Source organism: Hoplias malabaricus, chromosome 14 (genome assembly GCF_029633855.1).
Source record: "Hoplias malabaricus isolate fHopMal1 chromosome 14, fHopMal1.hap1, whole genome shotgun sequence".
In the NCBI taxonomy this organism is placed as follows: domain Eukaryota; kingdom Metazoa; phylum Chordata; class Actinopteri; order Characiformes; family Erythrinidae; genus Hoplias; species Hoplias malabaricus.
The window spans coordinates 14,686,066-14,758,154 of NC_089813.1; the positions used below are offsets into that span (position 1 = coordinate 14,686,066).

The following is a 72,089-nucleotide window of genomic DNA, read 5'->3' on the forward strand; positions in this document are numbered from 1 at the left end:
TGAAAGAATTTGGCTTGTCACATCCCAGCTAGCAAAATTCAGCCACACTCGGGCCGAATCCACATGCCCGGAACAAAAACACCCAGCCCAATGCCAGCATTGTCTCGGCTGTGATGTACGGCTGTAGAGTGGGCAGATAGTTCTGGCCCAAGTCTGGGAAACTCTCTGCCCAGACTCGGCCGAGTGTTGTGGCTGAGGCATGTCTCAAATGACTCGGCCCTAGTCCAGCAAGCCATAACTAAATCACGATAACAGGAACATGGCCAAGTTTGTGCCAGAAACACGCCATTAGTGCCAGACTCGGCCCAGATCTGGCTCATTATCAGTTGTAATAGTTTATTTCTATACCCCCACAACCCCCACCCTCCTTTCCCTCAGAAAAGGGTATAATCAGATTCATGGTGAAACTACTGCTTTATTAAATAACTTACACTCTCAAAAGAAAAAAAGAAAAAAGGTACATTATTGGTCACTAAAGGTACAAGTGTTTAAAAGTCCAGTTTTGTTCCAGAGGGAGAGATACATGTTTGTAATATTTCATTATAGAAATGTCATAACAAAAAAACATAATACAAGTCCTGGAGATGAAACAGGGTGTATGAAATCAACACAATTTAATATGATTATGTTCTCTAATTAAATGTACAAATATGTACAATTGAGGGTACCACCACAGGGACAACATATCTGACAATGTAATATTAGTAAGTGTGCTTTTCATACAACCTTGAAACAATATTAACATACATCAATTGCAATGTATAGAAACAGTACATATAATCATTCATTCATTATCTGTAACTGCTTATCCAATTCAGGGTTCCAGAGCCTACCTGGAATCATTGGGCGCAAGGCGGGAATACACCCTGGAGGGGGCGCCAGTCCTTCACAGGGCAACACAGACGCACACACAGTCACTCACACCTACGGACACTTTTCTTTGAGTCGTCAATCCACCTGTAACGTGTGTTTTTGGACTGTGGGAGGAAACCGGAGCACCCGGAGGAAACCCATGCAGACACGGGGAGAACACACCAACTCCTCACAGACAGTCACCCGGAGCAGGAATCGAACCCACAACCTCCAGGCCCCTGGAGCTGTGTGACTGCGACAGTACCTGCTGCGCCACCGTACCACGCCCTACATATAATTAATAAATAGAAAATACATTTGTAACTGGCATTGAAATTTGAAATTGGAAGTGTCATGATTTCCTAAATCCAATTAACATTCAAATAATCTTTTTCAAAGAAACAATTGGTTTTACACCCTAAGAACTGCCATTTACATTCAGACTTTTCTTTAAAAATGTAATTTATGTACTACACTAAGGCCATATAACATAACACTTAAAATACACAAATATTTCACCAGTAGGTTTAGAATTTTTTTTTTTAAATGGCAGAAGGGTACTTTAAAATAGTTTGAGTTTCCTCAAATGTGTGGAAGTACACATTTGACACTTATTCATGGTATACATCAGTTCCATCAACAGTTTGCATGCCTCTGCTGTGTTGTCACACTCTGTCAATACCTCACTGCCTTCAACGATGGAAATAACAGCCATATCTCCGGCAGCCTGGACAACAGGGATCTTCAGGACGTGCAGTGTAGTGAAAGAACGCTCAAGTGTAGTCACCTCAGTTGTACTCCTTGTTGAATTCCAGATCTATAATTAAACATATAAAGATTATGTACATGTTCTGTTCTCTTCAATATATTTTCTTTCAAAATCTTTAACAAAAAACTGTAAACTGTTTATGCATGCAAATTCATTAACTACAGAACTTCAAATGTAAAAGATTATCAGGTTATAGTACAAACGGTTATACAAACGATTATGCTACAACTGATGCTAAAGATCTCATCTAAATAACTTAAATTATCCTCCTATCTGCTTTTCTCCCTGCCCATCTGTATTTTTCACTGCCCCACTAGTTTTCTTACTGCAGTCCATCTTTACATAATTACATAAAGAAAATGAATTAGTTCATGTTCATAATTAATTTTGAAAAATTTAACAAACTTCACAGCTCCAAAAATAAACTACTTCACATGCTTTTGTGCCCCCTCCAGGGTGTATTCCCGCCTTGCGCCCAATGATTCCAGGTAGGCTCTGGACCCACCGCGACCCTGAATTGGATAAGCGGTTACAGATAATGATGACATGCTTTTGTTTAATTTTTTTTCTCTCAATATATAGGCTTCTTTCATATTTAATATAACCTAAAAATTTGTGTATGCTTAAAAAGTGGTTGTGTGTTACATAAAAACCCACAAAATGCTCACAGCATCTTGTACAATACGCCATCAAACCACATATTTACAAAAATTAAGTATGAGCGATTGTCATGTCATTTAAATGTTTTTTATGTCAGAGGAAGAAAGGAGCTAGCTAGAGTTAGTGATACAGGTTAGCCTAGCTAAAGATTGTCATTTGAAAAACGAAAAACGGTTTAATATTACATATGTAACTTATAGCATTCGATAGAATAACGTACATAACATTAACGATGTTAACTACATTTGGGCGATACCAAAATACTTATGTATCCAGAAATATAAGGTTAAATTTAAATACTTACGGGATGAAGCTGTTCCCTGAGGCTGGTGAGACCTGCTCGCGCACAGAAAAGAGCGCGAATCTTCAGCGTCTTCTTCTTCTGTGGTTTTATGACGTTCACTTCTACCACCTTCCATTTTCTCATTCAGAGTTCATTCATTTTAAAGCTGTCGTTCCAGTCCAGTCGTCTTCAAAAACTTAAATAACAATTTCCTCCCTTCAGCACGGCACTGTCTCCTTATTAACCCTATTTATCTTAATCACCGCGGTCACGCCATCTGCACTTCGCGAAAACGCAGTCACGCCATCTACACTAGCATTTCCTGTGCGCGTCTACATCACGGTTTACGGTAGAAGGTGTGTGAGCGAGAGGAGGGACTCGCAGAAAAGCGCAGATATTGAAAATTCATAAGAAATGGAATTTAAAACATAATTCAATACAATTAATATTAAAAACAGGCCAGAAGCTAAAAGAACGGGTTGCAACCCTTAAAAAGTCCATAAAGATCCATAAAATGGAGGGAATACAGTTTCACTGAAATTAAAATTAAAAATCAAGTTGTTACCAGAAAATCTCACTGTTGTATTGAAAAACATGTCCTCAGGTACACAGGGTAAAAATTGTGAGAGCTATTAAAGGGTTAAATCAAACCGTTACCAAACCATTCCACTGCAGCCTTGAAGAGCATGTTCTCAGGTACCCAGAGAATAATTTTCATACATTTTTACTGTAGGAATTTGGGGTAATATTATTTCATTATCATTTATTTTTGGTATTGTGGGTAAAAGCAGTTAATGATTATCTCCTGCTAGGAATTCATATTTCCTGAAAATGTCAGTTATAATAGAATTTTAAAAATGTTTAAAAGTGTTAAATTCAAAAGATGCTAGAGATCATATCTGTAGTCTTGAAAACAATAAGACAATAACTTTCAAACTTTAAAAACTGTTTTCAAGACTACAGACATGATCTCTGATGATCATGAAATAATGATAATGTCATAAGATAATGAAATCGTATGCACATTGTACCTAAGAAAAAAGGTTTTAAAGACTGCAATTGGCTCCCTGGTAACACTGCCATTGTATTTAACCATATTTTTTAGGGAAATTTGAAATATTACTATTCCGAACACACACAAAAAAAAAACATATACTTATTACCTGAGACCATGTTCTTCGTAAATGCAGTACATATCCCTGGTAATTTGTACCTAGTACTATAAACTTTTTATGGTCTTAAACATTACGAGATTCATAAAATTAAATAATATTTTTTTCTGAATTTTACCATACTATTCCTCCAAATTCCTAGAGTAAAAAGTTATGAGAATTATACCCAGGGAAACTGAAAATATGTACTTCAAGACTACAGTGGACAGTTTCTGGTAAATTATCTGGTAACATTTTGATTTAACCCATTATTCGCACTCAATTTTGCAATATGTGCAAATTAAACATAATATTTTAGTGAATTTTGCAATGCTATTACTCCAAATTTCTACAGTAAAAATGTATGACAATTGTACCCTGGGTACTCTAGAACATGTTCTTCAAGGCTGCAGTGGAGTGGTCTGGTAACAGTTTGATTTAACCCTTTAATAGCTCTCACAATTTTGCAATATTTGTAAATTAAACAGCATATTTATGCGTTTGAAATGATATTAATCCAAATTCCTACAGTAAAATGTACGACAATTATTCTCTGGGTACTCTAGAACATGTTCTTCAAGGCTGCTGTGGAGTCGTTTGGTAACAGTTTGATTTAACCCTTTAATAGAACTCAAAATTGTCCATATATGTAAATTAAACATCATCAAATAATATTACTTCAAATTCCTACAGTAAAAATGTATGAAAATTATACCATGAGTACCTGAGAACATGCTCTTCAAGAATGCAGTGGAGTGGTCTGGTAACAGTTTGATTTAACCATTTTATGGAATTTAATATCTGAGTTTTTTTTCAAGCCTATTACTTCTAATTCTTACACATAAATACACATAAATATTATATCCTGTGTACCTGAGGACATGTTTTTCAATACAACAGTGAGATTTTCTGGTAACAATTTGATTTTTAATTTTAATTTCAGTGAAACTGTATTCCCTCCATTTTATGGATCTTTGTGGACTTTTTAAGGGTTGAAACCCGTTCTTTTAGCCAATCAGGCCTGTTTTTAATATTAACTGTATTGAATTATGTTTTAAATTCCATTTCTTATGAATTTTCAATATCTGCGAGTTCCCCCTCTCGCTCGCACACGTTCTACCGTAAACCGTGATGTAGACGCGCACAGGAAATCCTAGTGTAGATGGCGTGACTGCGTTTTCGCGAAGTGCAGATGGCGTGACCGCGGTTCATAATCAATGCTGTCGTTCGTGTCCCAGTCATTAAATCAATTTTCTAAAATATTACACTATTAACAGAGCTTACCTATAAGTGTATGGCATTTAACAAGTTAAAATAATGATTCTATTTATTTAACATTTTTCCAGACAGTTATCAGTATTGTCTTTTATTTTTAGATGTGGGCCACATACGATTAATACGCAGTATTTAATAAAATGCTCTGATCAGTGTAGTGTGCTAACTGCAATGGCAATCGCCTCGACAGCCGACAGTGCCAACGTGCAGCCGGAATTGGGCCAGATGCAGGGTGCCGCATTCACGCCGAGTTACAGCCAGCTGCCAGTGCCGAGCCTGAGCCAGAATCGACCCAGATCTATCTTCCTAGCTGGGATATTGCTAGCATCGTTACAACATTAGATTATATGCTGCTTAATACTTTAAATTTATAGAACAATCTATCCAATATCCACCTTAAAAATCCATCTTAATTAAGTGACCTCTTCGCTGAAATGAAAAAAAAGCTCAATCAACCCGAGTTGGAATAGCATGTATGACCATATGAAATTTCGCAGCTGTATTTTGACAACCCTAGGAGGAGGAGCATTTTACCGTTTGTGAATAATAATAAGAGAAAAATAATAAGATTTCGAAGAACAATAATTTGGCTTTAACAAGCCAAATTAATAATAATAAATGAATTGCACAAACTAGACTTTGTTCATTATCAACAGAACAACCTACACCTACACGTCCAATATAAATGGATCTGTACTGAGAGGAAACCCAGTGACTCTGTACTGTACACTGGGTCAGTCTGCTGGATGGACCTTCTACTGGTCCAGAGACACACAGAGTCCTGAGAAAAAAAACAGCTCCTCCATCTACACCATCAGCTCAGTTAGTGACTCTAATGGAGGTCAGTACAGGTGCAGAGCTGGCAGAGGACACCCAGTCTACTACACACACTACAGTGATGCACTCTGGGTAAACTGAGTGAGAGACTTTCACTAAGTGATTTTTTATTATGATATTTATTGCTATTAGGACTGAACATGTAATGATTTATATTTACATCAATACACACACAAATAGTCAACATTATTCAGAATTCATAACACATCCTTTAAAACCATCTCATAATTCTGTGAATCTGTGTCAGGTGGTATATGTTTAGGAACTGAAAAATTTGAAGATATGTTAGTAACAGGCAGATACACAAAATTACAGAAAATAAAATTGGTAAATGATACAGTGTTCTGTCCTTTTAATAAAGATATGTATGTGTATATACAAGGAAAATAAATCTGAAGTTTCATCAACACTTGCTCTAATTTAATAGTTAAATTGTATTTTTCATCATAATTTTTTCTTTTGCTCAGATTTTCATTCATTAATTCATTATCTGTAACCGCTTATCAAGTTCAGGGTCGCAGTGGGTCCAAAGCCTACCTGGAATCATTGGGCGCAAGGCAGGAATACACCCTGGAGGGGGCTAAAGCTAATTATATTTATTTTAAACATTAAGTAATCTAACAAAAGTGTCCAATTTTGCTAATAATATAAACCTAAAGAAAGGAGAGTCACCTGCATCTCAGTTAAAAATGAAAAACAGCTTCTTGTTTCTTTACCCTTTCTCTGACCCTATGGTGAAATATTTAAAACCAATCCAAAGTCTCTTTTTTTTTCTCCAGTCTTGAATTCTGGATCTGCTTTAACTGCAGGAGTGGCAGTGGGGCTGAGTTTAACGTTGCTGCTCATTATCATACTGGGCTTGACCTGCTACTACAAGAAAAACAAAGGTTTGAAAACACAGCTGTTCCCTGGATAACAGGTATACTACTGGTCAGCAGAGCCAGACTGCTCTATATGCGCAGTACACGTTGCGCAGGGCCCAATACATTAACGAAAGCCCTCTATCTCCCCCTGGAGTTAGGGTAGGGTTAATGTTTTTTTAATCATAAGACAACAATCGTAAGACAACGCCGTTATCTATGCTTCAGTGCCACAGTAAACATGCATGAACCAAACTTTGAAGGTTCCTTACTATACTGTTCTACCATGTGAAAAAAGTGAAGTAGTTATTTCCAAATGCTTAGCAGTTAAAAAAAAAAAACAGTTCAACCATAAATGTTGCTGTTATATTCATACAATCACTTCAGTCTCTCAAGCTTACGGTTTAGCCTAGTTTAATTTTCTCTGCACTTAAGATGGAAAGTAATTGATATTAAAATCTGAACTGAGTGGAACTGAATTTTGATTAGCTGTGTAAACTGGGCAATATAGACGTAGCACATTTCTTAATGAATTCTTAGTGAATATGAAAGGAAACATGGGGAACCAGTTTGAATTTGCCTAAAAGAACTGATACAGTCAAATGTATAAATGAAATCTTGTTACGTTTATAACTGTCAAAAACAATGGTCACATTCTGGCTTTCATGTAGAAGGGCCCCTTTTACAGAAATTTGCTTAGGTGCCAGGTAAGTCTGGATTGGCTCTGCTGGTCAGTGTTTTGTGGCTGTCACCGTGCAAAATCTTCTGCAAAAATATAAAACATAGATTTAGCCTTTAAAGAATAAAATGAATCCCTTCATCAACCAAATATCCTTATTTTAACAAATGCACACAAGTGAAAACATTCATTTACTTTTTCTTGTCAGCAGGGTCACTTTCTGCCTCTGCTCAAAATCAGCAGACCACAAATCAAAGTGAGAATGTGTCTGGATCTGGAGACCCTCTCTCAGGATCCTCATTACTGCAGGCTGGTCAGTTTTCATTGTCATCTCACGCACTAACATTTACTTTTTACAGTATTTACACAGTCTCTTTAGAAGATCCTTAAACTTTTAATAAAGAGTGACCCAGCTGTAGCTGTAGTTTATATATGAAATAAATTATATTTCAAGACCATCGGCACAGGGGCGCTACAGGTAGTGTCACAGTCACACAGTTCCAGCATCGGTTGTTTGTGGGTTCGAGCCCTGCTCTGGGTGACAGTCTGTGAGGAGTTTGTTCTCTTTGTGCATGTGTAGGTTTCCTCTGTGTGCTCTGATTTCCTACCACATTCCAAAAAAACACAAGTTGGTAGGTGAATTGGTGTCCATAGGTGAGTGAATGTATGAGAACGTTCCCCACGTACTCCCACGAAAGCAGTCAAGAAAAATTGAAGGGGAGGGTGGAATGTGAAGTGTTTTGTCTTGAGAAAAACTGAAGAGAGAAGCAAAGATTTTTAGCATGTAGCAAGGAGGATGAGTTTTGGACAAATTTCATAATTCATTTTCAGCAATTATATACCTTCTCTAGTTTTAATGCTTTATAAAAATAGTTAGATTGTTTTTTAATGATGTGAAATTATAGTAGAGTCACTAATAAACAAAAACATCTGCTCTAGATGATCCTGCAATATGTCCAGTGAGGTGATGTATGCTAGCATTGTGGCAATAAAATAAATGAAATAAATTACTATTTTTTAAATATATATTCTATATAAAATGTTTTTTGTATCAGATGATGCAGTGATAAAAACAAGTGATGCGACATATTCTGAAATTAAGGTGAAAAATCAAAAACCCCATGGAAAAGGTATGAATTGTATACAGCACATTCATTAAAAAACCCAAATACAATTATTCTCACAAAACCTTTTAAACAAGTTTTGTTTACACAGAGTGGAAGGTTTAGAGAAAGGTGAATTAAATATAAATAATTGGTTGAGGGTGACATTTGGATGTTGACAGAAGAAAGACAGTGGTGACAGAAAGCTTCTGTTCTCTTTCAGAAACCAAAGCTGAACCCAGTGATGTGACTTATGCTGAAATTGAACTGAAGCCAAAGAAGGAGTTAAAGAAAAAACAGAACAGAGGCTTTATGTTTAAGGGTGAGTTTAAAAGAAAGTATCTGAACATATTAAGAGCAGAACTGTGCTGTTTGAGTTTCTTTGTTAAAAATGGCATATAACAAGAACACATACTTGATACTAATTCAGTGACTGTGTGCTGCAGGGAAAACCACTGCAGACGATGACACCATTTACTCAGACGTGAAGCACACCACAGACTGAGGTAAGATGAAATCATAAAGTTTATCACTGTTCTGCCTCACAAGTTTAAAATAGTGCTGTTAAGTACAAGGCCACTGTGTTTGAATGACACTCTCGGGGAGTGGAGGTGGTTATACGTTACGTTGGGATTTACCTGTGGTTTAAAGTGTTTTTCTCTTTTTAGGTTTTTGAAGGAACCTGTGCTGGTGCCAAACTCCAAACAACCTTTTGTAGAATTCCTGATCCAGGTTTTTAGGAGCGCAGACAGAAGAGGTCAAGATATCAGTGTATTCACATTTTTAAAGTAGTTTTGGTACCATCTTTATAACAAATGCTCTGTCTGTATTTTATATTAATGAAGTGAAATGTTTCTCAGGTTTTTTTTTTAATTATTATTTAAAGATTACAGTGATTTAGAAATAATCATATATTCAAAACTCTGTTTTAAATCTTTGTGTGTGTGTGTGTGTTTTAAATAATAAAAAAAATTAAGGGGGTTCCCAAAATGTACAGCATTATAGTCACTGGACCTATCATCAGTTCTATCCCCAGTGATGCCTCAGTCTTCTGGAGGCCGGCAGTGAGAGCAAAATCAGCCTCACTCTCTGTTTGAGTGGAATGACTCTCCCCGAATCACAGAAGCAGCCAAAGCTGACATCACAGATCTGGAATCAGAAATAACTAATGATTGGGGAGAATATTGGGATAAAATTATTTTTTAACAAGTGAGGGGTTTAACGGTTACAATTTAAATGCAGTTTATTTTCATTTATTATGTTCTTCCATTACATTTGAGAAACAATGTACAGAAATTTAAAGTTTTATCATTGATTCATCCCTTTGTCTTTTCTGGTGGATTGTGTTTTGCATTTCAGTTTCTTCTTTCGTCTATTTTTGTGTTTTTTACAACTCACTTCTAACAGTTTATAGAAGTTTTTCACATTTGGACATGCCTCTTTCCACAGACAAGAAATAATATTTATATTCATTTGAGGAATACCAAGTACACAATTAGATTTCATTAAAAAAAAAAAGATATAAAGCTTTAATATGTGTTGAAAATTAATATATTCTTGATCTGAGAATCAGAAATTATAACAAGCCTGAAAAGGTATATCACTGCATCCTTCAAAAAAGTCTTGTCTCTGTATGATATATAATAAAGGCATGGAATTCTGTGACATGAACGTGAAACGTCAGAGTAAGGCAATGAGAGTACGGCAGAAGTATTCTATAAACACTTTCGTATATTCAATGTATTATAATCTGTTGGATGAACATTTTTAAATCAATAGATTCAAGCTGAGGTTTCATGAGATAAAATATTTTACATTTATGATGTTTTTTCTACTAACGTGAGTATTTAATCCACTGTAATAAAAGCTATGGTGATGTATTCTTTTCAGCTAATGACCAGAATTAACATGAATAAATATAATCTAACCAGAATACTGCTTCTGTTCTGTTCATTATTCGGAGAAATGATTCAGCATTGATCAAGGGCCACATCAAGTGTCAGTATAATTTTTAGACGTTTGCGTTATTAAGGCTAACTTATGTAGTGTGATGTGATGAATGTGTATTAATTTCTAATAAGAAATTTTGTCTTTCTGAGACATGAATTTATATACACAAGCTTTCGCTAGTTTTCAGAGACATCTCCAAGCCAAGAGATAAGCTTTTCAGAAAGAACTGGCCCAAATTGGTGCCTGGCTGTCTGTGTTAGAGAGTCATAAAACTGACACTATAGACCCTTTCAAGGAAAATTTACGACACAGGGTCAAGAAAATAATCTTTTGGGAGACACTCCTGAGGATCAGTTTATGCTCTGTATAAAACTGCTTAGTGAAGAACTTCTCAAAGTATAGAATTATACCTTAATTCCCATTGGTTTAAAACAATTTGAAGCTACATATGGGCACAACTGTTTGAAATTAATTCCATTTCGACAATCAAAATGGGTGGGATTAATTTACATGTGTTTAAAGTCATTTTTGTTTTATATGAATTTATGTAGAACCAAGGTAGCCACATACTGTGTGTGTAGTTGGTTAATAATTATGTAAAACATGGTTGTCTTAATGATATTACTTTGTATTAACATCTAATCTTTTATATTGCAAAAGTATGAAGAATCCTGGCCTTTATTCAAAAAAGGGATGGGCTTCAAGCCTTTGTCTTGTCAAGTGTCATAAATTGTATGTGATGTCACTACCAAGGTACAGGAAGCAGCCAATCAGGAGCAAGAGAGGCTCCAATCTAATCCAATCCATTTTTAAAGGTGGGTCTTCTAAACTCTGGTTAAAACCCAGTGATGCTAAATGACACACCCTGCTTCTTCACTTCTCTACACTACATCTTCAAGGCTTCAGACGCTTGGGGCTTCTTCACTTCACTTCACACTTTTTCTCTCTTAGCCTTTTTCAAGGCTAAAGAGGAAAATGACTCGGGGTTTGAAATGACTACAAGGCCCGTGTCTGCAATTCTCTAGGAAGTCGTGCTGGAAAGGACCGCACATCAGCGACATACTCCCAGCTATCTCCAGTCCATCTCCATGGATACGTAAGGTCACATGGTCTCATCTCTTTCATTGCTCAGGGTTGGTGCTAAATGCTTGCTGGGATCAACAATAGCCTTTTCTAGAATTTAGGGTAATTATCATAGAGAAATCTCCTCATATATTAATTTTCCTGTTCCCTCATGTATCACTGTACATAAATCCATATAAATATACATATAGTGGTATCCTAATTCTCCCAGTCTCCTAGCGAGTGCAATACCACTTTATTCCAGTAGGATCTACTGTGGAGATACGTGTTGAGGAAGGACATTCAGGAGAAGAACAGTAGAAGAGATTAGACAGTGCAAATGATCAAGTTATCACATATTGGCGACGAGGATACTGGAAGAATTGCTGCTTGTTAAGAGACCGAGTCATGACTACGTGCATGATTGGCACCCTGTCTGCATTTGATGCAAAAGAGCAGACTTGGGACAAGTACTGCGAGATTCTCGAGCAGTTTTTTGAAGCAAATGAGATTGAGGATGGTGATAAACAGAGGGCTATCCTAATAAGTGTGGTAGGTCCAGCCACATACAAGCTCATGAGAAACCTGGTGAGTCCAGATAAGCCAAGTACAAAGACATACGACTAGTTAAATAAGATATTAAAAAAACACTTCAATCCTAAGCCAAGCGAGATAGTGCAGAGGTTTAGGTTTGACTCGCGGTCCCGACAGCCTACTGAATCTGAGCGCATATGTAGCAGAGCTCAGGTAACTAGCTCATGACTGTAACTTTAGCACTACATTGGAACAAATGTTAAGAGATCGTCTGGTATGCGGGGTTGCGGACGATAGGATTCAAAGACGTCTGCTGTCCGAACCGGACCTGACCTTTGAGAAGGCATTTCAGTTAGCAGTAGCTGCAGAAACTGCAAACAAAAATGCCCAAGACCTACAAAGGACGCCTGTAGCTTGCAACAAAGTGAAAACGGAGGGTCACCTGAAGAGGGGAGATGAAAAAAAGGAAGAGAGAGTGTGTTACCGTTGCCACGGGAAGTATCACAGTGCAGCCAAGTGTCAATTTAAAGAAGCCAGGTTTCATTCTTTTGGGAAGGTAGGACACATTGCCAAGGCATGCAGAAATAAAAATAAAGCAGATACATATCACAGGGAACAGAAAGCACACAAAGCAGAGCAGAGGCGTGGGGGCCCACGGTCACATAGGTCTCACAATTTACAGAGACAGGAGGATGAAGATAGTTCTGATCATGAGGAGGAAGCATTCACACTGGCATGCATGAGAACAGAAGCTTCAATACAAAGAAGTAAACCACTTGAAGTGACAATGGATGTGAACAACGAGAAAGTGACCTTTGAAATAGACACTGGATGCAGTGTAAGCATTATGAATGAAAGGTTATTCAAAAGAAATGGAAAAAAAACGTCCCAAAATAAATGAAACTAAACTGTCTCTGAAATCATATACGGGAGAGGAAATCAACATAGTGGGAGTAGCTAATGTAGAAGTAAACTATGCACAGCAAATAAAGACATTGCCTCTAGTGGTGGTGAAAGGGACGGGCCCTAGCTTGTTAGGTAGAGGATGGCTCGAGGCTTTAAAGCTGAAATGGGATGAAATAAAACATGTGAAAACAGGGGCACAGGGATTACAGGAAGTACTCTCAAAGCATGAGGATGTTTCCAAACAAGAACTAGGCAGGTTAAAGGGAATGAAGGCCACAATCCGCGTGCCTGCTGAAGCCCTTCCCAAGTTCTATAGGCCCTGCTCAGTTCCATATGCCATGAAGGTGAAGGTTGAAGAGGAGATAGAGAGGCTCCTGAAACAAGACATTATAAAACCTGTCAAGTATACTTAGTGGGCGGCACCTATCGTTCCTGTGTTGAAGCCGGATGGCTCCATCAGGATACGGACCGGTTTCATCTAAGACAATATTTTCACGGACCAGCCTTCATATGCTCAGGCCTACATTTGCTCGATAATCGTTAATGACGTAATCTAATAATAAATCATCCGCAGTGGTCTTATGTCAAATGCAAACATCAACACACAATAAACAACCTTTTGTTCATAAATTAATAATCACCAACATCTCTGTAAACGAAAATATTTATTTTTGAATGAAAATCCTTTCTAATAAGAAATAATTATAATAAAAAACTAAACTCGATTCAAGTGACAATACTGGTCATTTCTCTATAAAAGGGTGAACACGTCAATCAAATAAAAATAATGTCAATTAGTGAGAGCCCTGAGCTTGTTTCTCTGCAATGAGCCGGTCCCATCTCGGGGTAATGGGAGACAGTGACATCCGAAGTGTGTTCCGTACGTTCAGTCTGTTCCGTAGTTTCGTTTTGGTTGCGGTCACTGCAGAAAATCCTGCTTCACAAAGATAGGTGGTTGGAAATGGAAGCAGGGCTTTCAATGCGTTTTGGGCGATCTCAGGATTATTCTGCCTCGATTTTAACCCAGAACACTGGCGCAGTAGTTGTTTGAAACATACTTTTAAGGCCACCGTCATTTAGCCTGTCCGTGGACATTGCCAGCAGTTGATCCTCTTCTAGCACGGACAGGCTCCATTCACCAGGTTTGTTTACAAATGGGTTGTGGATCCATACTTTCGCCGTCCGTGTTTTACGCATGTATGCGTCTGTGCGTCATTCCGCACAGAAGTCACTTTTCAAAATAAAACATCAACATTTAGACTGATAATCAATTAAAAAAAAAGAAAAAATAACTCGTTCTGTGCGGCCCGGTACCTAATGGCCCACGGCCCAGTACCGGGTCGCAACCCGGTGGTTGGGGACCGCTGCTTTAGCACACATGGCCTACCACAGACAATAGTATCTGATAATGGTACATGCTTTACAAGCCAAGAATTTGAATCATTCCTGAAACAGAATGGCATACAACACATAACATCTGCGCCTTTTCATCCGGCATCAAATGGATTAGCCGAAAGAGCCGTACAAACATTCAAACAAGGAATGAAGAAAATGAAAGAAAATAATTTGGAAACAAAAGTAGCAAGATTCCTGTTCAATTATAGAATCACACCTCAAACTACTACAGGCTTGTCTCCGGCAGAAATATTGATGTCAAGAAGACTGCGTTCCACACTGGATCTCCTGCTACCTGATGTGAAGTCAAAGATTCGAAAGAAACAACTCAAGCAGAAAGAACAACATGACTCAAACAGCAGGTGGAGAAGTTTCTCTTCGGGGGACTATGTGTACATTCGGAACTACGGATATGGCCCAAAATGGGTTCCTGCCATCATCAAGATGAACACAGGGCCTGTCTCCTATAAAGTGCAGCTTGGAGACGGGCGCATCGTGAGACGTCATGTGGATCAGATTCAGAAGCAACATTCTCCAAGGACTGAGACACATACACCGAACATGACACTGGAACCTGTGAGTCTTCAGATTCCAACAACACCAGAAGTCTTACCAAGTGGTTCTGCTGTTTCAGTTTCAGTGGGAGGGGAAGAGAATAAATCTGCAGAGACAGGGCAGGTTCACCCTTCAGTTGATCAGCCAGAGAAGACAGCAGACCAACCACTGTTGCTGCGCCGCTCTGAGCGCACAAGGAAGACTCCTATTCATCTGAGAGACTTTGTGAAATAGTAGTGAGTTCTCTCAAGTAAGAGCAAGAATGTGCTTTGAGACTCACTGGAAGGATGGTAGTCCACCCACCTTCCTAGATGTTCTTAGTCTGGTTAGATTGTCCAGTTAAGTAACATAGAATGTTATGGGTTATAATTATGAGTGGTTCGGGTATTAGTTAACTTTGAAGCTCAACTGTGTAGTGTTCTCTTAAGAGGGGAGGAATGTGGTATCCTAATTCTCCCAGTCTCCTAGCGAGTGCAATACCACTTTATTCCAGTAGGATCTACTGTGGAGATACATGTTGAGAAAGGACATTTAGGAGAAGAACAATAGAAGAGATTAGACTGTGCAAATGATCACGTTATCACACATATAAATAAAAAAATATACATATAAATCCATTTCATTACATAAATGTATAATCAATATTCCTTATTTGATATTACAATTAATAAACCAGTTGTGTGTGTTAATAAACCATTTGTTTGTGTGCACCTTTCTTGTACGGAATTATTCCTTCTAGTTCAGATTCAATTTCAGAGCCAAGAACCTGAGCATGAATGAGCATAATTCATTAATAATAATTAATTCTAACTAATTCTGCTGTATAATAAGTAAAGTCATCTAACATGATGACCTACTTGTCCAAGCTAAAATTGGACAGGTAAAGACACTACATATTATTTATTGACTCCCAAACATGGAGCTTAGCAAAATGAATTAAATAATTAATTATTATTAATTATTGGGTGCAAATCTCTTTTTGCAGTAGGGGATTTAAGACCCTGTTTTGACGTCCAATTGGTGGACCAATAGGAATGCTTTAGCTGGACCAATCAGATCGCGAGGTTTGTTTAACCAATCGGAACACTGATTTGTTTCTGTCAATCATAGCGCTTTTCCACCAAAAGAACTCTGGTTCTTGAACCAGTTCCATTCCTGATTCTTGGAACCTTGGTTCTTTCCAGTTATCTATTTTATATTACTTATACATTCATATGATTGATTTCAAGACTTTAGGGATCCTAAGTTATAAAAAGGACACTTCTGGGAAAAGTCATGAAAGTGTTTTCTGGAACTTGATCCTATGAAAAGATTATATGTATTTTGTGTGTGTCTCTGGAGTCAAAAGACTGGTGTTTGTAGCTTCTAGTGAGAATCACAGCCTCTTGCTCCAGCCTCTTTCTCCTCTTCCTCCACTTCTGGAGTCATAGCCACTGCACCTGTAGAAACAGCACTGAGACCCGTATCTGGTTTAGCAAAGCTTCAGGGTCATGGTTTTACTGCCAAAAAGTGTAACGTGAATAAAATATGCAATATAGAAATAATTAAATTGAAGAAGTTATTTATTTATCTGGATTTATAGTACAACGAAACAAATACATGTGCACTGAATATTTATGTACACAGCTGATGATATACCCAGTCAGTTTTATTTCATAGATTAAAAGCAGCATTAAAATCACATAAAGGCAAACAACAGAAGCGCTGTTCGCAAGCATATTCCTCCCTTAAACACTATCTATACTCAAGTATTTAAATAAGAATAGGTTAAGTCCTAATTTTACAATGTGATGTCAGCTGTGGAGAAGAGCAGGAGTGGTCAAGTGTGGCACGGTGCAGAAATATCATAATTTGTCTTGTTCAGCAGGTGCTGAGGATTCAGGGTGTGTAAACACTACCTCCACATTTTTATCTGAAAATCTGCAGATATCTGTGAAAAAGGTTTGTCAGATTTTTGTCTCCATTAGTGATTGTATTTGTGAACAAAGAGAGCAACGTCACTGAGCCAGTAGTAAATGCTGGCGATGCACTTGACATATTGTACCAATACCTTTCTTTACAATCAAAAATAGTAGTACAACCCTTCATTGTGTTTACAGAGGAGCTTACAAAGCCCCCTCTGGCCCCCACTCTTAACCCATCAGATCACATCCTGCAGCACTGGTCTTCACATATCAACCACGGCTGAAATGAGCACAAGTGAACAAACATCAACAGCAACCATCAAACTGTGGCCGGAAAGAGCAGTTTCAGCACTGCAGGTCTGTTTTAGCTGCACTGGCTGGAACATGTTTATGGTGCTGCTGTTTGTGAGAATCACACAGACCTGGGGAAGTGTGTTTTATTACTCTTTAATCAACAAGTAGGTAGATGGTGTAGTAGCCACTGAAACTTACCACACAGTCACAGTCACAGGCCCTGGCTGAGTTCTAAAGTATTATTCTTTGCTCAAAGCCCATGATGCCTCTTTTAGATCTGGTGAGAGAGTGGCACTCTGCAACAAAGAGCAACCTCACTGTTGGAATGAAGAATGTGTAAACAGTGATTGTCGAGAACAAAACAGAGGATCCAAACAGTTACAGAAAACAAGAGGGAAAAATAATCTCATAAACATCAATGACTCTACATTTTCAGATGCTTTAAACAACACAGAGGCAGTGGGCTCCCACTTTCCCCCAGGTGATGAAGCACTGTCTGTGACTGTGGCTGATGTGATGAGAACCCTCCTGAAGTTTAATAAGAAGTTGAACCCGTAAAAGTCTAGTGGGAATCACCCCATCTTCTTTTATGCTCTTTACTGACAAAGGCAATTCAAACTCTCTTTAGACAGACAATAAAAAAAATAATAATAAAAATACCACAGAAAATGCTAACTACACAGGGTATAGCAACTAAATTCACCACCAGACTAAACTGAACAACAATAAACAACAACACAAATATAAGTCCCTGTTCCCTGGGTGTGCAGGACATGTCCAATCCCACAACAGACCGCAGAGGCAAAGGAGCTGCAACTGAGAAACTGTTAAATGCATGAGGTTCTCTGTAATTTGTCATGTAAGAATTGTTCACTGTAAGAATTCTCAGATGTACCAGAGTCATGAAGGACATTCAGGTGAAGTGTGATGTCATGGACACCTTGAAGCCACTGAAGAGGGGGCTGTATGAGAATTGATGCAGCACTCACCAGAGTTTCCTGTGCACTTTATTGTTTAGAACACAAAGTCAGAAGAACAAACATAAAATATGCAGCAAAATAAAGTGTTTTTCATCTTTAATAAAATCAGATTTATTTATAGATCAGATTTGTTTCTCTTGATGGTTCACAATCATAAATGTGAGTGACTTGTATCTGTCTGTAATGTGAAAGAATCTGGGGGTTGAAGTAGGACCATGGGCACTGCTTGTGCATTGGGCTCAGAATTTGGTGCTACACCCCTGTGTGTGTGTGTGTGGTTCCATCCCAAATGGGTCCCTATGCCCTGTGTAGTGCAGGATGTAGGTCCTAAATAACAGCATCTACACCAAAGTGCTGCACGATATGTCAAGAGCAGTGTAAAGGGAAAAAGACACGTGAAATTTGATCAGACTGTTCACATTCATGACAAATATCCATGAATCTCATACATATCTGATGTAGACATCCTATAGGATCAAATCAAATTTGAAAAGATTGGATTTGACATGTGCACACCGCCCTGAAATGATCAGATTTAAGTCACACCAGTCAATGGCAATGTGAACGTATTCTTAGCCCCAGCTCTGACCGACTTGGTGAATTTGGTGATGTCAGATAAGGTCAGATGAGATTACAAAGTTGATCAAATATTTTATAGTGTCCACTTAGAAAAAAAGCTACATTATTGCTTCTAAAGGTACATACTGTGAAAATATACATTGAAAGGAACAGCTGTGGTTTTAGAGTCCATTTGTGTTCCCTAAAAGTACATTGTATTTTCTTCTCCAGAAGCTGAGCTGAATATTTGTATGCTTCTTTTCTCTCTCTCTCTCTCTCTCTCTCTCTCTCTCTCTCTCTCTCTCTGTCTTTGTATTTTAAAACAGAGGAAGTGGTGTTTCACACAGTGCATTTCTCAGACACATTTGGAGCAGTATGGAGTTCAGTCGTCTGTGTGTGATTCTCTGTAAGTAGTAAAAGTTCTGTTTATAACCACTGAGTGCAGCAAGTTTACATGAAAATGTACCTGAAGTGTAAACTTATTTCACAGGCAGGATGAGTTTGAACAGGTACAGGGGCATTAGTAACATTTAGTAAAATAAATCTGATTTTATTTAATTGTATTTTATTTTATGGGTAACACCAGTAAATTAATATTTTATCATGAAGTAGTTCAGAAATATCAGTTGTGGAGATTAAAATATGTTTTAATATGAAATCATAGCCGTAACTAGCTATGAGGACACCGAGGTCCGGACCTCGAGTGTTTTATTTTTTACCTTTGCTGTATCTCTCATATTTCTAGGACACGGGTTTTCGACAGACTTTGGTCTGGATATTTTTGCTGGACCTGGCAACCCTGCTCTCAATTTGCCGGTGTTGTGCCGAATTCAGCACCCTCGCCGCGAGATGCATCTCCGGCATATTTAGTCCTAAGGGAGGTTAATCGGCGTTTTATGACAAAACGGGCAAAATATCGTTCATTTCCGTCAAAATAAAAATAAATCGCCTTTTCCCAGAATAGAAACACTCTAGATGTTGAGATGTAAAAAAGAAAAGGTCGCTTGTAAATAATAAAATGGTATAATCTACATGCACCACTGCTTTTTCTGAAGTCAGCTTCGACTTATTCTAAAACAAACGTGTACGTTCATTTTCTGACCACAATGAAACTCCTACATGTCCTGTCGCAATTTTTATAGAATATTTAGATTAAACACTGGAAATAAATAGGAATATAGGACAAAAGCAGCTAATTGTAAATAAAATTACCACTTCATTACTGTACTTGCTAAAATGTTATATCCATGAAAATGCACACATGCTGCCACTGCCTGAACATAACTGCAATATTAATAGTTGAATTAGAAAGAAATGTACCCAATTTTAATTCTGGCTACATTTCTGTTTTTGCCATGAAACTTATACAGGTATTTTACATTGATCCTATAGGTGTACTGACAAAAACAAACCATATTTGTGTGTACAGACAGTTACAGGGGGATGCTCTTTAAGGCAGTCCATCTGCCTGAAAAGGCACCCCCTCTTAAAAATGCTGTGTGTTTTAAAGTAGAAAGAAATAAGCACTTGATTCAAATAAGATATTTTTTGAAAAATACAACCACACATTTATTTTATAATATAAAAATAATATATTATAAAAGAAAATATATTATTTAAACTGCACATGCAAATAAACATTAGAATCTGGAAAAAAGTCCAAGCAAACTTGTAGCATAATAATATATTATTATGGCAATTATTGTAATGACAATATATACAAAAGCATGTTAATAAATAAAAAAGAAATATTAAAACTATTAAAAACTATTATAACAATCAACAGTTAAACAATTTTTTAATTATCTTAAAGTACTTTTATCTGAAAATGAACACAATACTATATACATACCTTACGTTTGCAAATAAACTAACTTTAAGAGATTCAAGTATATTTAACCAAAAAAACATGAGATGTTAGAAAGAAGAGCACCCCTATTTGCATGCTGGACACATGTAGTCTCTATGCAGTGGAGGCTTCTGCACACATTCATGGTGGTACCATCTCTCACAAAACTCACAGAATATCTGAAACAAAGGTGGGTCTTCCTTGTCAGGATTGTTTCCATGTAATTATATTTCACTTTGCCCTGTCCTCAGAATTTTGTGTAAAATTGCTGTCTGTAATAATTCTTATATTCTGTATTGCTATTGATCATTCACATTTCTAGTTGTACCTGAAAACTTGTACCTTTAAAACCCATTTAACCCATGATGGATGTGTACATGTTTAAAGTTCAAGTAAAAAATTGCATAAATAAAGACTGCAGTATTTAATTAAGATATTAATATGACTTTGTTTGCATATTGTTTGTATATTTATAATATATATTAGAAAAAGTAGAAAATACCCAGTTGGGGTCATCATGCTCCTGCATCCCACAAAAATGGCACAGGTTGCTGAGATCGTCTGGGAAGAAAGTGTTCATATTCAAACTTGGGTTTGGTTTTCAAAACAAGTCTAAAATAACCTTTGTAATTGCACTGATGAACTAGCTTTATATTGCCTCTTTGTATAAAGTAACAAACATGCCAGAGTACTGAAATGTTAAGCAATTAAAAATTATCCACCAAAATTAAAACACACCGGATTCCCGAAGGACAGTCATGGCAAAATCTAGCCTCAGCTTGTTAACTGTCTCCTGGGTGCTTTCCAAATTTATGACCTCTCTATTTAATATGCACTCTGCAAACTGAAGATGTTTTTATTAGTAGATTGGCATGAGGCAGAATTACAAAATGACAAGCTAAATTTAGTTAAAATCATCATTGTTTTTTTTGCAAAAACAATATGAATAATTTATAATGCCACAAAGATCTATCGAATTCACCTGCTTTTAACTCAATGTTTAATAAGTGAAAGCTGGTAATGATCTCATAACACTGACATTGTAAATCAAGGTTATATAAATTGTAAAGTAATTGTGAAGTAAGTTGTAATCTACTATATATTTACCTTTAAGGCCAAGACACCACAGGATGTGCCATCTTGCTGACGTGCATGTGGGAGAGTGCTGCAAGCCCATTTTGAAATATTGCAGCTTTTTTCCGCATGAATGCCTTTCGGTAAGAAAACCAGATAACATTTTAATTTTCATTCATTCATTGTTTGTAAGCACTTATCCAGTTCATGGTTGCGGTGGATCCGGGGCCTACCCAAAATCAAAGGGGGCAAGGCAGGAGCACACCCTGGAGGGGACACCAATCCATCACAGGGCAACACAGACTAACAATTCACTCACACAGTCACACCTAAGGGCATTCTTGAGTAGTCAATCCATCTACCAACGTGTGTTTTTGCCCCATGGTAGGAAACTAGAGCACCCACAGGAAATCCACACAGACACAGAGAGAACACACCAGACTCACAGTCACTTGGAGCAGGGCTTGAACCCACAACCTCCAGATCCCTGGAGCTCTGTGCCATTTGTTTTTATTATTAATAAAAAAAGGTCTATAATTGTCATAATACAATAATTATTATGGTGAAATATATCTTGTTGCTTCCAAGCACCCCTTAATTTTATTTGGAGACTCTCCCATTGGGTCCAAGAAATTGCACTTTTTTTCTTTTGGATACATGACCTGTATTTTAAAGGGTAACATATTTATTTTAAGTATGCTTTACAGGCATGCTTGAGCAAAATATTCTTTTTATTTTTCAGTCTACCCTTATTGGGCATTTGACCAACAAGATATATTTCACCATAATAACTATTGCATGCAAATAGGGGTGCTCTTCTTTCTAACATCTCATGTTTTTTTTGGTTAAATATACTTGAATCTCTTAAAGTTAGTTTATTTGCAAACGTAAGGTATGTATATATGTATATAGTATTGTGTTCATTTTCAGATAAAAGTACTTTAAGATAATTAAAAAATTGTTTAACTGTTGATTGTTATAATAGTTTTAATATTTCTTTTTTATTTATTAACATGCTTTTGTATATATTGTCATTACAATAATTGCCATAATAATATATTATTATGCTACAAGTTTGCTTTGACTTTTTTCTAGATTCTAATGTTTATTTGCATGTGCAGTTTAAATAATATATTTTCTTTCATAATATTTATTCTGATGCACTGAGTTTCTGATGTTTATACTTGTTTCTCACAGAGTACAGTGTACCATTTAATGCCTGACATGTTAAAAGGCAAGAGCTGCACTCTGATTGGCTGTAGTGCGAGGCAACCTCCTCCCCCACACTGCCTCCTGCATTTAAATGCCCACCTGCATTTAAATATTTTAGATTTATATATAACTACTCTATAGTGGCCTGTCCAGAGCACAGGTTGCTCTGATAGTGGCCTTCGGCTCTTCTGCATTGTTGGGCCTGGCGTATTGCATCTTACTCTTCACAATACCCTGTAGATTTTCAATGGGGTTAAGGTCAGGCGAGTTTGTTGGCCAATTAAGAACAGTGAGACCATGGTCCTTAAACCAGGTACTGGTAGCTTTGGCACTGTGTGCAGGTCCCAATTCCTGTTGGAAAATGAAACCTGCATCTCCATAAAGTTGGTCAGAGCAGGAAGCATGAAATGCCCTAAAACATCCTGGTAGAAGGCTTCATTGATCTTGGCCCTCAGAAAACACAGTGGACCAACTCGAGCAGATGACATGGCAACCCAAATCATCACTAACTGTGGAAACTTTACACTGACCCAAGCCACACACTTCTGATGCTGTCTCTTGTTCAAGAGTGGGTTCACACAAGGAATGCGACGCTGAAACCCATGTCTTGCATACATCTGTGCGTGGTGGTTCTTGAAGCGCTGACTCCAGCTGCAGTCCAGTCTTTGAGAATCTCCCTGACATTTGTGAATGGGTTTTATTTAACAATCCTCTACCACATCTTTTCCTTCCCTTCTCCTTACTATTAATGTGCTTGGACACAGAGCTCTGTGAACAGCCAGCATTTTTAGCAATGACCATTTGTGTCTTGCTCTGCTGGTGTAAGGTGTCAATGGTCATCTTTTGGACAACTGTCAAGTCAGCAGTCTTCCCCATGATTGTGGAGCCTACAGAACTAGACTGAGAGACCATTTAAAGGCCTATGCAGGTGTTTTGAGTTAATTCACTGATTAGAGTGTCGCACCAGTTGTCTTCAATATTGAACCTTTTCACAAAATTCAAATTATAAATTGTCATTTATAATCATCAAATTAAAAGAAATAAACACTTGACATATATCAGTCTGTTAGTAATGAATGAGTATAATATACAAGTTCAACTCTTTGAATAGAATTACGGAAATAAATCAACTTTTTCATGATATTCTAATTTTATGACCAACACCTGTAATATTCAAGTTTATAGTAAGCACTGCTCACACATTATATACCTCACACAAAGACCCTCTTACATCACACACATCACTCAGAAACAAACACACCTCAGAGACTGTAGAACACAAGTCACAAACACAAGCACTTATTACAAATAATCTGACACTGCACATACCTACTTGGCTCAATGTCTAACAATTTTGCCATAGCCACAAATGTCAATACATCCTCTCCCGATCAATTCATACTACAGGAGTTGTCAGATTTGACTTGACTGCCATATTAAGCCAGTTAGTGCTTGAACCCACAGATAGCCGCTAGCGGCTCTAGTTTTTATTATTTTTTTATTATTATAAAATAAATGTGTGGTTGTATTTTTCAAAAAATATTTTATTTGAATCAAGTGCTTATTTCTTTCTACTTTAAAACACACAGCATTTTTAAGAGGGGGTGCCTTTTCAGGCAGATGGACTGCCTTAAAGAGCATCCCCCTGTAACTGTCTGTACACACAAATATGGTTTGTTTTTGTCAGTACACCTATAGGATCAATGTAAAATACCTGTATAAGTTTCATGGCAAAAACAGAAATGTAGCCAGAATTAAAATTGGGTACATTTCTTTCTAATTCAACTATTAATATTGCAGTTATGTTCAGGCAGTGGCAGCATGTGTGCATTTTCATGGATATAACATTTTAGCAAGTACAGTAATAAAGTGGTAATTTTATTTACAATTCGCTGCTTTTGTCCTATATTCCTATTTATTTCCAGTGTTTAATCTAAATATTCTATAAAAATTGCGACAGGATATGTAGGAGTTTCATTGTGGTCAGAAAATGAACGTACACGTTTGTTTTAGAATAAGTCGAAGCTGACTTCAGAAAAAGCAGTGGTGCATGTAGATTATACCATTTTATTATTTACAAGCGACCTTTTCTTTTTTACATCTCAACATCTAGAGTGTTTCTATTCTGGGAAAAGGCGATTTATTTTTGTTTTGACGGAAATGAAAGATATTTTGCCCGTTTTGTCATAAAACGCCGATTAACCTCCCTTAGGACTAAATATGCCGGGGATGCATCTCGCGGCGAGGGTGCTGAATTCGGCACAACACCTGTTGAATTGCCCTCCTGCTCTGACAAGACCTTTCAATTACTAACCGTCATTAAGTGTTTGTTGAGAGGTATGTTATACATATATTATAGACTAGACTACGACACCGCTGCTATGACATAAACGTGAGGACTTTGTGAGGGCAAACTGAAGGTTTAGTCAGAAATGTGTATGTAGCTATAGAAGCAAAAAGTCTCTTTTGAACCTTTGAATTTGTAGCACTTTTTTTTTTTCATTTACAATTATGCATCTGAATATAATTGCTCTTGAATTGAACTCGTGAATTTTCAGGAACACGTTTTCACTGTTATTATTCAAAGTTAATAAATTCAGATAAAAAAATTCAAGCTTAAAAAAATTCAAACAATATATTTCGAAGTTGCTCAAATTCGATAGGCCAAATTCACCAAAATACGAGTTAAAAAAATCAGATACACATCCGGGATACAAAGGATAAGCAATCGATTCTGTCTCCAATCGAACCAACATCCAACCAGGACGGTGAAGTTAGCTACTTATTCGCCAGTTTCTAATTAGGATTTTCTCAGTAGTTGCATTCGGTCGCCGCTAGATGACAAGATACGAACACAACTTCCATGTAGCACTGCTGTTTAAAACCTGTTCTCTAGCTGCAGTACCGTTAGCTGAGCAGACTTTATACCTGTCGAGTTCTGCTACCCTGTCAGATTCTGCTACTAGTGTGTATTTACAGGTTTAACTCCCAAAATACAAAGACATCTTAACACAGGATAAAAAGGGAATAATACAGAATGCTTTCAGTAGTTACATGTTTTATAGTAACATTATATTTATTTTAAATCACTTTCTAAAATATTCAACACAAATAAAACTATAATCGTATATTTTGTAATTTATCTAAACATGATTCCACCATCAGTTATTTATATAAGTTGCAAATTTCTGTATCGTAATAACTTTCTTCCAGCTTTAAACAGTTATTATTAAAAGTAACGTGATAAGACATAAATCTATACAGTACATTAGTACAATATAAGAACATGAACTGTTTAAATTAAAAATAGCAAGTGGGCGATCTATGTTTTGTGGGAAGGCGAATGTAGGAAAAGCAGCCTTTGTGATTTGAAAAAAGGGCATAGTTTATCTCCAACAGAACTAGGTACCCTCTACTAGTTGTAGTTTAAAATATTTGGTTTCAGTGAAAACGAAATACATAGCACTCCTGATATTTTAATTATATATTTTTCGTAATCTGATTATGGGGTGAACTGCAAACTTATGAAATCCATTAGGTCTCTCATGTCTACAATCATTATTTTAATTTGATTACAGAATTATAGGACTGTATTATTTGTTTTGTACTCAGCACAGTATTGGATTATAATCAGTTTAAATGTGTAAACCCTCAAATAACACTGTAGAAAATGGCCCACTATTCAAATGAATATTTAAAGCAGCTCCTTTCCAATAATGGACATGGGAGAAATGGTGCTAATAATTTGCAAATAATCATAATATTCAGCAAACCTACCATGAGCACTCAGTCATAGTGGGTGTATATGACAATAGAGTCAGTGCATGTAGCTACAAGTTAGGTGAACTTAATAAGATGGAAACTCACTGTAATGTTGTTATGGTTTAATGAATTCCAAGATAGTGGTGCAACCTTTCAGGAAATTTGGCTCAACTTAAAATTAAGAATATAAATAGACATTCAGAGAAGTTCACTGTACTTCATCTAGTTCCTTTGCGTGATTTTAAATGATTCTTTATAGAAGTATGTCCTTGTTGTAGAGTATTATGTATTACTCTTTGTGTTCAGATGATCACATATGCTTTGATTTGGCATCAGAACCAGGTCCTGGAACATCCTACTCAGAAAATTAGTTGAATCAAGTTTGTTTGAACAGGTAGAATAGGATGAGAGTTGGATAACACTGGCTCAGACTGTCAGAAAACCTTCCTTTATTATTACCTGGATTGTGCATGTGAATTTATAGGACTATCATTCATTCATTCATTGTCTGAAACTGCTTATCCAATTCAGGGTCGCGGTGGGTCCAGTCCGGAGCCTAACCGGAATCACTGGGTGCAAGGCAGGAACACACTAGTCCCTCACAGTGCGGCACACACACATTCACTCACACTGAGTCGCCAATCCACCAACTACTCCTCACAGACAGTCACATGGAGTGTGGCTCAAACGCACAACCTCCAGGTCCCTGGAGCTCTGTGACTGCAACATTACTTACAGCACCACCGTGCCGCCCGAAGGGCTATTAATTTATTTTAATACAGTTCATTTATTCAGTTTAATTTATTTCAGAAATACACCATATGTACAAATATTTGAGGACAAATTTGTAATGAATGTATTCTACATTAAGTTGCACCCATTACTAACACTGCCTCTCTAATCCCTGTAGAGAAATACTGACAATAGAATTGGATTCTCTGGAGTAGAGAAACATGAACCTAATGCCAGGTGAAGGATATATAGAACCCCAGCACTGGACTGTGCTGATGAACCCATATTTACTGTCAAGTCTCTTGTTAGGAAGTGAGTAGTAGCCTATATGTAAGCAAACATTATCATTCTCAGCACATGTGGTCTCAGTTAAATGGTTATTCTCTTTATTTATTGCAAGAATTTCACATATTAATCCAACAACAAATGTACTCTATATAATGTACTCAATGTTTACAAGGTACAATATTAACACTGAAAACAGAACAGTTATTACATGGTCACCAGGCATAGAGCTGTACTACAAAATACACAATAATCTAACACAACGTCCCAAAGAACTCACTGACATTCTCTTCCAAACAATGCTCAAACAGAGAAATCTGAGCTGCATTTGTTAGAGAAATTTGTTAGAAGAAAGAAAATAACTAGGATACCTATTTTGTGCAGGGCATTTTACACAAAGCAGGACATCACAGTGAACCAGACAGCCTAGTTTTCTAAAAGTATCAAACTATACACATTGTCTGAACTGTGGTGTATAAGGGGCCCTGCAGTCTAGTATCTGTGCCTTAAGAATTGAGGTGAGGGCCCTACAGTCCAGTTTACACGCCTTAAAAATTCTGGGGTGAGGGGCATGGCGTAACCACAAACATCGCATTGACCCTGAGACCCTGCTCATCAACACAAGCTTTTAGAAACAGCTCCATATCAGCCCTGTTTTCAAAAACAAATAAAAAGGTTTCTTTGGCCTCTGGGTCATCTCCAGAGCCTTTATGCCAACTACATATCTCGAAGCCAGCGACGTGCTTAAGTCGTGCTTAAAATGTTCTTCCGCGCTCACTTGGAGCTGTACCGCCCACTTGGAGCTGCCTCCGGCCTGCAGAGATACCCTTCTCGATAATACAGCTCTGTGGTAATCCTGTGGTAATCCTGCCTCGCGCAGCACGTTTGGAAACAAAAAGGAAGCTGGTTGCCTCGTGTACCTCGCGCTCTGACTCCGAGTTTGACTCACGGAAACGTGGAACAATCAGGGAGAGTACTGTGAACTCTCACGCGGGGAATTATCTAGCATTTAGCTGAGAGGGCTTTGGACCAGTTTGGGCTGCGCCACTGCGAGTGGACATTATTTTATTATTAAACGGGGTGTTTATTTTTTACGGAGCCCTGGAGGGGACATGGGTAAAAATATAATAATTCGAGTGAACGATTTACAATTCGTTCACACATTTTAGCTAATTCGAGTGAACGAATTGCAATTTGTGCGCACGATTTAGCTAATTGGAGTGAACGAATTAGTTATTCGTTCGCAGGTTTTAGCTAATTCGAGTGAACGAATTAGTTATTCGTGCGCATGATTTAGCTACTTCGAGTGAACGAAATAGTTATTCGTTCGCACAATTCGAGTGCACGAATAAGGAATTGATTCTCTGGGGGCTCAGTAGAAGCCACCAAGTAAACATTTAGCTGTTGAGTCAACGTTGAAATAACGTAATGACTGCCGTCTAATTAATGTTCTCTTAAGGTTGAAAATGAAAGTTGAAAAGATGTCCAAACACAGACATTGAAAAAACGACTATTAGACGTATTTTGGACGTCCACTGACGTTATCGATTGGTCACCACTTAACTAACTTATTAAGATGGATTTTGGACGTCCATTGACGTTTAAAATATGTCCTTGACGGACAGACTACTTTTAGACCTATTTTGAACGTCCAGGGACGTTCCTTGTTTACTGGGCAGCTGCCTTTTGCCAAAACTCTTATAATGTGCGAGCCGTGGTTCTAATGACTGTAGTCACTGCACATGAAGTGAAATGACCTTATTTAGTTCGTAAAGACAAAAGATATCAGTTCAGTGTTGATCACACTGTGTACATATGGATTATGAAGCGAGTGTAAGGAAATGTTGAAGTAAACGGCGTGCATCATCTTTTCGGCTGAGCACTAGAAGCTCATAGCTGTCATTTAAACACAAGACACCAAAATAGAATAATTATTTGCACTAGATTGAATTCCAGAGCCTTACATTTCACACAATTGTCCTGTTTATAACTTAGGAGCCATAGATATTTTACTTAATTCCTGTGAATTTAGGCTTCTATCTGTGCGTCAGCCTCCCATGGACATTAAGCATTTTAAACTCTCGCTAATATAAATAAATAAAGAACAATATGTAGGCTTAGTTAAAAACGAACCGAAACAACCTTCAAATAAACAACAAATTAACCAATTAAGAAATAAATGTTTAAATAAACAAGGAATATTACATGTATGACCTTATCACATATATGTACACATACATGTATCCCATATGGACTCTAAAATTTGCATTGTGGTTTGGATCGATACGTGACGCGTTTTGTCCCGTATTTGAGGTTAAGACGGATGATTTGAGACAGACAGCTCCACTGCGCTTCCTCAGACACAGGAGCAGATACTCCGGCTCCTAAATAAAGAATGCACTTATCACTTGTATTAAGCCAATCCAACCAGAGTTTTCTGTCCATTATTCAGTGCCGCAGCCAACGGAGTCTCAGTCCCTAGGGCTTGGTGTGAGGCAGAGCTGAAACTCTGGGAACTTACAGCTCTGTTTATAGATGTTTATCGTTCTCTGGAGAAACTACACTTAATTTTCCCTGAACTTATCTGTGATGAAATTAACGCTGACTGACTTTTAGAAGTCATTTTTTATACATTAAAATCACATTAGATAATTTCATATAAGATTATCAATAACAGTAACTAGTTATTCTCAGAGTGTAATACATATACATGAGTCCTAAATAAGCAGACTATTTTTAAACACAGGACATATGGTAGCAATTGTGTTTTAAGATAATTAATTATAAGACATCTGGACATATTAGGTTAAATATGGTAATGTAATGAGGATGAGACTGTCTTTTAGACCTCTTAAACTGATAAGATGCTTTCAGATCTCATTGATTTAATAAATCAAATAAAGTAATTTAATAAAATATAGTACAGCGGTCATACAATATTTGCGAAAATCATGGTCAGATTTGCCACACACACACACACCGCCGGTCTCGCATTCCTTAATTCAATTTCAGATATTTGGCAAATATAAGCAGAATATATTGCGATTTTTTTGTAAATAAAATTGCTATCTGTCCTTAGACGTCAGGAACACACGAGCTGTCTGCTGTGAAAGTATTAGCCATGATGTCCGAGATTAATGGATTGGCGTAAAACAATATTGTTTCTTTCCAACGAAAGGTTATATAACAGAGATTTAAGACCACCGTACTGAAGGAGAAATTATTTGATTATTTCGTTCCTATATGTATATATTGTTTCCTAATTTCTTAATTTTGTTACATTCATATTTGTTTATTAACAAAATTGTGGGCACAAATTGCAATTCATTCACTCCAATTAGCTAAAACGTGAACGAATTGTAAATCGTTAACTCGAATTATTTATTTTTTTTATTTTATATAAAAAATTATATATACTTTTTTATTCTCCAGGTTGCAATTTTATAGTACATTTTTATTCGGCAGGTTGTGACAGTCTCTGAATGAATCAGATAATTACAAATTAATTTGCAGCCTATAGGCTAATACTATAAATAAGAATCCAGTAAAATGTAACCAATAAATATCAATAAAGAATTTTATTTTAACGACAAAATTTTAGCAGCGGATGAACTTGTCGCTGCTGTTGTCAGAGCTGTGACGTGCAGATCCACACTGAAATATCGATACCTCCGATATCTGACATTTGCTCTAAAATAGATTCTCAAATCAAAATGATATTTTTATACACTTTGTTTATTAAAGAAAAAATCAGAACTGTTCTGAAATGAAGAAAATTCCTTATTTTTTATTGTTTTTCCTAAGAACAATTCTATTAGAAAAAAGAAAGAAAGAACTAGAAAAGATGTCTAGTGAGGGGAGAATTTTGATTTTATTTTTGTATTGTAGTTTCTCCTTTTCTACCTAAAAAAATATTTTCCCAATGTTAAGGCAAACTTTGTTTTGTTACTGTTCCACTGTTTCTAAACATTTAGAAACATTTACTTGGTATCAGATAGTACAGGCAGGCACTATCCAGAAAGAGAAAATGTGGAGCTTAAAATGGCGCTAAGCAATGTTGCTGTTGGAGTTGTTCTAATTAATGAATATAGTTATGAAATTGTTAACGAAAAAACATGCTTCAACAAATAGCTACATGAGTTCAGTTAATAATGTGTGTATCACTGAGATAATCTCACATAGGCAACAAAGCCTAGATTTATTCAGGTACAGTTTCCTAAAGAATTGATCATTTAAAGTGTATTACAGGTGTCATTAAATTATACAGAGCAATTTCAATAAAACATCCGTGGTGAACTTTGAAAAATATATCCTAGAAAATAATTTTTTAATCCATAAAAATATCTATTATTTACAATCAGTCTAATTTACTTTAACTGTTAAATTAATATTTTAAAATACAGGTGTTGACAAACCTGTGCAATTATTGTGGCATTTATTTATTTAATTAAATATTTTACTGGCAATTTAGATTTGAGTCACACAGCATTACAAAACAGCACGTGTTTGTATCCTCTTATTGTAGGCGATTTGGAGAGACTACATACATAGTTGAATCTAAATAAGATTAAGCATTCAGTGCAGAATCGCCCCATCATTTGTTTGATTTTGTATCGTTTGAAGGTGATTCCCCAAGAGCAGCTACACTCAATATAATGAGCCACTACCTCAGTATACTTCAGAGTTTAAAATAAATAAATGACTGTTGTATTCCTCATGAAGCTATGATTTGAAATACACTACCTTTTTTTTTTAATTTACTGGACACATTAGGTGTATTTGCACAGAGTATCGGATCGGATCGGTATCATCAATACCAGCCTGAATTTTACTCAGTATCTGATCTGAAAGGAAATCGGTGGTAACGAACGTCACTAGTGCTGATATCTGTGGCTGCGTGCATGAGCTTCTTTGCACATGGCAGGAAGGGAACTCAATGCCGGTCACCAAACACACATGATATATATATATATATATATACACATTAAATAACTAATGATATAATAATAAATTACATTACACAAAGATAGTTCACGAGTCCAAGAATCTTAAGTCAAAGTTTGAGGGACTTAAATGTGACTTGAGTCAGAGTCTCAAACTCGAGTCCCCATCTCTGCATGGCCACAACATTAACACACAATGAGTGAAAAAAGCTCAGTGGCAAGAAATGTTTTCAGTAATTCAGTGATTCACTTTCAGTGATTGACTTCTGACACTGAAAGAGTAACGGAGCATGAATTGTATTTGTCCCACAATTTTATTGCATTGAACTAGAAAACATTTCTTTAAGTTGCTGATTAAAGTTCTGAGAAATGTGTGTCAGATTACTGTAGGTTTAACAGATGATGTTGCTGTGGAAATATGAGGTGGATGAACAAACAGCAGATTTTACATAAAAATTTAGTTCCATTTTGAACCATGTTTTGTCAGACTTTTCTCCACTAAACTGGTTTAAGATCAGAAAGGGTATTTTAGTTGTCTTACTGAAATAAAAGCAGGCCAGTGATTTGAGCTGCTGATTTACAGAGCCTTAATGTAGTTACATTTTTAAGTTCTTTAAGAGTGCTTTAGTTTTTCACTGTAATCATGTGATTCGGAATATTTTACTTTATAAAAAGAGCTCCAGCTCTTTCAGATTTCTTCATTCTGTGTGTGTTACCTGCTGATGTTTCACACTAATACGTCATGTCCTCTGTTTCTCTCTCTGCTGCAGTGCTGGTTCTGCTCTTCCACCGCGGTCAAACTCAAGGTGAATCATTACATGCATCTACTGAACTCTCTCATTATCATTCACATACACAGAGTATTACAGAGTATTCTGCGTATTTAAATGGCCATGTGAGGACACAGACATTTGGACCGTGTTCAGAAGGTTTATTTTCTCTTCCATGAATATTTAGTTACAAAATCTGTACCCAGAGCTGAAGTAGAGTTTTGAGGGACTGTGGCCTACAATGTGAACAAGCTTGCATTCTAAGACCAAACAACCAGCAAGTGTGTTAACACCACCCAGACTGACTGTAACACAGTTTCAGTATAAGCTCCAGCAGTGCTATAAATGTGAGAGTTCATGCAAAAACATTTGAAACAAAATGAACCCTAAATTCATTTCTTTATTAAGACTACTTTAACATGATTAATTAAGTATCAATTAAAATCAATAGATTTGTTGTGTAAATGTATAATAGCCAGCTCTGTGGTTTTTTTTCCAACAAAAGCTTTATAAAATCTGCTTAGTCACATGTTAAAATTGATAGAAATAGAAACCTGGAGTGGTGTTATTGTTGCACGGTGATCAGAAATGATTACCCAGCGTATTACACTTACGCTGAGAGCTCATAATATTCAAGCTTCCAACAAATAAAGGATTTATGCAACAGTCTGAAGATGGGAAATTGCACATTTGCACTCAGTTATCACTGATTTGACTGCTGTCTGAATAAAATTTGAATCTAGATATTGAGTTATTTGTGCTATGGTTAAATTTATTTTTAAAATGTATGAAAGCTGTGGTGATTTGGCTGCTGTTTGGTCAGAAATGTTGCAAACATCTTAACTTTGTCTTCAACTTTGAATCAAAAGCCTATTTTATTAGTTCTGCGTCAGTGGACACGCCGTGTTGAAATGGGATAAAAGAGTAGTCACTGAACAGCTTTAACTACTCTGAGGTTGGGACTGTGGCCTCAGGTTTTCTAATGGAATTTTCCCACTTGAAAAGCACACACACACACACAAATATTCATTCATTCATTATCTGTAACCGCTTATCCAGTTCAGGGTCGCGGTGGGTCCTGGAATCATTGGGCGCAAGGCAGGAATACACCCTGGAGGGGGCACCAGTCCTTCACAGGGCAACACAGACACACACATTCACACCTACGCACACTTTTGAGTCGCCAATCCACCTACCAACGTTTGTTTTTGGACTGTGGGAGGAAACTGGAGCACCCGGAGAAAACCCATGCGGACACGGGGAGAACACACCAACTCCTCACAGACAGTCACCCGGAGTGGGAATTGAACCCACAACCTCCAGGTCCCTGGAGCTGTGTGACTGCGACACTACCTGCTGCACCACTGTGCCACCCCACACACAAATAGATTTTAAAATATGATGATGATTGTGTTGTTGGCGACTCATAGTTGGTGACACTACTGACCTCCACACAGCAGATTAGGACTCATTTCTCAGGGCTGGAAAACAACAATAAATCAGAGTAGTTGTGTAGGAGCGTGTTCACCTACTGTAGGTTTAACATGTAAAATGTTGCAAATTATTTAAACCCTGTTTTCATTTAGAAATAAAATAAATGGAAGACGGTGGCGCAGCAGGTAGTGTCGCAGTCACACAGCTCCAGGGACCTGGAGGTTGTGGGTTCGATTCCAACTCCGGGTGACTGTCTGTGAGGAGTTGGTGGGTTTCCTCCGGGTGCTCCGGTTTCCTCCCACAGTCCAAAAACAAACGTTGGTAGGTTGATTGGTGACTCAAAAGTGACCGTAGGTGTGAATGTGTGTGTTGCCCTGTGAAGGACTGGTGCCACCTCCAGGGTGTATTCCCACCTTGCGCCCAATGATTCCAGGTCGGCTCTGGACCCACCGCGACCCTTAACTGGATAAGCGAGTACAGATAATGGATGGATGGACATTTTAACTGATTATGTATTTTTATTTAAACTGTGCTGAATACAAGCCAGATTACCCTTCTCTTATTCAGTCTGGAAGGTTCCATGATTTCCAAAAGGAATTCATTTTTATTTGTTTAACCACAGGAAAGTGTTCAAATTTGCCTCCATTTGTTGCCTCCAACATGCTGCAATTTAACTGCTCTTGGGCTGAGAAGGCAGCTGCGTTTCTGGATCTTGTTTTTATATGGTTTCTGTTCTTTATGGTAGAATTTTAACTTGTACTTGTGGATGCAGTGTGTGTGGTTTTGGGGAGTGTTCCTGATTTCCTGCAGTGATTTCTGCTGCAGTATCATGTCTTCTTTTAATACAGTGCTATCTAAGGGCCCAAAGATCATGGTCATTCCATATTAGTTTTCAGACTCAAGACACTCGTACTCAAGATACTTATGTACTGAAGATGATGATATCACCAAGTTCTTTACTGTTTTATTCTGAGAAACTTTATTCTGGAATTATGTCACTATTTGTCTGTGCAGTCTTTTATAGAGTGGTGAACCTCTCTCCATTCTTACATCTGAAAGATTCAGCTGATAAATGTAATCAGTTTTAGCTGTAACTGCTGGTGTGAAACATGTTTCTGCTGTGGATGAGAAATTAAGTGGTGAAATAAACGAAAAGAAGACTCCCACAGCAGTTACAACATGTACATTTTCTATGAGAGGAGTGTGAATTGTGGCTGTATTTGAACCTAATCCTAACACTGACAGTGCAGAAAAATCAGAAATCAAATTTCAGGGTTTTTTAGGGAGAGCTTTTGAAGTGCAGACTGACTGAACAGAAACAGAACACAGAAATGTTCAGAGTCATAGAAACTTTCATGCTTTTAGGACGGTAGAGTGACATTATAATTACATTATTAGTAATTAGTCATGTTTATTACTAATTAGTACAAATTACTAATAGCCGCGATGACTGTTTACAGTTGTATGCAGCAGTGTGGAGACCCTCTGCTAAACCCACTAAAGAAATATAACTTACATTTTAGTGCACATTTTCCACATTTATAGACATCTATTTTTTAATGTTTGTGTTTTTATTTTGGCAGACACTGGGATGATATTGAGACACAGCCGTGCTGTAACAAGCAAAGTTTTACTAAGTGCCTTAAAAGAGCAAAAAAGTGCAAAATGGCACAAGTGAACAGACTGTGTTTGGCCTAGACTTGGTCTGTAGCCAGATTCAGGGGCATCACAACCACCACACTTCATTCTAACAGTGAGCCCTGAAGATTAAAGTGTTATTTTGGACCGTTCCCAAAGTAATTAAAATTTAGAAGATCTCCAAAAGGTCCAAAATACACCCTCCCTCTTCGGGGAGGCGTGCTCGTTCCAGAAGTGTCGCAGAAACCAGTCGAGTGAAGTTCAAAGCAAATCAAAGTATTTATTTAACAATACTGGATCCAGGAGAACTTAATACATTGAGAACAGTGTAAATACCCCTCCCAAGTAAAGTTCTGACCTCTCCCCCCATCTGACTCCACAGTTATACCCCCTGTGACGTATAGCCTGGTGGTGAGGCGTTTCTGGCTGATTAACATATATTAATATGCATAATAAGACATGTTAGTACTCAGGTTTTTCGCGTGCGAGTTTCACATGCCCCCATGACCCCAAAACATTCATCATGCCCTTCTGACAAGTACCTTTTCTTTCCCAAGCCTCCTTTTCTGTGAGACCAAGAATTAGGGGAATCCCTAATGGACTTCAGGATCCTCCTAAGCTAACACTTGTGATTAATGTGTGCCTTCTAAAAGCCTGAAAGTGTACATCTGTTCAAGATTAAATGTTTAAGAATTTAAAAAGATGAGTCTTCATGCCAGTGCAGGATCTAAACTGTTTACTACATGTGTAAATACTGGTTAGTCATTCATATGAGTACATATAAAATACAAGATTTCTCACAATGAGTATGTGGTTTATAATTTCTAATCATCATTTAAGGATATTTGTCCACTAACACAAAGTAATAAAATTGTTTCCTACAACAGCCCCCAAACAACAACACGTCTTACTACACACCACGCCCAAACACACAAAAACATAAGAGAAAACCCTCCCTGATATGAACAACCACCAACTGCAACCACTGCAAACCCCAAAATTAGCCCTAAATCTAATCGAACCAGGGCAGGCCGCAGTGCATGCTGGGAGCTCTCCTGTGAGACCCCAATCCAGTGATGCTATAATATATAGTTTTAAGCCTTCTGCTTTGTTAAATAGAAAAAATAACAGTAACAGTGTGATAAAATGTGCTAAAAAATGTGATGCAGGGCAAAAAGCAGCTGATTTCTGCACAGAAGGTTTTGTTCTTGTGACGATATACATTACAAAGGTACTTGTGATCTTTGAACAGAGAAACTGTCATCCTTTGAAACTGACTCCTTTAAAACTGATCATTCTGTTAATACATTTTTATTAATAATGAATTAAATGTATCCCAGACAAAACCAGAGTAAAATCATCACTTGATTAGTACAGGCTTGGGGTTGTGTTTTTGAGCCCCACCTCAGGTCACTGTCTGTGAGGTGTTTGGTGTGTTCTCCCTGTGTCTGTGTGGGCTTCCTCCAGGTGCTCTGCTTTCCTCCCACAGTCCAGAAACACATGTTGTTAAATGGAGTGGTTGTGCAGAAGTGTCCATAGGTGTGAGTGTGTGATGCCCTGTGATGGATTGGGCGTAAGGTGGGAACACACCCTGGACAGTTTAGGATTGCGGTTACAAACAATGAATGAACAAATGAATGAATTAATTATTTAATAATACATGATTCAGTTTGTGTCTTTTGTGAAATAAGTAAAATTATGTAATTAATTATAATTATTAAAATGGTTGTATACTGGAGGAGAAAAATCACCTGTTTTGTTGAAAATATGGAACACACTACAGAGAGAAACTAAATGTCACATGTTGCTATATTTATGTTGAAACAAACACATGTACAATGTTTTACATCGAACAAATAACTAGTTACTTTCCACTAAAATATAAAGAAATTCAGTCCATGAAGAGGAAATGATATAATGTTTAATCAGGGGGCAAATGTTGAAGAAAACTGTACATTGTAATTCATCATTTCATATCAACAGAATATAAAGCCAAACTGAAAGTGCAGCCTCAGGACTCAGTCTTTACTGGAGACAAAGTTACTTTGAGCTGTGAGCCGCCATATTACACTGGATGGGAGTTTCACTGGTGGAAAAACTCTCAGAATTTACAACCTCATCTGATTCCTGAAAACAGACGCATCAACAGAGTCACTGTAACAGTGTCTGCTTCAGGAGAAATAAAGTTCCAGTGTGCAGTGCGCCGGCCAGGTGACAGTCGTTATTACTTCAGTAAAACTGTCCAGGTTACAGTCAGAGGTATGTATTGACTGCTACTGATTTCTATTTTACTAAAAACCTGAGTTCAGAACTGTGTGTGGTATAAGGACGACATCCCCCTCAGTGAATCTCCACAGTGGAAGGAGAACAAATCTCTGAAATGAATCAGCATCATGCAGGTGTTTATAACTGTAAAGGACACATCGGGCTGAGCACACACACACACTAGGTGTTCTTTTTTCTGATAGAGACCAGTTTGGTGGTTTATCAGGTCCAGAACATTTTTAGTTTTCTTCTTTTTATTATTTAAATATTTAATTATTTGACTCTCCTCTTCTTTAAGCACATGTCTGACTTTTTCACAGCACCACAGTTCATCTCATTACAGCTGCTTCAGGAGCAAAACATACACTGATTCACTGAAGTAAAGCTTAGTTTAACTCAATGATTCCCAAAGTGTGTGTGTGTGTGTGTGTGGGGAGAGGGGTGCTCTTTAGGGAGAGCACAGAGGTGTTTGAAAGGGGGTGCAGCAAGGCAAGTGTATGAGAGGAGTAATGCACGTCACTTGTAATAATTCCACTGTAAATGTGATTTGAGACTTTATTTTGTTTTGTTCATTAAGGAGATGCAGGTTTGTAAACAGAAGTTGAAGTTTTAATACATTTTACCTTCAAATAGATGCTTTAGAATCCCTAAGTCAAGACTGAACAGGTTTAGGAGCTGGTTTATACCTCAGTGAGTGGGAAACTTTATAAAAGAGTGATCTATATAGATTTGCTCATATGTAGTAACATGGTTTTGTTTGAAGGGAATCTCTGGCGTGGATTTAAGTGGATTGTCCTGTGTTGTTTTAAAACATGTTGTAAGATGTTTGTAGATGTGTGTGAAATAGATCTTACTCCCGGCCCCTTCTTTGTTATTGGAGCCACTGTGATGTAAGACAAACATCAGAGGAATCTGAGAGTAAAGTGTATCGTAGCATTAGGTGTGTGTGTGTGTGTTGTGGGAAAATGATTCAGTAATCATTATATTTTTCAGCTAGCTTGATACTTTTATTATTTTTAAGAAACTGTATTAACTTTATGATCTGCGCAACAGGGCAACAGGAAAAGGTGTGTGTGATTAACTGCTTGAACTCAGCAGTAAACAACAGGGTCTTCTAGCAGAGAGGTCACTAGGTCATTGGAAAGCCTTAGCAACACCCTAGCAACGACTGACTTATCTGTGAGCCAATCAGGATGAAGCATATACCTAGGGGGAAGGACTACCATTATTATAATACAGGGAGTCAGAGGTCACTTAGGCGGAGAACAGGCCAGCTAAGGGAGAAGAAGCATGCTGTACTGTTCTTCCCAGAATTCTGTATAATAAACTGTTTTGATTGTTCACTCAAACTCTGTGTTAACCTCTTCTGTTCCAATTATTTGCATCAACAAACACGCAGGACAGTTTTGTCCACAGTGTGTGTGTGTGTGTGTGTGTGTGTGTTGGAGTATGGGTGTGTGCTCGAAAATATTCTCATCTATAACAGGCACTGCAGCAAAAGTTTGGGAACCACTGATCTAGGTTTATCCACAGCCACAAAGTGGAAAATACCAATAAGAGGAAATGTTTAGGTTAAAGAGTGTGTAATGAACCGCGTGGATGGTCGGATGCTCTCGTGGAGGGAGCTATAACCGGTCGACACCTAATTGCTCAGCTCTAGAAAAACACAGGAAACATTCAGTGTGATGCGAGAGAGACCATTTATTGGGCTTAGGAGCACCCACACACCCCACAGTCAGTACAATCCAGAATAGCTGCAGAAGATAAAGCAAAAAAGGCTACAACCCAGTGCTAACCAAAACAGCTTGCTTCAGTTGTTCGTGTTTTTTTTTTCAACTTCCCCCTCCCCCAACATTGCAGTGCGCAAGCAATTAACCCAAAGTCTCTTAAAGTGACCGTTACATATTCTCCCCAACCAAGAAAAAGGCTGACCCCAGCCGTCTACAAACAACTTTGAAGGGATCAACAAGGTGTAATACCATACATACATGACATGGCATAGGGAATAGAAAACAGTATGAGACAGTTATAAATTACAGCAATAAGCAAATGAAAAAATAAATAAATAAAAGTACAGTTCCCAACACATCACTTTTGTTTTTGTGTAAAACAACAGTTGTTGGATTTTTCCCAGGTTTTCTCTTTTTTATGAAACATGTACACATGGAATTACAGTAGACACACGTACTCAACACAACAAACAATCCACTGTCTGAAAACAACAAAGTCCAGTCTGGCTAGAAAAGTCAGTTTATGTCCAAGCGTTCAGCGTGGAACTTATTAGTCCATCTATTTGTACTCCAGTCAGATGTCACCCTAGGATACCGGCGTGGTCTAAGGTCATACGAACGAGTATGAAAACTTGAAGTCTGTCACCTGCAACTGCCTAGGGCTGTCACTATCAATAATACTACCAGTGTCATGACCAGGCTTAGAGTTATAGTAAGTCTTGACCCTGTCTGAGTGATCGTCTCTGCTTCTTAAGTTATAGTTGTGAGCAACTGGTACGTCACTGTCCTCAACAAACAAATCAGCCAGAGGCTGTGACATATGAAATTCACTGGGGATAAGGTGCTTTGATTCCTCTGAGGCTAGTGCACTCTTAACTGGGGTTTGTTCAACAAGTCCTGACTCGGAATCCAAATAGGAGTCAGTACTTAAACATTGGCCAGGGAACCTACTAGGGGAGTCTTCCTGGCTAGTGGTAGGGTGTGATGGGAGGCTACTTTGTGACTGAGGGTGAGCTGTAGACCATGTACGAAAAGGCTGAAGGTTAACTACATGAATTACACCCATGTCAGTGCCATCCTCTTTCACAAGGCGGTAGTTCACCTCTGAGAGTTTCTGAACAACTTTGTACGGACCACTATTTACAGGAGCTAGTTTAGCAGTCAGATTAGCAACAGCATCTGAACGTGGATGATTTTTCACACGAACCAGATCCCCAGGTTCAAAAGTGACTAAACGGCGCTTCTTGTCATAGTGACTTTTCTGTCGCTCATGACTCGACTGCAAAGCAACTCGGGCATGATCATGAATCTTCTGTATGGCCCCCTCGGAGGTCTCGGGTTGACTTGACAGAGGGTCATTCAATCCATCCGTAGACGGCTTTGTTAGGAGATCCAAGGGAATACTCAACTCTCTGCCATAAAGCATTTTAGCAGGACTAAACCCGGTACTCTCATGTGGCGAAGTACGCAGAGCAAAACAAATTTGTGGGATATATTTATCCCAGGTGTTATGTTTATCGCCAACATAAGCTCTGATTGCAGTTTTCAGTGTTCGATTAACTCGTTCAGTGGCATTTGTTTGCGGGTGATATGCTGTTGAGAGGCGGTGTTTTGTTCCCAAACCTTCCACCACATGATTGAAGAATTCACCCATGAAATGTCTTCCTCGATCAGAAATCAAGTACTTCAGGGCCCCATGTCTAGCAAAAATATCACTTTGGAACTTACTAGCTGCAACTTGAGCTGTTGCCTCTTTCACAGCAGCGACTTCCACCCACTTGCTAAAATAGTCAACAAAGACCAACAAGTAAGCATTTCCTGCTTGAGTACGTGGCAGTGGCCCAACAAAATCAACTCCCGCCACTTCCCAAGGCTCATTGGCACACACTGGAACAAGCATTCCAGCAGGTTTCTGTTGGGAAGGCTTTGTGAGTTGGCATACTGGACATGACAGGACATAAGACTTAACGTCTTTCCTCATCTTCGGCCAGAAGAACCGCAATTTTAACCTGGCTAGAGTCTTGGTGAGTCCAAGATGGCCAGCTGTTGGGTGGTCATGGTAATAATTAAGAAGTGACCCCCTCAAAGACTGTGGAGCGAACAGCTTTAAATCGCTCAATGGATGCAGACTACAAGACTGTCTCGTATCCTGGAAATACACAAGCCCATCATGGACAACAAACTTGTTTTCCCATTCATCATGTGAGCCAGTGTCTTGCAACTCTTCCAGTTTTTTCAGAATCTCAGCCACAACTGGGTCCTCCCTCTGCAGGTGGCGAAGATGCTCTTTGTCAGTGAGTACAACCAAAGATTGAGAACGCAAATCTAGGCCCGCTACAACAGCATACCTAGGGAGTACGTCTGTAGGGTCAGCATCCCCTTGCTGTGGGTTCCTGGACAAACTATCTGGAACGGTGTCCTGAGGTCCAGGTTTATGAACAACCTGTATGTCGAAATCCTGGATTCTGAGACACCACCGGGCCAAACGTCCAGAGGGATTGGGACGGGACATGAGCCATTTGAGGCTGCTGTGGTCAGTATATACTGTAATTGGGAGCCCCTCAATGTATGGTCTAAAGTGTTCGAGGGCCCAAATTACACTCAGACACTCTCTCAGTAGTAGAGTAAGCCCTTTCAGATTTGTGCAAAGTTCGGCTAGCATAAGCTATAGCAACTTCTCTACCAACATCGCCACGCTGCATGAGAGCTGCTCCCAGCCCCAGCTCACAGGCATCCGTGTGGAGACTAAATGGCCGGTTGAAATCTGGAAAACTCAAGATTGGAGCGGAGGTAAGGCATTTTTTTAGGTAATCCATTGCTGCCTGGCAGTCTTTGTCCCAAATGAATGGCGTGTCATGTCTGGTGAGGGCAAATAAGGGCTCTGCATGTTGGGCATAATTGAGAATGAACCTACGGTAATAGCCTGTGAGTCCCAGAAACTGTCTTACTTGCTTAACATCAGAGGGCATTGGAAAGTTTAGCACAGAATGCACTTTGTCAGTGTCTGGGAGGATCCCATCAGGTGAAACCTTGTACCCCAAGAATTTCAGCTCATGCCAGCAAAACTGACATTTTCCCAATTTCAAGGTAAGTCCAGCGTTCTTAAGCCGAGAGAAGACTTCTCTTAGGTCCAAAAGATGTTGCTCAAATGTCGGTGAAGCAATCACAACATCATCAAGGTACACCGCACAACACTTATAGACAAGGCCTGCCAGAACTGTATTCATGACCCTCTGGAAGGTCGCAGGGGCATTGCAAAGTCCAAATGGCAGGACCCTGAACTGGAATAGGCCACAGTGGGATGTGAAAGCAGTTTTAGGTCTGGAGCATTCATCTACCCCAACCTGCCAATACCCTCGGGCTAAATCAAGTGTTGAAATGAACTTCCCACGAGCAAGAAAATCAAGGGACTCATCCACTCTAGGTAGAGGATATCTGTCTTTCACAGTGACTTGATTAAGACCTCTGTAATCCACACAGAATCTAGCCTCCCCAGAGGACTTAGGAACAATAACAATAGGCGCAGCCCAAGGACCAGAAGCAGGCTCAATGATGCCATCATCAAGCACTGACTGGATTTGCTCCTCAATCAGTTTCTTTTTAAGTGGAGAGGTGCGATAAGGAGGAAGATTTATGGGTCTCGCATCTCCTGTCTCAATGTGATGAACAGCCACAGCGGTATGACCAAGACGTGCTGCGAACAGGTCATGGAAATCTGTGAGAAGACTTTGCAGGTTGTCTTTCTGTAGGGAATCGAGAACAGAGTCATCAAGATTAATTGAAAAGTCACTAGGCTGGGAGCAAGATAAGCATTGCCCTTCTAGTGAACTTATAAGATCAGTAGTTGAGGGTTCTTCAGCTTGACCTTCCCTACAAGGCATTTCTTGCGTCCCTATAGTGACTGTTCTGCTTGGGACATGGATAGAGATTGATGCTCTAATCATGAAGTCCATCCCAAGAATAAGAGAAGAGGACATTTTATCCAAGATCACAAAACGATGGAAAAAACGATGGCCCTGGAACCAGATGGGCAACCAAGTAACCCCAAGTGGGTCGCAGAGAGCTGAATCAGCTAATCTCAATGGAGGAGCTGTCCACGGCTCACATTTTAACTTTCCGGCAACATCTTTGTCAATAAAATCAGATAACACAGCAGACAATGAAGCACCAGTGTCGAGTGTGGCTGACACAACCTTGTTCCTTAATTTAACGTCAACACAGAAGGGCGTGTTCCACGAAACATCAGAAGATGTGTCTACTATATGCCCTAAATGGTGATTTTCTGCAGTAATGGTCACCTGATCAGAAGACCCATTAGAACCCCTAGAGGACTTCTGGGCACCACGATGCTGACTCGCACCTTTAGCATCCCGTTGCAGCAGATTTTTATTTTTTGACTGCTCACGGCCCATGAACTGGGTGCTCGGACCACTACGGCATGGAGGTGAAACGTCAGTTACACTTTCCCTGTCACCTCTGTCCCCCTGGAAAGACAGAGGGTTACACTGAGGACAGGTGCAAGAAGTGTAACCCGGCAGAGAGCACCTAAAGCAGACCACAACTTTAGCTGGCTTAGCAGAAACCATAGGAGAGACATTTGATTCTCTGTGGCCCAGCGCAGCATTTAACTCGTGTGCGCGCAGCAAGAGATCTGCCACTGAGGAAATGTGAGAGCCATACAAAGCAATTGTGTATTTTTCTTGAACATGTTTACAGATCAGCTCCACTCTATCTGGTTCAGGAGGAGGATGTCTGAGCTTATTGAATTCACTTAACATGTGCGCAACAAACGTTGGGAGGGGTTCATCAGGAGCTTGAAAACAACCAAGAATACCCTTCCAGATTCTCTCTTGATTGTCAGATGGAAGGAAAGCACTTTGGAAGAGCTCAGAAAACTGCTCCCAACTTGTCACGTATGGTTTAAGAACTTGGAACCAACGACTCGGTTCACCAGATAGAAAACGTGGCAATTCTGTCAGAACCTGCATATCAGACAAACTCATGTCATGCCTGAAGACTTCCACGGCCTGCAGCCATTCCATTGGTGGAATGCCAGTGGAACCATTAAATTTAGGTGGCTCCCTTTTTGAGTGCTGTAGCAAAGTAGTTAGTACCCGAGAAGTGCTGTTAAGCATGGCAGTATCAGACACAAGACAACCCCCAGAGCATTGGTTCTCTCTACCAGAAGCATTAGACTTAACCCTCACACAAGGAGAAATATTTGGGTGAAGCGCAGCAGCAGAAGAATCAGCCTGAGCACCGAACAAGTGGGAACTTGCATGACCGCAAGGCCGGCAAGAGTCAGGAGAGCCTAGAGTGTGAGCAGCTACATGAGGCGTAGAGGTACTCACTGGAACAGACCATGTCACCCCCTGACAAGGAGACTGAGCCTTAGAATCAGACTTCAACTGTTTAAGAATTTCAGTCTGAACTTGCAATGAGGAATAAAAACAATCCCTTAACACTTCAATTTCTTGCTGCATTAAGTAAATTTGACTTCCTAAAGTATTACAAAGAGGAGCAGGCCTAGCACCCCGAGGAATAGAGTCATCAACGTCTGACACAAAACCATCAAAATCATACATTTTACACGACATTCAGAACACTACCAGCAGTTTCACAATCACAGCAAAATAGTAAACAAGCATAAACCTTATTTAACCCCCATGAAAACTTCCTGATCCCCAATTACAATACATACGTAATATTAAACTAACAAAGATTCAATAAACAAAGCACTACCAAATTAACAATAAGTAATTATACAGAGGGAGAAAAACAACAGTAATTAAAATAATAATAATAAAAAAAATAATAATAATAAACCACAAAGTCGACTATAGCAGGAACAGCCTTACTTGTCTGTCTCCAATGAAGGCAGTTCAGACCACCATACACTGCAAGCTGAACGAACCCACCTGCAGTCAGCACAGTAATGTCCTCATTTGGATGTGGTTAGCGTCCATTCATGTCCCACAACACCAAGTCCAAGGGCACGAAGTGAAACAAGGCAACGGTAGTCTGTGACGAATAGAATGAGGCACCCTTAGCTTAGCAGAAGCGCACAACGCGGACATCCACAAAGAGCAAAACAGCCGAGGTGTCCGTCGAAAAACAGTAATCCCCAACAAAGGCAAACCAAAGTCCGCAAAAACTCCAAACGTCGAGTGAATCCCCAAAGACACAAACCGTCATCCAAGGCCCAGTCCAACAACCGAGCTAAAGCTCACGAAAGCGTAGAGTGCCAAAAATCAAGGGAAAAACAAAAAACAAAGAAAAAAAATACACTCCATACCACAAAAATAAAATAGAATAAAACGGAGGCTCCAGGTAACAAAGAGTTCGGGCGCCAATTTGTAATGAACCGCGTGGATGGTCGGATGCTCTCGTGGAGGGAGCTATAACCGGTCGACACCTAGTTGCTCAGCTCTAGAAAAACACAGGAAACATTCAGTGTGATGCGAGAGAGACCATTTATTGGGCTTAGGAGCACCCACACACCCCACAGTCAGTACAATCCAGAATAGCTGCAGAAGATAAAGCAAAAAAGGCTACAACCCAGTGCTAACCAAAACAGCTTGCTTCAGTTGTTCGCGTTTTTTTTCAACTTCCCCCTCCCCCAACATTGCAGTGCGCAAGCAATTAACCCAAAGTCTCTTAAAGTGACCGTTACAAGTGAAAAATATCCCTTCCACAAATTGATAGAGTAGTATATAGGATTTTAACAAACAAATATGGAATAGACTCCAGTTCAGTCTTTCACTCAGGACAGTATGAGCATGTTATCATTATTAAAATGTAAAAGGAATAAATATTGTCCTAATTTACCAATGATGGATTTGTTTATAGCACCTCAATAAACACAATGAAGGGTCTACAGACTGAACTGGGTCCATTTGCAGGTTTGTTCTAACACTGTGTTCTAAAAAAATGTCAGATATTTAACTGACTTCATCATTTCATATCAGCAGTAAAACCCAGACTGAGAGTGGAGTCTCAGAGCACAGTCTTTACTGGAGACACAGTTGCTCTGAGCTGTGAGCTGCCACAGTCGACTGGATGAAGATTTTCTGGAGGAAAGACTCTCAGTATTTACACCCTCCTCTGATTCCTGAAGATAGACACAACAACACAGTCAGTGCAGCAGTGTGTACTCCAGGAGGAACAGAGTTGCAGAGTTTCTTCTGTCGGCAGAGTGTAATGAAGCCTCTCATGCTGAATTTTACAGTTTATAAATGCTGTGAGACACATTTTTAAACATGAATCACCCATTATTCCCAGTATTCAGTTAAATCTCTGCAGCTGATAGAGAAATGGAGGAAAAGAATAATCAGACTAGATGAGCATTAGAAACATGTAAATAAACTAGAACTAGAAGTGAGGGTGAAGGAAATCTTTTAATCTTCTTCTATTAGTAGTGATTCAGCTCTTTAAACTGATCATTTTAGAGATTTAACTGAACTCTACTCAACTCTAAAACCAGTGTCAGGGGCAGAGCACAGAGTCCAAAAAAGACAAAAACACGAGGTAAACAAGTACAAGCTGTGATCCAAAAATCCCAGCAAGAATAAAGGAGCCACGATCAGAAACAGAAAAAGAGATTTAAAAACTGCAGGAGAAACCCGCTCAGAAATGTGCAGAGAATTCACACAACACTTACAGCGTTCTAATGTTTGACAGTGATTTAGTTCGTTTGTGAAGGAATTCTTTCACAGAAAAAAGGGCAATTGATTTTTCCAGATTCATTTAAAAATAATAATAAAAAAAATAAATAAAATGTTTTGTTCTCTTATAATAAATATTTCAAAAGTATTTGTGATCTTTGAACAGAGAGACCAAAGCCTACAGTGAAGGTCCAACCAGCTCAGAGTGTGTTCATCGGAGAGAGAGTCACTCTGACATGTGACACACAAAGTGGAGATTACCAGAATTATGAGTGGAAAAAGGGCAGTGTCCAGCTTCGTGAAGAATATAAAAAAGAATATGAAATCTCTAAAGTTGAACAGTATCACGCAGGTGATTATACCTGTAAAGGAAAAGGATCTCCAAGCCGAATATACACACACACCAGCGCCCCTTTAACACTGACTGTATCAGGTGAGTGTAACTCCATTGTTACATTATTTCTGTTCTAAGAGATATTAGTTTATAAATGTATTATAAATATTTAAATCCATTACTTTCTTCTGTTATAGCTTCAGGAGATTAGTTTTTTCAGGAGATTATTGAGGCTTGATTTCTCCACTCCTCCAAAGTTCAGTTTTACATGTTGTTTACATTCTCTGCTTCTCAAAGATCCAAATAAATCCAAACACATTCAGTGATGTTGAGATCTGGACTCTGGGGTGGATTTATTATTGACATTTACACGTCCTTTCAGACCCATAGCTCACAGCAGGAGAATAGATGTTTTCAGGAGTGTAGATGAAATCATGGAGACAGTTTTGATGGTTTCTCAGGTCCAGGAATTTATATACAGTGGTGTGAAAAGTGTTTGCCCCTTTATTTTCTTATTTTTTGTCACTCTTAAATGTTTCAGATCATCAAACACATTTAAATATTAGTCAAAGACAACACAAGATGCAGTTTTTAATGATGGTTTTTATTATTAAAGGAGAAAAGAAAATCCAAACCTACATGGCCCTGTGTGAAGAAGTGTTTGCCCCCTCAGGTAAAACATAACTTAACTGTGGTTTATCACACCTGAGTTTAAAATTCATAATATATTCTCTTTTTTTCAGAGAGTCCTACAGCTGTGGTGTGGATAAAGCCTGATGTACAAGTGTTTAAAGGAGAGACTGTCACTCTGAGATGTGACATAGAGGCAGGAGGAGACACTGAGTGGAATTACATCTGGTTTAAAGATAATAATGAACTAAAGCAGATCAGTAGATCACAGGAGATTACAGTCCGCTCTGTTACAGAGTCTAACAGCGGTAAATACACCTGCAGAGGGGAGAGGAAAAGTGACTCTCAGAAGTCAGAGATCAGTGATGCTGTTACACTGACTGTCTCTGGTGAGTCTGTGGGTTTGAGGTGTATTTTCTTGTTAATTATACTGTATGTAATAATCTTCTCCCTCTGTATAAACGTGTTTGTGTCTGTTCTATTCTCCATGTCATCTGTGTCAGGTGAAGCCCAGGCAGTATTGAGTGTGTCTCCACAGAGCTGGCTGACTGAAGGAGACTCAGTGACTCTAAGCTGTGAGGTTGATATCTCCTCTAAAGGCTGGACGTTCAGCTGGTACAGAGCTGTTCCCTACAGACAAGGTTTAACCCAGATTACAGATGTTCGTGGTAAAGTGGTGTATCCTGTAGAGCTCCTGTCAGACAGCAGAAGAGGAGCTGGAGGCTCCTACACTCTCAGTCCTGCTGCTCTGTATCACACAGGAGTTTATGTATGTGGAGCAGAGAGAGGAGAACCAGCCTTTCACACACAGTACAGCAGTCCACAGCCACTATGGATCACTGGTGAGGAACTAGAGCCAGTGAAGACTATACAGTCAGAACAGTCTCACTACACTTCTGTTGATTTTTACAGTTAAAATGAGTTAATGTCCTCTACAGGAAACAGACTTTAATACGACACTGAGTCTAAACACATTGCTCAGGACACAGTTTATATTGTAAATTTCAGCAGATATAAGAAGGAATATTTAACTGTGCATTAAAATGTGTGTATGTGTGTTCTCTGTAGAGGAAGTATGTTTATATTAATTTAGATTTAAAAAGAGCTGCTCACATCCTTTGCCTGTGACTGCAGTGAGAGGACACATGTTGTACCTCTAAAATAGTAACACTCTTAGTGGATGTTAATTAAACATGACTTTACTCCAAGTGATTTTGGATCAGTCGCTGTAACACAGCTCCAGGGTTCTGGGGTTTTGGGTTCAATACCCAGTTTGGTGAGTGGGTGTGTTCTCTCAGTGTCTGTGTGGGTTTCCTTTGAGTGCTCGCGTTTCATCCCACAGTCCAAGAGGGATGGTAGAGGTACATTATTAGTCACTAAAGGTACAAACAACATAAATATACCTTTAAAGGTACAACAGTGGTGTTAAAGTACAGTTGTGTTCACTAAAGGTATGTTACATTCTTTTATCCAGAAGGAGAGGTGAATATATGTAAACTTTCACTATAGAACTGTGTAAAATAAAAGAACATATAAGTCCTGGAGATAAAATGGAACGTATGAAATCAACACAATTTTAATTTCTACAATTGTATTGAAAATAATATATAAAGTAAAGTGCTTTATGTGTGTTTGAAGGGGAGATATGCACTGGAAGTGTGATTTATTATTAAAATAAATGTGAATCTTCCTCCTCAGTGTGTTTATTCATTAAACCAGTTCTTTCTGTGGACAGTGTGTTTCTGAAGCATTATGTTAGTATTCAGCAACGTGATACACATCCATCTTCTGTGTATTTTCAGGAAACTCTCCTCCAGTGTCTCTGATCACCAGTCCCAGCAGAACTCAACACTTCAGCACTGACTCTCTCTCACTGAGCTGTGAGGGACACAGAGACTCTGCTGGATGGAGAGTGAGACGATACACACACAGTGAGAAGGTGTCCAACTGTTCTTCAGTTCCAGGTTTTACCTGCAACATCAGCTCCCTCTCCACATCAGACACTGGAGTTTACTGGTGTCAGTCTGAATCTGGAGAGAGCAGTGATCCTGTCAACATCACAGTGTACAGTGAGTCTCCACTATTCTCATCAATAATAGGGGCTCAATACAGAGGACTACTGAGGTTTTGAAAGATATTATTTAGCTTAATTTTTCAAGCACAATGTAATAAAAATTATAATCCAGTCACGCTAAATACCACAGCACACTTTTACTCCTGTTTCTGTTCTGCAGATGGTGCTGTGATACTGGAGAGTCCTGTCCACTCTGTGTCTGAGGGATATTCTCTGACTCTCCGCTGTTTATATCACTCCACAAACTCCTCACTCCTCCCAGCTGATTTCTATAAAGATGGAGTACTTCTCCAGAAGCAGACGACAGGAGAGATGACCATCCATAAAGTCTCAAAATCTGATGAAGGTCTCTACCACTGTAAACACCCAGAAGAAGGAGAGTCTCCACGGAGCTGGATCTTAGTCAGAAGTGAGAAACATCTTCATGTAATTTAATGCTTTCTCTAACTATACAGTAAATTATTATAAGTTAACTTTACAGTTAATTATTTAACTTTTAAATTATATTCTCTATATTTCTCCACTCTCAGGTTCTGGGTCTGCTGCTATTATAATAGGAGTGTCAGTGGGGGGGACTGTTATCTTGCTCCTCATTATCATACTGGGCTGGTTCTGCTGTTACAAGAAAAAAAAAGGTTTGAAATCACAATTTTTGGACCTCATGGTCAGTGTATTGTGAAGATGTGACTTGTTGGTATTTTGTGGCTGTTGTTGTAGGTTCATTTAACAAGCTTTTATTTTGGATGTTTAAATTCTTCATAAAGAAAAGTCGTCAAAACCTGAAGAGTTGCTTAAAGAGTCATGTTAAAAAATGCAGATAATTTATTGACATTAAGGTATAATTTGGATCCCTTCATCAAACACATGCTTATTGTAACTAATGAACCCAAGTGAAAAAATGTGTTTGCTTTTACTGTGGTGCAGGGCCTCTTTGTCCCATTGGAAATCAGCAGAAAACCAAACAGAGTTAGAATCTGTGGATCTCAGGGTCCTCACCACAGCAGGCTGGTCAGTTTGCAGTGTCAGCATACACACTAATGTTCACTTTTTACACTAGTTACACAGTCTCTATAGAACAGGGGTCGGCAACCTTTAGCACTCAAAGAGCCATTTGGACCCGTTTCACACAGTAAATAAAACACTGAAAGCCACAAAACCCTTTTGAAATTTTACATGAAATAACACTGCACATAACTGTTTTTTTTTTTTTTTTTGCCTTTGTGCTATGTATAAACAAACTATACTGTGTTACATTTATGAAATCAATGAACGACTGCAGAGTAAATGAAATAACATTTCTGCAAGCAACAAAACATTTTTAAATCCGAAAAAAAAGAGTCGTTGTAGTAATGAAAATAAAAAATTTAACTCCGAAAAAAAAGACGTTGGGTTGAAGGTTAAGTAAAATACTCAATGTCTATTTGAGTCCTTGTAGTAATGGAAAAAAATGCCGAACTGAAAGTATCCACTGGCAGCAAACAAAAATGCTGTCCTCTCTCTGCGTGCCGTCATCCTTTTACTGGCGCCGTGCAGTCAGCTGTCAACCTGAATAATAAAATGTCTATTTCACTGAACAATGAAAAATATGAATATATTTTTCAAGAAACCGCACACTGGTGGGTGTCGCACATTGGAATTTGTGACGTGTATTAAGAGCGACAAAAATATTTTAAATATTAAATGTTAAAATATTTTAGATGTTACAAGATCGCCATAATCTTCATAGAATTACATTTTGAAAATGAACGAACTAAAATAAAATACATTTTAATTAAATACTCATTTATTATTTTCAAAAGCCTAGCCGCATCAGAGGGATCAAAGAGCCGCATGCGGTTCTGGAGCCGTGGGTTGCCGACCCCTGCTCTAGAAGATCATTTACCTTTTGTCTCATGGCAATATTGATAAAACAGCTGTAGTTCATCTATTTAATAAATTATATTTCACACATACAGACCCTACCCAAAACTGAGCTTGAGAAAAGTGAGGTGAACAGTGAGAAAGTTGGAATATATTAAAGCAGTCACTGAAGAGCTGAGGGGGGGGGGGTGTGAATATATTTGTCACTAGAAACTGAGGAGAGAAGGAAGGATTTATAGAGTGTAGCAAGTGTAGGAGGAGTTTTGGTCAATCTCCTTCCCCCCAAATTTAATTTATTTCATAACTCATTTTCAACAATATTAGAGTTTTAATGTTTGTGTTTATTTAAAAAAAAAACAGTAAGTTAGTTTGTTTTACAATGTGGTGTGAAAATATATTTGAGTCACATATAAACAACATCTTCTGTTGTAGACGATCCTGCAGCTACGTCCAGTGATGTAATGTACGCCAGCATTGTGACTAGTAAAAAGAAAAAATCCCCCAAAAAATGTAAGGGAAATATTAAATGATTATGTTGTTGTTTGCAATAAAATAAATGAAAAAATACTATGTATATATATATTCTATATGAAATGTTTTTTGTATCAGATGATGCAGTGATAAAAACAAGTGATGCGACATATTCTGAAATTAAGGTGAAAAATCCAAAACCCCATGGAAAAGGTATGAATTGTATACAGCACATTCATCAAAAACTCAAATACAATTATTCTCACAAAACCTTTCAAACAAGTTTTGTTTACACAGAGTGGAAGGTTTAGAGAAAGGTGAATGAAATATAAATAATTGGTTGATGGTGACATTTGGATGTTGACAGAAGAAAGACAGTGGTGACAGAAAGCTTCTGTTCTCTTTCAGAAACCGAAGCTGAACCCAGTGATGTGACTTATGCTGAAATTGAACTGAAGCCAAAGAAGGAGTCAAAGAAAAAACAGAACAGAGGCTTTATGTTTAAGGGCGAGTTTAAAAGAAAGTATCTGAACATATTAAGAGCAGAACTGTGCTGTTTGAGTTTCTTTGTTAAAAATGGCATTTAACAAGAACACATACTTGATACTAATTCAGTGACTGTGTGCTGCAGGGAAAACCACTGCAGACGATGACACCATTTACTCAGACGTGAAGCACACCACAGACTGAGGTAAGATGAAATCATAAAGTTTATCACTGTTCTGCCTCACAAGTTTAAAATAGTGCTGTTAAGTACAAGGCCACTGTGTTTGAATGACACTCTCGGGGAGTGGAGGTGGTTATACGTTACGTTGGGATTTACCTGTGGTTTAAAGTGTTTTTCTCTTTTTAGGTTTTTGAAGGAACCTGTGCTGGTGCCAAACACCAAACAACCTTTTGTAGAATTCCTGATCCAGGTTTTTAGGAGCGCAGACAGAAGAGGTCAAGATATCAGTATATTCACACTTTTAAAGTAGCTTTGGTACCATCTTTATAACAAATGCTCTGTCTGTATTTTATATTAATGAAGTGAAATGTTTCTCAGGGTTTTTTTTTTTATTATTATTTAACAATTACAGATATTTAGAAATAATCATATATTCAAAGCTCTGTTTGAAACCTCTGTGTTTGTGTTTTATTTTTTGAAAAATAATATAAAAATTAAGAGGGTTCCCAAAATGTACAGCTTTATAGTCACTGGACCTTTCATCATGAGATCACCAGTTCTGTCCCCAGTGATGCCTCAGTCTTCTGGAGGCTGACAGTGAGAGCAAAATTGGCCTCACTCTCTGTGTGAGTGGAATGACCACCCCGTCTCCCCCAATCACAGAAGTAGCCAGAGCTGATATCACAGATCTATAATCAGAAATGACTAATGATCGGGGAGAATATTGGGATAAAATTATTTTTTTTAAAAATGAGCGGTTTAAGGGTTACAATTTAAATGCAGTTTATTTTCATTTATTATTTTCTTAATTTTGCATTTCAGTTTCTTCTTTCGTCTATGTTTGTATTTTTACAGCTCACTTATAACAGTTTATAGAAGTTTTTCACATTTGGACAGTTCCATAGACAAGAAATAATATTTATATTCATTTGAGGAATACCAAGTACACAATTAGATTTCATTAAAAAAAAGATATAAATATATGTGTAGAAAATTAATATATTCTTGATCTTAGAATCAGAAATTTTAACAAGCCTGAAAAGGTATATCATTGCATCCTTATATATATATATATATATATATATATATATATATATATATATATATAAGATATATAATAAAGGCATGGTCTTCTGTGAAGGCAGTATTTTCAGTGCAATGTAGGCACAAGTTAAAATGTCAGAATAAGGCAGAATTATTCTATAAACACAATACAATGTATTATAATCTGTTGGATGAACATTTTTAAATCAATTAATTCAAGCTTAGGTTTCATGAAATTATAAAATATTCTACATTTATGATGTTTTTTTCTACTAACATGAGCATTTAATCTAAAGTAATAAAGGCTATGGTGATGTAATCTTTTTAGCTAATGACCAGAATTAACATGAATAAATATAATCTCACCAGAATACTGCTTCTGTTCTGTTCATTATTCGGAGAGATGTTTCAGCGTTGATCAAGGGCCATATCAAGTGTTTTTAGACGTATGCGTTATTAACTCTTAACTTACTCCAACAAATATATCCGTTTCTAACTTTGTAGTTTTCACTGCTCTTATAATCCTATGCGCCCTTTACGTTGGTGTGGATGTTACTCGGATGTTAAGCAACAGAAGACAGATACAGTTCAGAGTCAAAAGTTTATGACGACATCAACAAACATGGCGGCGGTGGAGGAGGTGCTGATAATATAAATGTACTTAAACGACTGTGGTCTGTGAGGCCATTAAATACTTTGCGACGTGTAAATGTATAATTATTTTCACGTATTTTGTCAGAGGTCGTGTTTCTTTGGTATAATCGGTTGCAATGCCCCGGCGGTTTCCAGTGACACTGCTCCGTTCTGTACGTATCCGTGAGTTTTCCAAGAACTTGCACAAATACGGGCGAAATGAACGCAGAGTGCGGACAGAAGGCTTTTAATGAGAAAGAAAGAAGCAAAATTGCTGTAAAATTCAGAGAAGTTAAAATATCAAAAACTTTATAAATCTTGCTCTGGATTCCAAAAGTAATTTGCCGTTTTTCAACCGTATGTGACGTTTTAGAGCATTTTGTTTTGTCAAACTTTGCACAGTATAGCGAGCAGGTTTGAGTGAACCTGTCCATCCGCTCTGTTTTATTTCCCAGAGATTCTTTCGACCAGCTCTGGAAACTATTTTTGTGCACAGTATGGGACTGTATTGTAAAAGCTGTGCTCAGTGTGGAGTTTGGTAAACGTATAGGGATTAGAGATACCCATGTTTTGTGTAGCAAATAAAGGTGTAAAGGACTTAAAAGCACACTCGTTTCCTGCCTCATTCAGTCGTTCAGGTTCTCAGTAAGTCTGTAGTGCTTCATTGTACAATAATGTCCCAACACAGAGGAGGGGGGTGTAAAAGTATTCAAACTGTAATTTCTATTAAACCTTACGTCAGAATATTTAAATAATTAACATGAAAAATATAAGTGAGTTAAGTTAACACAGGCCTGTTCTGGAGCAGTAAAATATTCTTGTTGCAATTTCATACTAAATCTAATGGCATGTTTTAGTGTAATGGACCCTGATTGGTTCAAGCTCATTCTACAAAATCACTGCACAAACCACAATTTCAGCTTTTCACAGGAATATCAGTCTGTATAATCATTATAAGCTATCAAAGCAGGAATAAAGATTGTAGGAATAACAGTCTGTGTTTACACCATTACTCTGTTCTCTACAGTGTTTTCACTGTTGTTCTGCAGATGGTGCTGTGATTCTGGAGAGTCCTGTTCACTCTGTGTCTGAGGGAGATTCTCTGACTCTCCACTGTTTAATTCGCTCCACAAACTCCTCACACCTCCAAGTTGATTTCTACAAAGATGGAGTAGACGACAGGAGAGATGACCATCCATAAAGTCTCAAAAGCTGATGAAGGACTCTACCACTGTAAACACCCAGAGAAAGGAGAGTCTCCTCGGAGCTGGATCTCAGTCAGAGGTCTGCTGCTTTCTGATTTATATTTTCATTCAGCAATAATCTCTGTCCTATTTTACAGTGTGTTTATTGTGTGTGTGTATCAGGTGTGTCTGCTCCAGAATCTGCATTCCCAGTGCTCAGTAGTCTCATGGCAGTGACTCCTTATTTGATAACCTCCATTGTGCTGGGGGTGAAATGCTACAGAGCTCGAGGTAAGAACTCAGTCTTTCAGTCGTTTCTCAGTTTCTGTGAATCACACATTTCTTTATCAAACTTTAACTGAATCAGAACATCTGATCAAAGACTAATGTGCTGTGTTTATCGTGTATTTCACAGTTAAACCTGATGAGGTGAACACACCATACGCAGTGATAGAAGCTGGAGCATCTGACTGAGTGTTTGATACTGAGTTATTATAATGTGTACTACAACGGCTCATTTAGAGACACTCAAACAGAAAGGTCAGACAAAGTGGCTTTAAACAGCAATTTAGTGTCCAGCAGCTTCATTTCTGCTGTTAGTGAGTGCAGTTAGATTGAAAGCAGGTGACTTTTGCTTTATAAGAGAGAAAAAAATCATAAATATTATGTTATTTTTTGGCGTACAAATGACTGATTGCTTCTTTAAACCAAGACATTTTATGTTTAATATATTATTGAAAAGACAACATTTCTAATCACATTTGTATTCTTGATACATCGTAACCTGTACACTGAGAAGACATTGAATACCTTTGTCTTACTTTTTACTTTCTTATGTAACTAATATTTAAAATATTAGCATTAATTTTATTTTAATCTATTAATAATAAAAATGTTTTCAAGTTTAACAATGAATAAAAGGTTCACTTTTAGCATTTGTTTAATATTTTTTGATATTTCAGCATTAGTAGCTATATTTTATCCAGAAATATAATAAATATACTTGATGTGTTTTGTATCAGGTTTTGTGATTGTCATTGTTCAAGTAAAGTACAAGAATAAATGCTTTCAATAATTAATGGTGTGGGTTGTGTTTATTCTGAACAACCAAGCCTTTGTAAACAATGTGATTTAGATCCTGATTCTTGTCACGGCTGTTCAGAACCTGGAAGTGTATTTCAGCACCATGTGCTCCTGTGAATTTTAGGGGATTGTAGTTCTTTGTAGGTATTTTATTTTGTTTATTTGGTTCTATTCTATTTTTGTAGAAGTGACATCCCTGCTTTAACATCTGAGATCCTAGAGATCCATAGCAAAACACAACTGTCTTCTTCAACCCAACAGAATGAGGTCTAGAGTAAAACCTGCTGCTGCTGAAAGGAGAATGGATGCACACTGAGGTCAAAAATACTGCCTGTTTTCCTGATGTAGATTTCTGCCTTCACAAACATGTACATACTCTACAATAACAATTCCAGAATGGGGAAACTCTTACTAAAGTATATGAGAAATTTAAACACTGGCTGATATTCACTAAAGTTCCATAAGTTCAAGTTTAATAGTAAAATGAGAGATCCTAATAAAATATTTGTTGTATCTGCATCAAATTTACATCTATGAATATCAATGAGTAATTTTTAAACAACCTTCCTTTTATATATTTATAAAAATTTTAGCAATAACATTAAAACAAGAAAATGAATAAAACTATAAACTTAATAAATGCCACCAGCATTAATTGTAATAAACATGTATTTATTTATATGTGCACACACAAGTCCTTCCACTATTAATAAAGACCTTTGGGCTCTACTCATACAGTATCTCTACAAATACAGAACACACTGCTTACCTTTTTACAATAGATACATATATAATGCAGTAATAAAGCTCAGTGTTTAAGATAAATATTACAGTACAAAATCTCAGCATTCTACTCTGAAAAGTAGTGTAATAGTCTTTTCACATTTTATTCGTCTCAATGTAAATCTGTATAAGCTCTGACCAGTAGAGGGGGCTGTGCGCTCACTGCATGAACCCCAAACTCCGCCCACGAGGACAATAATTGGCTCCGGAACTGCAGAATGCTCTTCTGTTATTGGCTCACCGTGGAAATGTCTGCATAAATTAAGGCATGTTTATGTATATTATGTGTACAGGAGGTAAACTGGGCGAGTCCTGTGTAAATAAGGTAGCGATAAGTCCGTTAATGACGTAGTGATTATGTAATTCAGGATGGTCAGAACTGCACTTGCTACTACTTTGATAAAAAAAAGGGTGACTGGGTTTTTACTATGTACTCATAATTGTGCAAAACAAAGGAGTTGCAGCCAGAAACAAAATAGTTTAAAAGTGTTAAAGTACAAAGTGTTCCGACAAAACAAATGACTACATAAACACTTTTGAAATAGTTGTTGGATCATGGAGCAGCTGCTGAGATCACCATTCTCCACACTGCGCTTTATCTTTGTGACTCAACTTTTTTTTTTAAACATGTGGACGATTAGAGAGAAATAAGGAAACAACAATGTACTTAAAAATAAAACAAAGTTTAATGTTGATATTAAAGTTAATTTAAGAGCTATTTAATAAATCGGAACAGGTTGTTACAGAGGTTACAGCCACCACCCTTGGGTCCTTACAGTCATGTGGGTGTTACCCTTACACATCCCACCTACCTAAGCATTATCACTGGCCAAGTACCCCCAGTCAGGGCCACTGTATTTCCTGTCAGTTTCTGTCATGTCAGTGGCCGCTTTCTGCTGGATAAATGTTCTTGCTGCCAGAATAACCAAGCCACCTACTGAGGTTTTGTGGGTAAGAGCTGTTTTTACTGCAGCGCAGGATGTAAATAATAGTAAGCAGAGCTAGATACATCTGAGCTCCCCTCAAGATCAGCTAAATGGAAATACAGCAGCAGGCATCATTTTACACAAAAACTTTATTTCATTCCTTTTCCCTTTTTACTGGATTCAACACACAAACGAAAACAGCGCTACAGAGATATGAAACACAGCCTGGAACAGCCACAAGAAAGCCTCTGTAATGCTTTTTATTATAAATATTATAAAACTGTTCAAATGTAAATGTCTGAATGTTCAAGGGGAAAACACATTGATTTTATAAAAATTAATTTCTTAACTGGCAATCAGTCAGGTCCCAGTCTTAGATCCCAACAGCCCTGATTCCTCACTTGATTTGTGTGAATTCCTCTGAAATCCTCTGGAGCAGGTGTTGGGTTTCTGCCGCCACAGGTTATGTCTGTATAATTCAGCTACCACCTGGGAGTCCGGTCCATGAGTTCAGTAACACACACACATACAACTCACTTTTTTCTCTTCTGATCAACAGTGTATTTATTAAATAAATATAACAAATTTGTTTAAAACATCCACTCCTTGGGGATGGGGCAAAAACCACATTAAACCAACAATGTGAAAAGAATATTATTGGAAATTTTGTTCAAATATTACACCTAAACATACACCTGTAAAATCAGAGACAATAGCTCACCTGCAGCTGCACGGTTTGTGTTAATTATCATCTAGTCTTTCAGCAGTGGACTCTGGACGCTGCTCACAGAACAATGTTGGCAGGAGATTGGTTGGTTGACTATTCTATTGTCAGCAGTGACACTGAGGGGTTAAAAACTCCAGCACTGTTGTGAGTCAACTGCACTAGCCCAACACACACTAACACCCCACCACAACCTCAGTGTAACTGCGGCACTTAGATTGATCCAGCCTTACAATATTATCTCCTCTGTGGTGATTTGTTGTCTTTAATAATGAAGTAATTACATACAGTTTTGTTTTGAATGCTTCAATGTGGAAGAACATTCTTCCCAATTTCTACAAATATCTTTCTGTACAAGCAAGAATAGTAGTACATCCCTTCATTGTGTTTGCAGAGGAGCTTACAAAGCCCCCTCAGTCCCACCCCCTCCCTTAACCTGTCAGATCACATCCTGCAGCGCTGGTCTTCACATATCAACCACAGCTGAAATGAGCAACAACTGAACAAACAGCAACCATCAAATTGTGGCCGGAAAGAGCAGTTTCAGCACTGCAGGTCTGTTTTAGCTGCACTTGCTGGAACATGCTTAAGGTGCTGCTGTATGTGAGAATCACACAGACCTGGATAAATGTGTTGTAGGGTAGATGTAGCAGAAAATATAACAGCCACTGAAACTTACCACACAACACAGTCACAGGCCCTGGCTGAGTTCTCAAGTATTTTTTTTTTTTTTTGCTCAAAACTCCTGACGCCTCTTTCAGATCTGGTGAGAGAGTGGCACTCTACAACAAAGAACAAACCACTGTTGGAATGAAGAAAATGGAACTGTTTAGGCATTACAATTACAAGAAACTTTTGTAGTCGTAAACAGTGATCCTCAAGAGCAAAGCAGAGGATCCAAACAGTTACAGAATACAAGAGGAAAAAATTATCTAATAGGCATCAATGACTAAATCAATTTCAGATGCTTTAAACAACAAAGTCGCAGTGTAACCACACCCACCCACCCCACTTCTTTTGTTTTAGTCACCCGCCTGTTTCCAAAGATCAAAGAAGATTGTGGACGACCCAATCGAGATAATCTCTTCAGATGTAGGAGCTAAAGTGGGGGAGGAGTTGGTCTGCAAGCTGACACACTCACCAATGTCATTTAAAAGACTTAATCAAGACAGGCCATGTCTTTGTGAACAAGTCAAACCATGGGAATTCAACATTAAAAATGTATTCTTTTTGAATGGGGAATACATATTACAACCTAACACTGAGACTTAACGTAACAATCAAATTGACATTAAACTACGATTCATAAAAGGAAATCCTGAATAAAGCTTTTAGGACAACTCTGTCCACACATGGAACGAGAGCGCCCTCCAGCAGGAGCCCCGAGAGACAACGCTACGCGAAAGACTTTCTTTGTTCTGGAACCCGCCACAATTCCTGTATATCATTTTATTTATTTATTTATATTTTCTTTATTTGTACAATGATTAATTTTTTCCTAATCTAGATGGTATAATCTTAAAAACCTTCCCGCATTTTTGAGCAAGTGTGATCCACCAGACTGTAAGACTGAATGTGTTGTTTCTGCTTTTGTGTTTAATGGCTCAGTCATAAAATTCCCCATAGAAATAATAATAATAATAATAATAATAATAATAATAATAAAATAACTAAATATATTTAACTTACAATTGTTATCTTTTTAATAAGATGTACAGGCCCAGTAAGTAATCTAAGACAGGAGAGACTCATCCAGAAATCACGTGGATTGAGAAGTTCCTTAGTTAAAGGAACAATCTGTAGGGTATAAAGTGTACTTAGTCGTAATTTCCAGGGTGTGTGGTCATAGATTAAGGAAATAGTCAAAGCTAAAACACTGCTGCCACTCACAGCTCCTATGATCTCGCCCTCCGAGGTCCTGCCTGTGATCCTGCCCTCTTATTCATTCATTGAATGTAACCACTAATCCAGTTCAGGGTCATGGTGGGCCCATAGCCACCTGGAATCATTGGGCACAAGGCAGGAACACACCCTGGAGGTCACAGGGCAACACACATACAGTCACTCACACCTATGGACACTTCTGAGTCACCAATTTTTTTCAGACATGGGGAAAAAAAGTCGCAGCCATGAAATGACCAAGAGAACAGAGTTAATGTTATATTTTACCCGACCTAAAAAGCCCCATTGCCCTTCTAAAAACCTCCATGACCAGAGACGGAGTAAAATGAGAGGAAATATTTGCCTTGTGTTTAAAAAGTGGAGGCTGTTTACAAGCAGCAACACTACAGACAACACTACTGGGATGGCTAATTTTCTCCTGAACATGTAACAGCAAATAATTTTTTAAAAAATATATAGAAGTACAGACACCTGTGTATAGATTAAAAGGAGTAAAAGCCACATGTTTTGTCTTTTGTGTAAAGAAAGTGAAGCATAGTGAAGTTTGAAAGGTGTTAAGACAGTTTTTTGTGTGTTTTATACAAAGAAGTTGAATGTGATTAAAAAGTGTAAATACTATTGTTTGTTTGTTTTAAAGAAATTAAAGCAGATTCATGTGTGTTTCCCCATGGTCTGTGTGTGTTTAAAACAAATTAAGGAGTAAGAAATGTGTTTGAAAAGGCTCACAAACGTACCTATTTAATGTGGAATAGAGAAATCAAGCTTGGTAGTATACAGCAAATATAAGCGTTTCTCAGGTCGGTAGATATTTTAGTGGCATGATGTACACTTGGTTGTGTGTTTTAAATTGATAAAATGGGAAATAAGTTTATTAAAACGAATTTTTTATTTATAAACCTCAAACTATTTAAGTGGAGAGCAAAAAATATAAAATGTTTAGTGACCTCACATACAATAGGTTTGCATGTTTTAAATGGATAAAATGGAATAACTGTTGCTTCATAAAGCTTCAAAAGCTATAGCGCTAACTTCGGCTCTTAAAGGCTAAGCACCACTTAATGGACCTCCATGAATATTTCACATTATTTTAGTTACTGACATATATACAGGGGTTGGACAATGAAACTGAAACACCTGGTTTTAGAACACAATAATATATTATTATGGTGTAGGGCCTCCTTTTGCGACCAATACAGCGTCAATTCATCTTGGGAATGACATATACAAGTCCTACACAGTGGTCAGAGGGATTTTAAGCCATTCTTCTTGCAGGATAGTGGACAGGTCACTACGTGGTGCTGGTGGAGGATAACGTTTCCTGACTCGCTCCTCCAAAACACCCCAAAGTGGCTCAATAATATTTAGATCTGGTGACTGTGCAGGCCATGGGAGATGTTCAACTTCACTTTCATGTTCATCAAACCAATCTTTCACCAGTCTTGCTGTGTGTATTGGTGAATTGTCATCCTGATACACGGCACCGCCTTCAGGATACAACTTTTGAACCATTGCATGCACATGGTCTTACTGGTGCAAAGTGCAATTAATGAAGATTGGCCACCAGGCCCCTGTAAGTATGAATTAAAATGAAAATAGCTGCTTAATTTGCTTTAAACTGACAATTTTATTAAATTGACGGAAAAACCCAAGCTCACTACAGAAATCCTTGAACGCAACCGTGACGTCACTGGTGGACAAAAGCTGAACAACGCCGCGGTAAAACACCGTTATGACTGACTGTTATGACAGTATCTAGCTAAATAACCAACATTATTCATGACAATAGCCTAGCAATAAGCTAAACTCAAATGTAGAGGTACCGTTATTCTTGTAAATGTGATCGAAGTCGAACTCGAATTCATCCGACACTATAAACCTCTGTAATGCAACTACGTAGCCGAGTATAATCTGAGCCGCCAAGTTTAGCAAGTCAAGCTAACGTTAACTAACACCAACTAAAACAGGCGAAGTGAGTGTCCTTACCCTGTTTACCTCCATGTTACAGAGGCTCTTGAACCCCTTTCGTTGGTGTCCTTACATGCCCATATTGTTGGAAAAGCGCCAGTGAAATGAGCTACAGATAACGGAGTGAGCGGAGGGTCCTTTCCAAAGTGCCCGTTTAAAGTTGACTAATTTAGTCCATTTTCTGGATATTTTGGGATCTTTGGGCCATTTGTGCACAGATGTCCCACTGTACACTGAATTATTGCAGCCAAAAACAACACACCTTTTCGTCATTTTGCATTAAATTAAGTGCAACTTCTAGAGTTGTTGTCTTCCATCTACGTCACAGGCAAGACGCCTATTAGAGTTTCCAAACACAGTTTGGGGGGGACGAACGGTCTTTTAAACCTTATTCCTTGAATTAGTAAGAAATGACATGTTTTCTGACTATCTGACTAAGTTAGGAACTCAAATTCCACTGTATTTATTAGTTTGACACTTTCATATAGCTGGTGCTTAGCCTACTGCAAAATCTAGCTCCTAAACGACATTTATGGTGGAAAGGAAAATCGATAAGTAACAGCAGCCTTGTAAATATTTCGGGTGGATTTGGACAGAAAAGACTTGTAAATGCAGGGAAATTATGACCAAATGTTGAACACTTTTCTGTGTATCTATGTTGATTGTGGCACATTCTTCTTAGCCATTATGGTCCAATTTCTTAAACGCCTCCCTTGCTTGTTTGTAGTTTTCCTCAAACTGGCAACCAGTTCGTGCTTCACATCTGGAGGAGGCAGACAGATCTCTCCACAGTTTTCAAACGGTATTATAGTATTAAATGTTGCTCGTTTAAGTATACATGGACCCCCTCTTTATCTCATACATTGTTCTGTATTTGGGTTAAAACTGTTTTGTTTATATGCTATGTGCAATGGAATGTGGAATAGTCCAATATTCCAATATCTTTATTTTAACAGAATTAATTCATCAGGGGGTGGCACAGCAGGTAGTGTCGCAGTCACACAGCTCCAGGGACCTGGAGGTTGTGGGTTCGATTCCCGCTCTGGGTGACTGTCTGTGAGGAGTTGGTGTCTTGATTCTGCCCGCTGGATTCCTGGGCAGGTTCTTAGGACTAAGCTCCACCTTGAACCTCTTTGGGGCCAATCACCCAGCAGCGGCCCTGCCGAACCCACGTGATCCAATCAGATCCCAGGCTCCTCCCATGGTTGGGAGTTAGAGAGCCATTGAAATAGGCCTGGGCAGACTGAATATTGAGTCAGTGAAGCTCCAGTAACAAAGGATATTTGGTGTTTGGTGTTCACTACAAGACTTAACAACAACAATAAACATCAACACAAATAAAAGTCTCTATTTCCACTCCCACAACAGACCACAGAAATGGAGGGGCTACACAACAAAATTCTTAAATGCATGAGGGTCTGTAATTTGTCATGTAAGCATTAACTGTTTTTTTTAACATTGTTAACATCTAAGAAATCTGAGATGTACTAGAGTCAGACATTCAAGCTGAAGTGCAATGTCATCTTGAGGCCACTGAAGCAAGGTCCATTTAAAAAAAAGGGATGCAGTGCTCAACAGACGTTCCCAGCATACTTTGTTCATAGAATACACAGACAGACAAACAAACATAAAAATACAGTTGTCAGGAACGAGGGGCGGATTGAGGGAGGCGGACGCACTCGCTAAAACACAGCTTTTTAATGAAGAAGAATAACAAAACAAAGATACATTAACATAACGAAAACAAACAGGGAGCTAACCAGGCTAAACTAAACAAGGGGAGCTAAACAGTGCAAACGGGACTGACAGACTAAAGAGAAAACGAAGGAACGAGAGAGGAAAAGAAACTACGACACGAAACAACGACTAGGGAAACAAACACGGAGAAACTGGAGACAGACGGACAGACTCGAAAACACGACCGACTAGACATGAGAAATGTGAAAGGTGAAATGAGAATGTGAAATGAACGACCAACAGGACACGAGTCAAGAGGGCTTAAATACTAACACAAACGAGACACACCTGGACAGATAACGAGGGGACGGGATAACAAATGACAGACGAGGCGGCGGAACAGAGGCGGGACGAGGGCGGAGACAAGGATATAAACAAAACATAGCCGGGGACAACAGACATGACGAGACGAAGGCGTGACAAGAGTGAGGGACTGGTACCCCCTCCAGGGTGTATTCCCGCCTTGCGCCCTATGATTCCAGGTAGGCTCTGGACTCACCGTGACCCTGAACTGGATAAGCGCTTACAGATAATGTATGAATGTCCACACAGCCCTGAAATAATCAGAATTGAATCAGTCCAGCTTTGTAATGTGAATGTAGTCTTAGCCCCAGCTCTGACAAACTTTAAACCAAAGCAATTGAAAAAAATCTACAAATATTACAGAATATTGCACAATTAACGTCCTTAACTAAAGCTACTGAATTCCTTTGGGAATACCACCACAGTGACGATTTTTCTTAAAATGTCTCTGCAATGTCTAAACAGGAGATGAAGCTGATTCTTGATCTCATCACATGAAGATTGTCTTGGTCCTGTTTATTTTAATAAACAGTTATTTAGTTATTAAATTAGGGTACATGATTTTTTTATTTGGTAGAAGGCTTCATCCCTTTGAAAACCTGGAGTGTGATTCTAATCTGTAAAATCACTTTAGAGGAATTAAGTTGTATTTAGTAATCATATATTTTTGATACATTCATATGTCAAGAACTCTTTTTAGATTTCTTTACATGCATTTCATTCTGTTTTTCTCTCTCTCTCTCTCTCTCTCTCTCTCTCTCTCTCTCTCTCTCTCTCTCCCTCTCTCTCTCTCTGTGTGTGTGTTTAAGATCAGAGGAAATGGTGTTTAACACAGTGCACTTCTCTGACACATCTGGAGCAGTATGGAGTTCAGTTGTCTCTGTGTGATGCTCTGTGAGTATTAAAAGTTCTTATTGTATCTTAATTAGAGTGAGTGTGTCAGAAAATTTGACACAATCTAAGACACATGTTTATACACACAAAAAAATGTATTCTTCAGTTTATTTCAGACATTCTTGAACAATTCAATTACATTTTCAGTGAATGTACCTCATTAGTTAAGTGTAAACTTTAAACAGGCAGGTTGAGTTAAAACAGGCACAGGGTCTTTTAGTAACATTTTTGTCTGTGTTTTATTTTTATAAGTTTTACTGAATGTAATATTTTGGTAACCCTGGTAAGTTAATTGTTTATCAGAAAGTTATTTATAAAATATGTTTTAATATGGAGACTTTCGTGTTGAGTCTGTATGATTATATGATTATATGAGTATATGATTCAGATGATCCAAAACAGAAATTAGGGAATTGTTTCATTAATTTATTTTGCACTGATCCAACACCGTATATGACAGTAGTTTGTAGTAATTTTTTTCTGCAATGCACACACTGCCTTCTTTTCCTTCTAAACACAGTTGGTAGTTATCTATTACTGGTATTTGTCCAACATCAGTGTGAAATTTGGAACTGAATTTTAGAGTGGGAAATAAACCAATCCGTTACCATAAAAGCTCCAGTCTGCAATAACTGCTCTTATTGTGTCATGGCTATATTTCCTGTGACTGTTGTTCATTTCATGCAGCTAAATTTAATAGATGATTTAACATGATTCTGCTAGAGACCAAACCACAATAAAATCTCTACATGAACCTAACCTTCATAAAATCTGTTTTTAACCACAGATTTTAGAAACACATAAAAAACAAAGACTTTTACTCCCATTAACACAATAACAGAATATGCAGGTGTTATGTAATGGACAGTTGTTGTTGTATTTCTATTCACAAGTCTACAGAACTGTGTGTAATTCTTAGGCACATAAGATGATGATTATTGTTTAAAATTATTATCTTCTTAGTAAGTGTTTTTAGTGTGTGGTGCATGTGGTTATGGTGTGTTAGTGTGTGTTAGTTACACTGCTATGAGTGAATCAGACACTCGTCTTTTTACTGAAACATGAAACTGTTTATTCTTTAACTCACAGTGCTTTTGATTTTTGGTGTATACTTTTTTATTTATTTTTCTTTTTCCTTTCTATATTTCCCTTTCCCTTATGTGGCATCTATCTCTTGACTGGTTGCCTCTGTAAATAAGGACATTTCTTTAAATACTTGCCTTGTTTTTGTATTAAAAGTTAAATTAAAAAGTAATAAACAACATTTAAAAAACTGCTGCTGGAGTTTTTAAACACCATGCTTTTAAGACATGACCCACCACCCACAAGCTTTGTGGTGGTCCTGTGATCTTGAAGGGGTCCGTTTAAGAACAAGGTGAAAGAGACACAGATGATCTAAAGTCTGTCAGTGCATCCATCAGTGGATGATTAAATTGTCCATGATCCTTTGTGACCCATGTTTTGTCAGACTCTACTAAACAGGTTTAAGGATAGGATAGGAAAGGATATTTTAGTTGATTTGCCTTTGAACTAAACCCAAGCCAGTGACATGAGCTGCAGATTTTTAGAGCCTTAACTTCTATTCAATTACATTTTTATGTTATTTGATGCATCTAAAATGATTTTAATTTGCACCTTATTTATGTGATTGTAAATAGTGTATTTTTACTTAATGATAAAAGCTCCAGCTCTTTCAGATTTTTTTCATTCTGTGTGTTTTACCAGTTGATATTTCACACTAATACGTCATGTCCTCTGTTTCTCTCTCTGCTGCAGTGCTGGTTGTTCTCTTCCACCGTGGACAAACTCAAGGTGAATCATTACATGCATCTACTGAACTCTCTCATTATCATTCACATTCAAAGAGTATTACAGAGTGTATTCTTCACATTTTGATGGCCATATGAGGACACATATGTGGACTCTGATATGTTTTCTTCCATTAATTATAGTTAAGAAATTATACTGTATATTGACCCAGTGCTGTAGTGAATTGTTGAGGGAGTGTGGCCTAAATGTGGATTATATGGACATTCTAATACTAAACCATCAGCAAGTGTGTATACACTACACAGATAGACTTTGTTAAACAGGTCTGGACATTTCAGTTATTAATCCTGCTTATAGCTCTTGTGCAAAACTGCCTGAAAAATTATGTGAGAAAAAAAGTCATAAAAGTACGATGGAGTTTTAGGGCCAAGGCATTGAAAAAAAAGATTCAGAGTCAGAGTTCTGTGAATAATGTTGGAATCATTCTGAGAATATTTTGGAATGATTCTGAGATTAATGTCAGAAAATTTAGAGTAATAGTGTTTGGATTATTATTTATTATAATATTTAGATAGACTCAGACCGCGACCCTGAAATGGAGAAGCGGAGAAGAAAATGATGATGATGATGATGAGATAGACTCAGTCTGTGCACCACAGACTGAGTTGTAAAAGAAGCAGTCAATGAAGTGAACAGAATGATTTATTAACCCCATCAGTGACTGTGATGCATACAGGTTTAGTTTTTTGTACAAATTCATAACGCAATGGAGCCTTGTGGGCACACCGGAGTTCCACTATTTCTGGATTGACCATTTTCATGATCATTAATTGCTGCCTTTTAAATAAACATGTTCTTGCACAAATTCAATGAATAAATACGAATCACAGTCTAGTCCAGATGTGCCAGAGGGCTGATTTATTCTTGAATTCTATGCCATATTATGATTTCAGCAAAACACTGAATTCCTTAATTACACTGTGGTTGTGTCTTTTTCATTATATCTGCAGTGAAATATTTTGACTTTGCACATTATTCTCAGAATTATTCCAACATTCATTTCAGAATTATTCCGACATTATTCTGACCTTATTCTCTGTATATTTTTTTCTTTTTTTCAATGCCCTAAAACTTTATATAGTCGTATAAAAGAGACCAACTATGACTACCTTTTTTTTATGATTATTAAAATAATTTTACCTGGAGGAAATATGAAAATATGCAAACCCACTACAGAGAAAAACTGAATATATTGTTTTCTTATTTTTACTTTAAAATGAAACATTTCCAATATTTTAGATCTAAAAAATAAATAAGTTTGATCCAAGTAGAGCTAATGATGTTATGTTTAACAAAACATGTCACTTGATCAAGGGTGGCCAAAAGTTTGAAGAAAACTATACATTGTAATTCATTATTTAATATCAACAGGACGTAAACCCAAACTGAGTGTGGAGCCGCAGGGCATAGTCTTTACTGGAGACACAGTTACTCTGAGCTGTGATCCACCATATTCGAATCAATGGGAGTTTTACTGGTGGAATGTCTCTTGGAATTTACAACCTCTTCTGATTCCTGAAGACAGACACAACAACACAGTCAGTGTAACAGTGTCTACTCCAGGAGAAGTAACATTCCAGTGTGCAGTGAGTTGGCCAGGTTACATTTATGAGTACAGTGACACCGTCAAGATAATAGCCAGAGGTATGTATTTTTGTATGTATGATTACTTTTTTATGTGTGTGATACCTGTATTACATTGTTTATATAATGATTTATAAATGTAGTGCCTTATAAATATATATATATTTTCCTGTATTCTACCTTTAGTGTTTCTTTAAGTGTTGTTTATTTGATGGTTTATGACAGTTTTGGTGGTTTATCAGGTCCAGTACCTAGAAATTAGGAGAAATTAGTAAGGGGCGAAGCAAGGTAAGTGAACGAGACGAGTAATGCACGTCAGTTGTAATAACTTTTATAACATTTTGCCTTCAAATAGGCACTTTAGAGTCCTGACATCAAAACTTATTAGGTTTAGGAGTTGGTTAATACCTCAGTGAGTTGGGATGCTAAAAGGGAATATCTGTGATTGTTGGGAAACTCAGCTTTAAGCTCAGTGTCTTTAAAGGTAGAACAATAAATTTAACGTATATAATGACTGTTGTTTGAATGTGGCTGAAGTTAAACTTGTCTCTCATTTTTATACACTGTTTGAATTACTACAGAAACTAATTTTTTAATTTGAGTTGTTTAGTTTTGTAGCACTTTCGGTAATGCTGTCAGCTGTCTTCCGAATTTGGAGATATTTCCAACTTAAATGATCTGATTTGGAGTCCTCTCCTTTGTCTAAAACAACTCCAGATGCCTCTGTGTGTGTGTGTGTGTGTGTGAGAGAGAGAGAGAGAGAGAGAGAGAGAGAGAGAGACAGAGAGTTATTATGAGAGGCCGTCTAGGGCAAAATACAATGAAATAATTGCACACTATACACTGAAAAGTCATTATGTGCACACTACACTGAAACATATGTGCACTACACTGAAACACTTGCACACTACATTGAAACACATGCGCACTACACTGAAACACTTGCACACTACACCTGTATATCTCAGTGTAACAGGAAGGTAGTTTCTGAAGAACTGAACATGCTCAGTAGCACAGAGGGAAATAATGTTTGATAAATTCCACAGCTTTGAGTTTTTCAAGAAATGAACAAACAATTCCCCCTCTCAGTTTGTATCGGTCTGTGCAGGTGACAGAGTAGGTGCTGAAACACTGATCTAAAGTGAATTAGAGACTGAATCTATGAATAAAGGACACCCAGTAAACTCACAGCAGTGCACGACTGTGAACTGCGACCCAGTGAGCGCTGTGACTGCAGACTGCTGTGAGTTTACTGCGGCCCCCTGTAAAACCGAGAGGAGTAAATGTTTGTTCATTCCTTAAAAAACAAATCTCAAAGCGCAGGTGTTTAAAGTTAAATTAAAAAATATAATTTATATTATATTAAATAATATAATATAAATGTTGTGCGCAAGTGTTTCAGTGTAGTGCACAAGTGTTTCAGTGTGTTGTGCACATGTTTCAGTGTAGTGCACAAGTGTTTCAGTGTGTTGTGCACGTGTTTCAGTGTAGTGCAC

General features: G+C 37.9%; 1 protein-coding gene and 1 long non-coding RNA gene across 2 annotated transcripts; one reads left to right on the forward strand and one right to left on the reverse strand.

Moving 5' to 3' along the window:
- Positions 1 to 435: 435 nt before the first annotated feature.
- Positions 436 to 2,813, reverse strand: LOC136665750 (uncharacterized). Its single transcript, XR_010795307.1, has 3 exons — positions 2,586 to 2,813; positions 1,535 to 1,669; positions 436 to 1,140 (listed from the first exon to the last, which is right to left on the reverse strand). It is a non-coding gene; the product is annotated as an uncharacterized lncRNA (long non-coding RNA).
- A 1,647-nt stretch (positions 2,814 to 4,460) lies between these two features.
- On the forward strand, positions 4,461 to 54,024 carry LOC136666303 (Fc receptor-like protein 5). The gene is made up of 9 exons (XM_066644400.1): positions 4,461 to 4,478; positions 5,729 to 5,858; positions 48,351 to 48,398; positions 49,043 to 49,318; positions 49,433 to 49,771; positions 50,732 to 50,998; positions 51,164 to 51,412; positions 51,534 to 51,638; positions 53,966 to 54,024. Exons 1-9 carry the CDS (start codon positions 4,461 to 4,463, stop codon positions 54,022 to 54,024), a joined length of 1,491 nt encoding a protein of 496 aa, XP_066500497.1.
- Positions 54,025 to 72,089: the final 18,065 nt, after the last annotated feature.

Bases quoted from the DNA above. Each gene is read 5' to 3' on its own strand.
- LOC136666303 (XM_066644400.1), top strand. The intron at 51,413-51,533 runs GTGAGAAACATC...CTCCACTCTCAG, and splicing joins GAGCTGGATCTTAGTCAGAA to GTTCTGGGTCTGCTGCTATT. The intron at 51,639-53,965 runs GTTTGAAATCAC...TGTGTGCTGCAG, and splicing joins CTGTTACAAGAAAAAAAAAG to GGAAAACCACTGCAGACGAT.